At 38.5% G+C, this 72,089-nt stretch overlaps 1 pseudogene; it reads right to left on the reverse strand.

Annotated features, from left to right (window-relative positions):
- Positions 1 to 13,273: 13,273 nt before the first annotated feature.
- LOC132226740 (HIV Tat-specific factor 1-like) lies at positions 13,274 to 55,279 on the reverse strand (annotated as a pseudogene).
- Positions 55,280 to 72,089: the final 16,810 nt, after the last annotated feature.

Here is a 72,089-nt window from a genome sequence, read left to right on the forward strand (position 1 = left end):
GGGTGATCAGGTGCCGGGGTCCAACCCCAGCAGGTCCAGGGGTTCCCAAAGGCGTAGACGGGGTCGGTGAAGAAGGAATGACACAGAGACAGCGTTCAGTTGATCAGCAGCCTAGCCAGGATCTCTAGCCCGGATCTCCAGCCAAGTTCTGGTCTGGATCTCCAGAGAGGTTCTGCACAGGACGCAGACTCACCTGTGTGGATTCCAGACCGTCTAGTCCGACCTTATGTCTCACTGCCCGCCATCTCTGCCTCATCATAGCACACCTGACCAGTGCCCGTCTGCAGCAGATGTGCAGCCCTGAGCTGGAACAATCTGTCCATTGAGAGGATCACATGTGCCTCCGTTTTGTCTTTCCACATGTCCCAGCTTTGCCCCACATCTCCTTTCCTTTTTCTTTTTTTAAAAATCTAACTACTTGTTTGCTGGTTCTTTGGCCTTTCTCCTTCTTTCCTGAACACAGCCTTTTCTAGAATCTCCCTACCCTACTGTTCCAGGAAGGGTACCTCCCTTTTCTGCCATGACTAGGGGGTGTCTGGTATATGCCCCATACATGGAGTTGTCTTGTGCCAAGAGCCTGACATCCTGGGCTGAGAAAGCCCTGTTCCAGGACTCTCCTTTGTCCTGTATTGGCGCCTCTTACCCTTGTGCCAAGAGGGGCCCTCTTCTTACAATCCAATTGCCCATAGCTGTTGCCTGAGCTCTCTGTTCATGCTGAGGTTGAAGCCTCATGGTGGCTGGTACCATGGATCTGTCTCTGGCCCAATGGCGTAAGCTGGGCCCTCTCTAGAGAAGAAACCTGAGTTCCCTATGATCAATGCCAGAGCCCCGCCAGCAGGTGAGGGAATCCAAAGGCAGTTGCTGGGCATGGAGGCCAGAGGGACATAGGCTATCAAGGAGACAAAACTGAACCTCACATCACCCTACTTGGCCCAGAGATGGCTGGTAGTCAACGACGGGTAAGACTCCACAGGGTGGGGCAACCTAAGACAGGCACAGTCGGGGGCCAGTAGGAGAAAACTTGGGGTGCAACAAAGGTGGGGCACAGATCCCCCTCCCCAATGGTGCAGGGGCTTGAACACTCGCCCCTTCTGAGGAAGGCCTCCTGTCCCCATGGCTGCTTCCTGCTTCCCATGCCCAGCTCAGATCGGGACCCAGGTAAAGACAGAGACTGGCTGACAGCAGCTGCCCTCTCATTGCAACAGGACTTGTTTCCCATTTCTACCTGGGACCACAGGGAAAGGGGAAGCTGAAGGAAAGGGCTGTGTCAGGATGCTGCCTTCTTCCCTTTCTTCTCCCTCTTTTTTCTAAACACTTCCATGCCTTGTAGTTCTTTTGCTTTCTCTTCTTTTTCTACTACCCTCCATTTTCCATATCAGCTGGATACAGAGGGCACAGCTTACTCCTCCTCGGACATCGACACCACCATCAACCACGGCCCTGATGGACCCTTTGATGCAGCCCTTCAACTTGCTGACGCTTCGGGAAGCCTGTCACCAGTGACGCCGCCCGCTAGCCAGACCAACAAAGACAATCAAACCAACAACTTGGGGACAGCTGAAATCCCTTGACTGAAGAGGCTGGCAACCTTCTACAGGAATGGGGCTCCTTCTGCGCTCCATCCACTATGTTTATAGCTATGCTCACTATCATTGCTTGCCGCTCTTCTTCCGAGACTTAAATGGCCCAATCTGAGAGGTGGCCACTGATTTGCATGTGTGAGCATTTAAAAAATAAAAAAGGGGGAATTTTCCGGGAGCCAGTCCATCCTTGCTGTTTCAAGGGACCTGGCATATATGGCATACGGTTCTTAATATGTTTGCTCACCTTCTTGGCGCTGTGTTTTAACCAAAGTCACCTCTCCGAGAAAGGTTGAATCCCCAGGTAGGGATTTTCCCCTGAAGTTAGGGAGGGAATAAAACCCCTCAACTAAGTGCCAGGCGGGTAATTAATCCCTTTAACTATGAACAATCATGCTTAAACTACATAATCTTTTCTCCCTGGAATGGAGATAAGAAACGCCCTAACCTTTGTAATAGAGATTGATAGGATTGAATCAACTGGTATAAATACAGTTGTAACAAGACAGAAACACTCAGAACTTAGAACAGAATCAAGAAGACAGAACCTACACGGAGCCTAGAGACAGAAGAACTTCGCTGGAGAGAGCATGCCGGAGGATCCTGGAGAGGGACTGGCCTCGGAGCCTAGAGACAGAGCCTAGCGGGAGAACATGGCAAGGGATCCTGGACTGAACCTGACTACAGAAATTGGCAAGAGAACCTGACTAGAACCTGGTGACCGAACCTGGCTGGAGATCTCAGACAGAACCTGGCTGGAGAACCTAGCGAGGGAACATGGCTACAGAACCTCGCTGGAAATCCAAAGCAGAACCTCTCTGGAGATCTGGGCTAGAGATCCTGGCTAGGTTGCTGATCAACTGAACACTGTCTCCGTGTCATTCCTTCTTCGCCGACTCCGTCCACACCTTTTGGGGACCCCTGGACCTGCTGGGGCTGGACCCCAGCAATCAGGCAGGCAGGCAAGCATAATTGTTAGGGGCAATGAGACAGGCATGCAGAGTGGTTAGGGGCAATCTAGCAGGCAGGCGAATGGTGAGGGGTGATCAGGCAGGCAGGCAGAGGCAGTTAGGGGTGATCAGGCAGGCAGGCAGAGGCAGTTAGGGATGATCAGGCAGGCAGGCAGAGTGGTTAAGTGCCATCAGGTAGACAGGCAAGTGATTAGGGGTGATCAGGCATGCAAGCAGGCAAGTGGTTAGGAGCCAACAGTCCCGGATTGTGAGAGGGATATCCGACTAACAGTTTAGGCCTGATCTCTGTGGCAGTCGGACATTCCCTGAGGGGTCCCGGATTGCAAAAGGGTGCAGGCCCGGCTGAGGGACCTTCCCCCGTGCATGAATTTTGTGAACCAGGCCTCTATTTGGTTAATAAAATTCTATTAGTTTCAAATGCACAATTCTATGGTACCTCATTTGTATATTGCATTGTTGAAAAAACTAGAAAAACAAACAAAAACTCATAGACACAGATAACGGTACGGTGGTTATCAGAGAGAGGGGTTTTGGGGAGATAATAAAGGGTAAAGAGTGTCAAATATATTATACAGTGATGGAAGAAGTTTTAAATTTCTACTGTTAATGACTTCCTTCACTTCTTGAAATCATAGCAATTATTTAGAATCCAGCTTAAACACCAACTCCTGACTAAAACCTCTAAATCTTAACCCTCTAAAACACACGCATGGATGCCATCCTTCCTTCCTATTGCATTTTTACACCACTCTTATTTAGAGCATTTACCATTCTTCCACAATTTACAGTCATTTCTATTCATATTTATCTCCTTCACTATAATTAACTTTCTTGTGAATGGGATTTTGACTTGTTTATTATTATATTTCCATGTATAGTATATTTCCAGGAAGAGTGATTCATACATAGTGCTTAAGAGTTGCAGTTTTTGTTGTTTATTTCTTGGTGGAATTAAACCCAAAGAGAATATAGACTATCATACAAGAGGTTTTCACAATCTCTTACTCAGACTTAGTCCAGATTGTCATGAAATTTGAGCATCCATTTTCCCATATACATACACAGCTTTTCATTTATTTTTCATTTCTTATACAGAGAGAACAGTGGGCACAAGGGGTTCTCTTCTCATAAGCCCTAATTGAGTCTTTGCTGGATTTCATGAAACAAATGGTTAGAATAATACTAACCCTGTACAGAACTGAGAGAACTCATAATTTTAGTTGAGATGAGGCAAGAGAGAAATCACAGCAGCCTGATTAGTGGAAACAGGCTACCCTGGTTTATTCAGAAAGGCTTGAGTGAAGGAGGTGTCAAAAACTCTGATAATATGAGCAACTTTGACTTCTATATTCCATCTTTTGTTTGAACAAACTCTCTATGATTCAGTTGTGAATATCCTTTCCATTATTCTCTGAGTTAATATACTTTATTCTACTGTCAGAATCTGAGTAATACAAAACCTTCAGTTCAATAATGTCTTCCTTGAACACATAGAAAAAAGGTCTCAAAGCATATTATGTGCTTTTGGCATTTATTTAAAGGTTGAAGTCTGAGTAAACTGTAGCTGCATTTTAAAACTCATTTGACATAGAAGTTGCCTAATAAATGCAATGTGAATAGTGGATGAGTGACAAATATCACCGTACTTTCAGAATGAAAACTTTTAAGAAATAATCTTTTTAGAATGTTTTTTTTTAAGTTTTAGAAATTATTCATGGTCACTTAAACCCTTCTTGCTGAATAAACATTCCAAATTCTAAAAGTTATATGTATTTTCATCTACTAAACAAAAATAAATGTGGGTTTTCTTAATTTCTAAATCAAAGCAATTATAAGCAAAAAATTATTTTCAAAAGTTTTCCTGACCCATTAATTTCTGCACAAAACCAATACATAAAAGAACAATATTTGTCAGGTTTAAACTAAAGTCATGGTAACACATGTGGGGCATGGTTTATTTACAGTCCACAAACACTCTTGAAGTCTCTTTGGAATGAATGTCAGGGTGAGCTGGTGTCATCCTAAACATAATGGCTATGAATAAGCTCCTTCTTTATAAAATCAACTGGAGGTCTGGATCAGGCTGAAATCGGTTCTCCAACATCCCCCGATTGAGAGAGGGCACAGGCCAGGCCGAGGGACCCCACTAGTACACGATTGGGGCTGGGGAGGGATGTGGGAGGTTGGCCAGCTAGAGAGGGACCAAGGGAAAGCTCCAGGGCATATCTGGCTCATCTCACTCAGTCCTGATTGACCAGACCTCAGCAGCAAGCTAACCTACCAATCAGAGCGTCTGCCTCCTGGTGGTCAGTGCACGTCATAGCAAGATGTTGAGCAACCTTAGCATATCATTAGCATATTATGCTTTGATTGGTTGAACGGACAACCTGATGACCAGACACTTAGCATATTAGGCTTTTATTATATAGTGGGGCCTTGACTTATGAGTTTAATTAGTTCCGTGATGGAGCTCGTAACTCAAATTACTCGTATGTCAAATCAAAAAGTGAATGAGTGAGACACATGATGCTGGGATGATGTTGTGGCGTTCACTGTGACATTCGCTGTGCCAACTAGCGGTGGGGTATCTGAAGCTGGCTTGAAACCCAAATTTTAGCTCGCAACTCAAAGCAAAAAATCGGCCCAGAGACGGCTCGTATCTCAAAAAACTCGTTAGTTGGGACACTTGTAGTCAAGGCCCCACTGTATAGGATTATATAGGATAAGTAGACTATAAGTTAATATCTATTCTCTAACTGGTTCATTATCAGTACCTTTGAAGATCAATGTCATTTTATTTGCCTCTATGTTAGTAACACCTGCTCATTTTGATAGGCCGATAGCTTTCAGGACACCATTTTGGGATATGTCTCAAAAGCAAAAATCGCTAACATGTTTGTGCCTTTTTTCTCTAGTTTGATGCAATTGTGCATTTATATTGGAAACAGAATGTTGTAGAGAAGATTAGAGAGGGTGGGATGTTGGATTTAAATAGGGATAGCATTTCCTACTGCTATTTGTTCTGAAATTCTAATATATTTGACTTACATCTGTTGAGCATCCAGGATGTGCTCAACACTTTCTTAAAGGCCATGGAGAAAAACATGAGAGTTATTATAAAAGAAAGCAATAATCTAGTGATGAAGACAAATAAGTTTTCTGCAAGTTGGAGTGTGATTCATGCTGGTAGAGGTATGCACAAAGTTTGAAGGGCATGGAAGAAGCAGTTTAGGTAACAATTTTAATTGCACCTGAAAAATCAGAAAGCCTTTCTGATAAAGGGACACCTGCATTGTGTCTTGAAGAATGGGAAGGTTTCAATAGGCAGAGGTGGGAGATACAAGCTTGTGGGAAGATGAAACATAGGGGCAAATGTTTAGAAACAGTAGACTGCATATTAGATTGTATATTGAATTCATGGACATAGAAGAGATTATAATTATAAATTATAATGTAATGTCATTGAAGAATGATGGAATGTTCTTCCTTTGTTTTGATTTTCCACATAGTCTTTTATAGAATACAATTAAGACAAGCTAAAGAAGTTTTAAACTGAGATTGTTTTATAGCAATGCATCTTATATTTCAGTGGTGGAGACGTGGAAGTAGGGGAACTCTGTAGGATGCCATTTCACTTATTGGAGTGAGAATCTTAGGTGGTAGCAATGAGAATTAAAAGGAGGAAAGCAATGTTAAATATACTATGAAGACCAAATTGAGAGCACTGAAACACCACTTGGGTGTGGAATGAGAGGGATGGAGGTGACCCAAGTGTTTCTGAATAGAAACTTTCTGAAGGGAATTCCAAGATGGGGAACTTAGGAGAATTGCACACATGGGGGCTATCATTGTAAGAATTTCCACCTCCGGGCTTGTGCTTGGGATTGGAATGGGAAGGGAAGACTGTCATTGAGACAGTGGTGTAGTAAAAAACTGAGGAAGTAAACAAAACTGATAATTATGCATGAAGTCAGGGTACACAACTGCAAAGTAGAGTGCCAAAGTGCTAGATGAAGGTGTCAAATCTAGAGTATAAAGTCAGGAATCTAGGTCCTAGGAGAGAGAACAAGTACATGTGAGCCAAGAGTAAAAAGGGGGAGTTTCTAGGGAAAAATACTGTAATTGAGTCTCAGTGACCAGGGTGAGTATGTAGGTCCAGCTTAAAGGACCAAGACAGGAAAAGCAACTTTACCTCTTTTGAGAAAGTTTGAGGTGATTATATAGATAAACTGCTGAAAATTGTATTTGGTAATTAAGGGAAAAGTTGAAAGCTAAAAATGGAGAGAATTTGGATTCATCTTCATAGAGATGAGTTCATATCATGGGGAAGCATAGACCACCAGAGAAAATACAGTAAAGGGAAAAATGACACACAGTGCAACTTTGGTTGAGTGGGTTCCAGAAAACTTGAATAGAGGAAGAGTTATAAGGCCACTAGGTATGAATTTTCCAGTCAAAAAACACCCCTAAGTTTACAAAAAATGTAACTACTCACTTTTCCATAACTAAACTTAAATACTCCCACCCCCTTTTTTGTTTCTGTAAAGCAGAAACCTTACTCTGTTGAATAAATTTCAGAATTTGCCAGATTTTCACCCACTGTTTCCCAGTTCAGTAGTTGGAAAAGAATATGACACATGAACTAGTGATAAAATTAGGAGTAAGACAAACTCACATTTATGAGAAAAGGAAGAAATCTCTATAAGAGAACCTTGTCTTCCTTTTAACACTCACCATTTCAAGAAAGAATGATAGTGAATAAAAACAACTCACAAAAGAACCCACCAAAATAAGAACATTTCTTAGCAGTTTTTAGTTCTTGGCTTTTCTATAAATCAGTGCATCATGTCAGCATGTATTTGTTGATCATATATGATGTTGCTTGTTTGATCTACAAACTTATTTGCTCAGTGAAGTGGATTTCCCACATAGAATTCTCAACTTCCTTGTTATAATTATACTAGAGGCCTGGTGCACGAAATTCGTTCACTGGGGGGGGGGCGTGTCCCTCTGCCCAGACTACACCCTCTCCAATCTGGAAACCCTCAGGGGATATCGGACATCCCCCTCACAATCCCCGACTGCTGGCTCCCAACCACTCGCCTGCCTGCCTGCCTGATTGCCCCTAACTGCTTCTGCCTGACAGCCTGATCACCCCCTAACCACTCCCTTGCCAGCCTAAGTGATGCCTAACTGCTCCCCTTCCGGCCCAATTGCCCCCAACTTCCCTCCCCTGCCAACCCAGTTGCCCCCAACTGCCCTTACCTGCCAGCCTGTTCACCCCCAGCTGCCCTCCCCTGCAGGTCTGGTCACCCCAACTGCCCTTCCCTGCCAGCCTGTTCCCCCTCAACTGCCCTCCCCTGTAGGTCTGGTTGCCCCCAACTGCCCTCCCCTGCTGGCCCTGTCGCCCCTAACTACCCTCCCCTGCTGGCCTGATCACCCACAACTGCCCTCCCCTGCCGGCCATCTTGTGGCTGTGGGTGCTGCCATCTTTGAAGGCGGGCAGTCAATTAGCATATTACCACCTTATTGGCTGTGGGCACCACCATCTTTGAGGGCAGGGCAGTCAATTAGCATATTCCCTCATTGGCTTGGGTGCAGCTATCTTTGAGGGTGGGGCAGCAGTTAGCATGTTCCCTCCTTATCTTTGAGGGTGGGGAAGTCAATTAGCATATTCCCTCCTTATTGGCTGTGGGCACCACCATCTTTGTGATGGCGTGAGGGCCAATTAGCATGTTCCCTCTTTATTAGATAGGATCTTTATTTTCTTCATTGAATTCTCTTGTAATATTTTTTATTTCTATGTATTGATGCCCTAATGATACTAAAAACCCTTTAAATGTCAGAAGATTTTCTACCAAAAAAATGGCATAATGCTAGGCTCATGGGGCTTAATTAGAATATTAGATTAGCTAATTATGAGAAACAAAGTGGTTGTAAGGGAAAACACCAGGAAACTTTTTATTCTTTCTGAAGTTTATAGCAGAATATAAAAAAGAAATCTCATTAAAGATTGTATTTAATTAATCATATCCAGAAAGAAAATGTCACCATGGGCTGGGATTTGGAGGAGGAGTTCTTGAAGAACTTTTAAACTGCATTTCTCTTAACAGTCCTCTCAATCACTATGAAATTATAGGATACTCCAGTGGAGCACAAGCTGGTTAAAACCTTTTGAAAATAAGTTCTAGGCAGACAAAAATAAAACAAACAAAAAACACTGTTTGTTTGTAGCATTGCAAAGATGAGTATGTTTCTATTCTGTTTATTTAGATCAGGGGATAGTAAACTATTACAAGTAGGCCAAATCCAACCACTGTCAGTTTTTATAAATAAAATTTTATTTGAAAACAGCCACACCCATTTGTTTGCATGTTGGCTACGTTTGCAATAAAATGTGAGTTAAGTAGACCACAGAACTGAAAATATTGACACTTTGACTCATTACAGAAATTGTATATCAACCCTGATTTAGATGCTCTTACTGACTCTGCTCTCAAGTATTGATATGTGCTCTGCACACAGTAGTTGATAAATAAATAGGACTGCTTAATTAACTTATTCATTCATCTGGTGTTGAATCTGCCTTATTTGGATTAAATAGCAGCTTCAATAATAAAAACACAACATTTAATATGGTTTCAAAATCTTCTTGTACATTTTCCAAATTCCAAATGACCAGAAATTATGGGTTGGGCATAAGAGAAACCAAAGCATTAATTTAAAAATTGTAATTGCTAGAATGGCCATGAGGAATGTTCTTTCCTTACATTAACAAAACAAGTATTACTTGATTGATACCATCCTACTAAGTCCTATTGTGCTCATTTACCTGGAATCAATGGATCTTTTAATAAATAAATAATGTTTGCATAATTGTAACTTACCAAATCCTATAGAAATTATAAATCCTACAAATGTATTTATCAGTTCAAATACAAAAACAATGTGGGAATAGATTTCCCTGGGCAGTGTAATGTTGATAAAAAGTGACTTCCGCCCATGAATCCCTCTGCTTCCTTTTATTGGTTCCCTTTTGCTTTGGAAGTGAGTTTGATGACCCAATGCAGTAGTTATTTTAGCTTAGATTTGCAAATATGACCTTCCCATCATTATTTGGCTATTATTATTATTTTTTAATCAAAAAGCATCAATCCAGTTTATCTCAGTGCTTCTAATCTATGAGAATAACTTCTTAATGCTACATGAGAAGTCAATTCATCAATATTTAATTTGGAAAGCATAAGCAATTTAGCACAGGACTAGGTAACATACTAGAACAAAAACAAAAGAACACAAATTGAAGTATGAACAATGACGGATATACATTCTTAAACTCCAGGAGATAAATGAACCTCCCAAAACTCTATACAGGTCCAAGATGGCTGCTGATGGGCTGCTGGCTGCTAGATATTGTGAGAGTGAGAGAACAAAAGGAGAGTGCGGGGATGTGCGGGGAGTGTCAGTATTTGTGAGTGAGGGACAGCTATACTCCAAGGGACTGTTGGGGACTGACAGACCGGCCCCTGGCCCCTTAGACCGGGCAGCCTCTACTGCTACTGAAATCTCTCACAGAGCGGCCAGCTCTGCCCCAGCATCTTGAAGGGGAGAGTGGCTGTGATCATCGGAGACTGACTGTGATCGGAACCCCAACCTTACTGGGGAGATCTCAGATGCCACCTGGGACCTTACAAGGACAACGCCCAGGGACTAGTTACCTCAGCTGTGAATCCACTACCGCTGGAACTCCAACCTCCCTGAACACGGGCTCCTGGGAGGTCTGCTCAGGGGGAGACAAACGTGCGAATTGGCAGATGGCCCTGCGCCTTCTCACAGGGCAGAAGGAACAGCTGAATCAAAGAGCACCTACCCGGAACTGGCAAATTAAACACAGCTGGCATTGCCTAAAGAAAGGTGAGATTTGGGATCCAGGCTAGAGGGAGATACCCGCGCAGTGGGGACTAGAGCCCCAGAGAAAGACTGTCCCCCACAAAATTCTTGGCTGTTGGGATCAGTGTAGGCCTTGAATGTGGAAGGGGATCCACAGGGCTGCGGGTAGAAGGGGATTCTAGATATTAACCCACCGCTGGACTGGACCCAGAAAGCCTGAAATATTGTACGGCTGCACCGGGTCCCGCACAGAGTCGCACATAGAGCGTGCGCAGAGCCAGAGTAGAGAGGCCTGTTCATAGCAGCACAGTTCACCATAGCTAAGATTTGGAAACAGCCTAAATGCCCATCAGCAGATGAATGTATTAGAAAACTGTGGTAGATCTACACAATGGAATATTATGCTGCTGTAAAAAAGAAGGAATTCTCACCATTTGCAACAGCATGGATAGAACTGGAGAGCATTATGCTAAGTGAAATAAGCCAATCAATGAAAGAAAAATACCACATGATCTCACTCATTTATGGATAATAAAGACCATTATAAACTGATGAACAAAAATAGATACAGAGGCAGACCAGCATCGAACAGACTGTCAAACTACAGCGGGAAGGCTAGGTAGGGCTTGGGGGGTGAGTAACAGATCAACCGAAGGATTCGTATGCATGCATATAAGCATAACCAATGGACACAAGATACTGGGTGGTAGGGGAGACTAGGGGAAGGTCATTGGGGGAAAAAGGAGACATATGTACTACTCTTTGTAATACTTTAAGCAATAAAATAAAATTTAAAAAAATCTGTATACAAAAAGTTGTGTAGTGCATGCACTTTTCTGGGAAGAGGTCCCACAACTCCAATCAACTTCTAAAGGGGCCAAACAGCACAGAGTAGAATTCTGATCGCCTTCCCTATATTTTCTGTAATGAAAGCTGTAGAAGTTTACTCTTGCACATTTAATAGTCAATTTTCATGGAAAGAGGATACGAAGGAAAACAAATAAAAGTAACTTGCAAGGACTAGGCAGGGAAAAACGCCAAAGTGCTATTTACCCTCTAAGTTTACTAGGTGTACCAGTTAATAATGCAGATTTTTTTCTTTTCTTTTTTTTTTTTTCAATAGATGGAGTTACACATATGTTGATATATATGCAATTTGATATGTATGCTATTTTGTTGTATTGACAGTAAACTTCAAAACTTCATATATCAAATTTGCTGAAGGTGTTAACATCATAGATATTTTTATGCTTAAAAATGTCAAATTTCATGCCAAAAGAAGAGCATTTGTGGGAAATTTTAATTCATTACTTTATTTTGAAGAAAAAGTTATCATATACTTTGGGACGCTTATGGTGAACATGCTCCACCTCTAGATACTTGTGAATGCTGGTTTAAACGCTTTAAAAGTGATTGATGTGAAAGACAAAGAACTTCTAGGTCAACCAAAAAAGTTTGAAGACCAACAACTACAAGCATTATTGGATGAAGATGCATGTCAAACTCAAAAACAACTTGCAGAAAGATTAAACATTTCTCAGCAAACAATTTCCAATCATTGACAAGCAACGGGAAAGATTTTAAAGGAAGGAAAATGTCAACTGAACAAAAGACAAATGGAAAACCGAAAAGTCATCTGTAAAATGTTGCTTCAATGACACGAAAGAAAGTCTTTTTTTGCATCGAATTGTGACTGGCAATGAAAAGTGATTTATTTTGAGAATCCCAAATGCACAAAATCATGGGTTGATCCAGGTCAACCATCAACATCAACTGCAAGGCCAAATCCCTCTTCGGAAAGAAGACAATGCTCTGCGTTTGGTGGGATCAGGAAGGTGTGGTGTATTATGAGCTTCTAACCAGGTGAAACCATCAATACTGATCACTACGAAAAAAAAATAATCAATTTAAACCACGCTTTGATCATGAAACAACCATAATGTGCCAGAAGACTCGGCCAAGTAATTTTGCTTCGTGACGATGCACCATCACACACTTCAAAACCAGTTAAAGACACATTAAAAGATCCTGCCTGGGAAGTATTAACCCACCCGCTGTATTCACCAGACCTTGCTCCTTCAGATTACCACGTGTTCTGATCTATGGCACACGCACTTTCTGAGCAGCACTTTGAAACATACGAAGAAATACAAAATTGAGTCTCTGAATGGTTTGCCTCAAAACAAGAAAAGTTCTATTGGGACGGTATCCACAAATTTCCTGAAAGATGGGGAAATGTGTAGCTAGTGATGGACATTAGTTTGAACAAAGCACATTTGATGTTTCTCTTGAAATTATCGTGCTTTCTTTGATTACAGAAATACGCCATTATTAACTGGTAGACCTAGTAGTAACATGTTCTGACTTAGAGAGGAAAAATAGGGATCTAAGTGTTAATATAAGCTGGAAGCAAGGAGGTTTCCATAGGATTTTTTCAAATCCTTAGAAAACTAAACTTAGTAGGAATAAAGCAATAGCAACAATTTAAAATGCAATTTAACTCAGTTTTTAGTTTCTGCATGTTAACAACTTATTTTTATTTTTGACGATCACAAACTTCAATCAGAATACTTTAAAAAATATTCCTCATGCATTTAACAAATCTGACAAAGGACAAGTATTTAATTTACTTGCATTATACTATGAAGCTTTAACTGACTAGCTAATTAACATATATTTAAAATCATTAAGTAAAGGTAACAATGAAAAAGTCAATGCATTAATCTGATGGCACCCATTACTATGCAGTGTTCATTAACACTACTAGTAATTACCCTGGAGTGTAGGCAAAATGTAGATGGAGGAATTTCCCTCAAAAGCAAATTTAAGGGATTAAATATCATCATCAGTATCATCACTACTAAGGATAAAGCTGTTGCCGGTGTACAGGACCCCTTCTTTCTGAATATTCCCCAAACCACTCACAGTCCCTTTCTCATCAGAATCATCAAACAACTCCTCGGAATCATCATCTTTGAACATGTTTTCACCTATACCTTCTTCATCCTCCTTTGCATGTATTTATCTTCCTTTTCATCTGAATATTCAAACATCTTTTTATCTGTTTCATCTTCTTCCTCCTTTTCATCAGCATCTTCAAGACCCTTTTCATCTGTATCTTCTTTTCCTCTTTTTTTTAATGTTTTTATTTATTTTTTTGGGGGGGGGGGGGAGGGAGAGGGATAGAGAGATAGAAACATCAACGAGGGAAGAAAATCATTGATCAGCTGCCTCCTGCAAGGTCCCAACTGGGGATCGAGCCCGCAACCAGTGACATCTTGGTTCCTGGGTCGAGGCTCAACCACTGAGCCACACCAGCAGGGCTTCTTTGTCTTCTTGTTCATCAGACTCATCATCAAAAACTTTTTTATATGCATCTTCTTCTCCTTCCTTTTCATCTAATTCTTCCTCAAACTCTCTCAGAGCCGTCCTCATTCAACACTTCTTCAGAGCTGTCATCTTCAAATTCTGATTTTTTTCAGAGTCATTTTGTTCTCTTTTTCAAGAATTTTTTCATTAAACCCCTTGTCAGAGCCAGTCACAGTAAACTCTTTTTCTCCAAATTCTTTTTCAGAGCCATCTTTAAGCAGCTTTTCAGAAAAAGTCTTCTTCAGAGTCTCTTTCTGACTCGTCTTCTTCAGACTCCTTGTTGGGGGCTGTTCTCTTCTACAGACTCCTTTGCAAAGCCAGTCTTTTCAAAATCATTTTTTTGAGTCACTTCTTTTTGGATTCTCTTCTGGGGCCATTCACTTTAGACTCTTTCATTGGACTGTCCTCTTCCAACTCTTTTTTGGGACTGCCTTCTCCAGACTCTTTCAGGGTGGAGTATGGAAACCACACTCCGACCTTCTTTCAAGGCAGCCTTCCTCAGCTACTTTATGAGGCCACTCAGAATGCTCCTCCATCTTCTGTTTTTGCAAACTTTTTTTCATCTACAGGTTCTTCAGATTCCATTTGAGTTGCAGCTTCTTGAGCATTCATTTTAGATGTGTTAGGATGCTCTGGAAGGCCCTGCCCTTTCTGAAGCACAGATGGAATTTGAACACCAGAGACCTGTATTGGCCTTAGGAGTATTGAGAAAAGCCTCCCATCTTTTCAGCCTTTCCTCCCTTTTTCTTATGATCTCCACCTGATAATCTATAGTTCCATCCCACACTTGGGCAGTGATTTGACAACTGAACCACCATCCATTGAGGGTTTGAATACAATAATCAACTCTCTCTGGATCCCTAAAGATACAGAGGCCACACCATCTGGGTTTTTATCAAACAGAAAGAGCTTCCTAATTTGTCTAAACTTTGAACACTCTATTCAAAGATTTTCTCTGATCTTCTCATTCAGCACCAACAGATCACCCTCAAAATACAGAGAATGAAACATATTTTTGATGATGACAACTCACTCATGGCACATTCGGGATGGCCCATCTCCATTCTCTCAGGTCTCTAATCCAACCACTTTTGTTGCAGAGATGAACTTTTCTTGTAGTCCTAGCACTTCTTCTTCTTAGAGCCATCATATTCCCCCTTCAAAAGAAACTTTGCCACCTCGACATGTAATTCATAGGCTCTGATTTCATCTTCATCCAAAAGTTTTAATGTGAGATCTGCAGATTCCTTCTTCAAATAACAGCAAAGCCCATCTCCTTTAAGATTCCCTTGGTTATCTTTGTAAAGCTCAACCATAGATTTTTCTGTTTGAGGATCTTTCATAATGCCAGACTTGGACATAAACTGTATAAATTCATCCAGTGTAATGTTGGAGACAAACCAGACACAAATACACTTGGATTTCTGTCTTCTTCAACTTGAAACCATCCTGATTCTGCCTTTCTCTTTTCTCCCCTCTTTTTGGGATCAGTGGGCTCAGGGGTTTTTCTTTTAGGAGATTCTTCTGCAGGCCCAGTACTAATATCTAGTACATTTGCAGTAGAGCTAAATGTACCATTATCATTAGAAAAGCCATAATTGGCCTGGTGTGTACCAATGAAATTTTCATTGATTTGGGAGAACCAAGCCTTTTTGTCCAGGTCCCACTCATAGGGGGTCTCATCTGGCTGCTGCCCAAAAGAATTGGTTTCTCTACCTGGAACTTTCTGGGTGTCTCTGTCCTTGGTGTCTCTGTACGATTGTTGCATTCGCAACTGTTCATCAAAGTCATCTTTCCCATCCAAGTTGTTGCCACTCACATTGCTGACTTAGCCATGAGGCAGAGCCCAGGTGAGCTGAGAGGCCAAGATGAGGCGAGTCTGAGATGACTGCAGCTCAGAAGCAACATGGGGAAATAACTTGAGGACCATGGATGCCAGCTCAGACTGTGCAGTCGCCTTGGTTGGCACCTCTTCGGCTGTTATTTTTTTATCCTCTTCTAAGTATTCTGCTTCACATTTGACTTTTTATTGTATACTACCATAATTTTACTTAGGAAAATAGTTTTTGAGAAGTATCTATAAGAAACTAAAAATATATGATTGGTTGTCACATCCAGCGTATGTACGAATTTATATAAAGTTTATTAAATTAGTCAGCCCACTTGGGTTCATTACTAAAAGCCAAAAGTAAGTGTCCCTAAGTGAGATAGGAAGAAATCATCTGGCTATTTCAGTCATGGGAGAGAAGATATTTAGCTTCATCCTGTAATTAGCATTTTCAGAAGGACCTTAATTACATATTACATTGCTTCTCCAGGCCATTGCACACAAAGGGGTCTTTTTGTGAGTTTAGAAGTAACTGTAATAACATGAATTTTAATGATTGACAGTCATGGGCTAAAATATAATCATGAATTGATGGCTTTTTCTGTCTGAAGAGATTTCTTGACTTTCAAGTATGTTTCTTGGAATAAATACTCCTTACAGGCTAAGTGAAAATATAAACAATATTATTATTTTCTTTAAAGAATATAAACAATAACAAAACTAAAACCACAAAAAGAAAAACACTAAAATATTTTATTGGTTGAGAAGCCCTGTGCTTGCCAATCACTTACTTTGTACAGTTCATTCATAACCTTATGAATTCATGTGAATAGGCATAAATTACAGAAATAACTATTTTCTGTTACTCATTTTCAGGTATTACACAGAAGTAGCTTAAAGTTATGTCGTAAAGAAAAGAAACTAAGCTCAGACACAAACATGCAAGGTACTGTGATCAGGCTTTCCGAACACTTGGCTTTGTATTTTAAAATGTGCTCCTTATATGCAAAGTAATAAAAGCTAAATATACATGTGCTGCAATCCACAAATAGTTCCAGCTATACATCTAGAAGCACTGGTCAGGAGTGAGATGTATGCACCCCCAAAATAAGGCTGTAAAATCTACTTCAGTTGTAAGGATCAATAGTGTTTATTCAAAAGCTGAGCTGCGTGGTTTTAATGCAAAGCTGATTCTGCCTTCAGAAAGACCAGCTTGTTTTGCACTGTCCTGGAAGTTTGATTCATAAAGTCATTCATAATGTTTACTGAATGCCTAATGGAGGCCATAAAACTCCCTGCACAGATCTTAGGTAGAAACTTCTCCTCTTTGACTGTTTTATTTCATCTCCCAGAATGGGGAGACATCCTCACTTGTTTTCAGAATTTAATTTGAGAACCACAGGAAATTATTTTTTGATAAGTATATTTCCTTTCTGACTGGCTTAAAATGCCAAAATATATGCTGCATAAGAGGGGCCTTAAGCTTTACCTCTATACAATACCCAAAATCAATGTGGTAGAAACTCTATAGGAAAACAATTTTTAAAAACATTCTTTAGCAATTAGGTTCTATTTGTGGAGGAGGCAATTTCAAAATACATCAGAAAGCCTCCGGCAGCTCTGACCACTACTCTAATCCGTTATTTACTTTATAAGCATAAAATGCTCCATACACCCACCAAAACAAAACAGGAGCCCTGGGTGGGAAAATGCACTGTCTTCAATGAGCGTCTTTCAGTTGGATCCTCTTACTGCTGGGTTGTGCATATAGATGGGGTATTACTGTCTCTGATTTGAACTGGTATTTTTCATGAGTGAGAATTATAAAATCAGGTAGCTACAAGAATGCCTCTTAACACTCTGTAGGAAGGCCATTATATTTCCACTTAATCAAAATGTGTTTGTATGGATACAGTTGCCAACTTTTATAATTTGGTCAACTTTTATATAAGCAGTTTAAGAAGTATTGTCAACAAATAAGAAAGGAGAAATTAATCACAGATTGCAAAAATACTTCATAAATATTTGAACATTTTTATTTTAAAATGAAAAGACTATGAGAACCTACTATAACTATGAAAGAGTCATGATTTTTTAAATGAAAAAGAGTGATTCCATTCAGACACCGTAATAATAAAAACATTTGAACATATATTCAGTTTCATAGAGGGATATTTATTTGAATGTTGGGAGAAGGAAGTATTAGACTAGCTTCCTGACCTTAAAGACACTACAAAATATGATTAGTGTGTGTTTCTTTTCATTTTTATTAGGTATTTTACTTTTATTTTTAAAAAAATTTTATATATGTTTTTATTAATTTAATATAGAGGAAGAGAGAGGGAGAGAAGGATAGAAACATCAATAATAAGAGAGAATCACTGATCGGCTGCCTCCTGCATGACCCCTACTGGGGATCAAGCCCACAGCCTGGGCATGTTCCCTGACCGGGGATTGAATCGTGACATTTTTGTTCATAGATGGACACTCAACCACTGAGTTATGCCAGTCAACCTATAATTACTGTTTTTAATGAAAAACTTCACACACAAATGTTTCCAGCTTCAAGATTTAGTAGGCATTTTATATCATTACTAGAGGCCCAGTGCATGAATTCGTGCATGGGTGGGGTCTGGCAGGCCCCCCACCCCTGATGGGGGCCAGGGGCCTGATCAGGGGTAGGGTCAGCTGGGGGGAGGGGCTGCAGGAGGTTGGCCAGCCAGCCCTGCCCCCAATCGGGCCGGTTGACTGGCCACAGTGGGCATAATAGCGACATAGCGACCAGTCGTTCCAGTCGTTCTGGCGTTCCAGTCAATGACTTTATATATATATATATATATATATATATATATATATATATATATATATATATATATATATATATAAAACTAAAATAATTCAAGGAACAACAAGGGACATTGTGAAAGAAAATAATTTGTCTTAAAAAAGACATTCTTCTCCACCTTAAGGCTTTAATGGTTAGGTTTTCTGGAGCAAGATTTGTGTATTATAACTGTAGGATATAATGTTCTTACCATTCCCCTTTATGCCTATTACTACCATTTATCCTACTAAATATAAGTGATAATATAGAGTGTATGTATGCATGTGTATTAACTCAATGTGGACTTTATATAAAAAAATAAGTTATTATAAAACCTGGCCTTATCTTCAAGTGTTTTAAGGCACAGTCTTTGATATCTGAGCTTTGGTCCTCATATTTCAACAAATTATGTTGCTCACTTCCGCAGGACTAAAAACAATGAGCAACAATATATATTAAACTTTACTAGATGTCCGATGCATGAAAATTTGTGCAAAGTAGGCCTTCCTTCCCCTAGGCTGCTGGCACCAGCTTCCCTCTGGGACCCGGGACCTGGGCTTCCCTCTTTCAGCCGCTGGCAGGCACCCAGGACCCACACTGGCTTCACCTAGGTCACTTGCAGGCACCTGGGACCCCAGCTGGTTTCCCCCTGGCCCCTGCTTTGTCAGGAAGGACATCCGGAATGACATCCAGAAGACGTCCAGTCTAGTTAGCATATTACCCTCTTATTATTATAGATGTAACACTCATTCATATAAACCAAGATCATGAATGAAAGCAATAACTACCACAGTGTCACTAATGAGGAAATATTTTTAAATGTTATGGATTTCATAGCACACAGACCTTGGCTGACACAATTTAAAATGACACTAATTTAAAGACTAATATTTTACCTTTATGATCAATAAATTATTAGGACTCATGTCACATGGAGTCTAATCATTAATATATTTTTAAAAATTGGTACTAATGCAACACAGTTAACTCCTTCACCTTAAGCTATTTTTTATTTGAAGTAGTTACCTTACATTCAAAATGTATGTGAATGAATGGTTGCATTTTTGCTTCAAAATAAGCTTATTGGTATGTATACGTCAAATTATTTCATTATAACTCATTCTGTCCAAATACATATACATGAGTGCAGATGTATACTCCTTTATCTCTACAGAGAGATAATAATAATAGTTATTTGCCACATGATTATTATGCAAAGGCATCATATAAATCATCATATATATTCTGATAAAACCTTTTGAGGAGGTTTTATTATCATGCTGCTCCCATTGTTATTATTATTACTGTTGTTATCTTGTAGAAGATCAAACTGAAACTGGGAGATATAAAGTAACTTGCCAAAGATATCGTAACTAGTAATCAGCATGCAGGCCTATATTCTTTACCATTAGGTACACTGCCTTCCCTCTGCTTTTAACTATTTGTACTACCCTTTCACCAAAATCATACCCATAATCTGCATGACTGGGCTCTGGGTTTTGGCAAGGATACTAAGTATGAGAAAAAGAAAAAAAAAACACTTTTATTTAAAGGTTCCAATATTATTCAGCCCCTGGAAGTCCCTAGGGAAGATGTCCTTTACTTAGGGAAAAATCCCAGAATAAGCGCTGAAGTAAAGTATGTTTGGGGGACAGGGGAACCCTACAAAATCACTGTGAAGCTTAATGCAGATGTAAATATTGTGATTTGAAAAAGCAAATTGCTTCAAATATGATTGAGATAGAACTATATCTCTAAAGCTTAAATGCCATTTACCTAGGGTGTTGGATTGAGGGTAGTATAGAGATTTGAATAAATGCTTTTCTCCAGATTGAAAAATGTTGCTTGTTCGTGCGCGCGCATGTGTGTCTGTGCGCGTGCGTGTGTGTGAAGACACAAGTTTACATATCAGTACAAATAGAAAAAAAGGAAACTTCATGGGAGGGAGAATCATATCAATAGAATGAATGCCAATACTTCATGTTTCAGAGGTGAAAAGGGATCAATTGTGTAAATGGTTTGTATACATTACATAATCCTTGCTCAGCCCTGCAGTTGTTAGGAGGAACACAACTTTCTGAGGATACAGGAATGCTACATGTGTTACTAACCATTGAAATTTTGGGCTGCTCCTGTGGTTCTGGAAGTGCTTCAACAATACTACTGAACTCAGCTTCTTGAATTGATATTAGAAACCGGGTAAAATAGCGGCTCTCAACCCTTCTATAGTCTTTGATGCACTGAGGGGAACACACCAAATAATCTGTTTCTTTCAGTCCTAATATTCTATAATTCTAGCTAAGTTGTCCCCTTTCAATGAAGTTGTGACTATCCAGCCATCATTCCTCCATCATTCCACCTTCACGCCCCATTCGAACTCTGTCTTCTTCTAATGCCTATCACTTCTTCTAAATTAACCTCATTATTTTTATTTTTTTTGTCAACTGTTATGTACACTAGAATTTTAATGCTTGTTATGTTGATTACATTGTCCTACATATTTACTAGTACATCATGTTTATTGTATTAAAGTAGCCTGATTCAGGTTGAGTTGCCTGGGAGTTACAGACTTATGTGCCTCTAATCCAGTAAAGAGTGAGGAATTTCCCTGAGCTCTGCACAAGGGACAGATAGTAGTACTGAGATGTATAAACAAGAAAAGATGCATTTTACAGAATCAAATAAGTTGTCGGTCTGCAAAATAGAAAAATAGAATTAATAGAATGAGATAAAAAAATATATCAACAGAGATAAAGAAAGCCGAATCTGACTACATGCTGAGGGGGGAATTGTCCTAGCTTTGGAACTTATGTCAGCTCTGCTTGGAACAATGTATGATACATGCTAATCTAACCTAATATAATCCAAGTAATATGATGTGATTATATATATATACATACAGTCTATTCTGGCTAAAAATGTAGGTGCATACTGATTTTTTTAAAACACTATAATAATTATGCAGAGAAGGCCTTTGGAAGTTGTTTATATAGCTATTAGTTAATAGGTTTTTTAAAATTCTGAGTAATGGCTTATTTAGAAAAAAACATAACCACAATAGAAGAAAAAAACACACCACCAAAACCCAAGTATCTATTATAATGCATTATAGCCTATAAGTCACAATTATATCAATGGATTCAGAAAATCAAGCCAAATAAAACTGATGTGATGAAAGAAATAGCAAGTACATTTTCAGGTAATGAATAATCTTTTATCACCATAGAATGTCAGCTGAGGTTGGTTGCAGCAGTTCTTCTGTACTTACCAAGATCTTACATGACTGCCTCTTCAACATGTCACTGCTAGTTTTTAGGTCTTTGACCATCCTGGATAGCATTGAACTCTGTACCAGAGGCCTGCACCTTAAACTCTATTTTCATAGGCTTCTAATTAATACTCAATGAAAGGTTTAGAAATGGAGAACATCTTGTTTAATCCAGTCAAGTCATATTTAGGAAACCACTGGAAATTTGATCCTCCCTTTTCTTTCCATCTCTTCTTTCCTCCTCCTCCCTCGCTCCTTTTCTTTCTTTTTCTTTTCTTTCCTTTCTCCCTCTTCCTTCCTTCCGTCCTTCCTGCCTTCCTTCCTTCCTCCCATTTTTACTTTCTTTTGCAAGCACATAGGCATACTAAAAAATCTCTCCATATTAAATATTAAAACACTTTAAATAGTATTCCACTTCTGAACTTCCCTGCCAACGTTTAGATGAGTTTTTCCCAGATGCCCTTTATTTGCTTTCTGTCTCCCAGCACTTTTTTTTTCCAGTGCCATGGCACATATAGAACATGATAGATGACTAAAGCTGACAATGGCTCTAGGGACTGTCTCAGAGGATCCGCAGTTCTGCTTATTCCAAAATGCTGAGAGGATCGATAACATGGTGCACCTGTAACCCCTCCAGGATTCGCCGCTGTGCTGAGGTAAAACTGAGGGGTGCTCTGCTCAATTTAATTCATACAAACCTGAGTTCTGCTTACAGTAAAAACCTGACCTGCTCCCACCCAAGGTCATTTGAGATTTTTTTGCTATTTAACATAACATATGATTTTGCTTACATTGTTTTATGTGAAATAGACAGTTTATTGGTCTCTTAAAAACATTGTACCCCCATTTTTTTCTATAATTTTATTCCCTACTTTTCTATCTGCTTGCATTGGACATATTTTGTGCACCACCTCTTGGTTCACTCTTACTTCAACAGTTCCTGGTGTTATCAGCACCAGTTTCATGCCATGTGACCCAATAGTCTAGTGACCCTTATGGTTGACAGAATTTCTTATGCCTCTTTGGTAAGCCCCAGTAAGAGAGATCCCTAGGTTCTGAAGCAGGGCATGCTCTTGCTGCAGAGAATGACCCACGTGTTGAAAATTAGTTCTTGGCATGCTACTGGGATCCTTAAAGACTGAATGCCGGGCCATGGGAAACTGACTGTGAGATCAAAGGCACCATCATTAGTTGGATGTTATCAGATCCATCAACTCATAAGTTTTACTGTTGCAGCCATCTATCATATCCTGAGTGATTTGTTTGGAAATGGGCCTGAGCAGGCCTGGAGGACACATGTAAGTTTCAGGAGCATGGCCCAGACTCCTCTGGCAGCTACTATAGTTGCACTGAGGCTTTCGCTAATGTCTCCATCTCTCTCAATTTGCACCTCTGGCTTCCTGACAGGGATCCCTTTAACCTATTAATAGAAAAGGAAACACATCAGGCTAATTCACAGGTGGATCATCCCCGATTTCGTGGCCTCATTACCACATGATAGCCCAACTGAGAGGTGATCCTGCAGGATAGTGGAAAGGGGAAATCCTTCCAGTGGAACAGAACTGTCAGCTGTGAAGTTGGTCATTCATTCACCTTGTGTGAAGGTGAATGTGACCTGAGAGATAGCTGTACAAAGTCTCCTGCACAGCACTAAATGGCTTAGCTGGTTGATCCAGGGACTGGGAGGAGCATCATTGGAAGATCGGAAACAAGGACATTTGGGGGAAAAGCATGCAGATGGACAAATGGGAACGGGCTGAAAGTGTGGCAATTTTTGAATTTTATGTTAATATCTATCAGAAACTGTCCTCCACAGAGAGCCACTAAAAAGCCAGGTAAACAAAGGGGCTGTCTTGTAAATGCCAGCCTGCCTCCCCTCTGAGACCCAGTGTTTATGCAGTGGGCCCATGAGCAGTGTGGTCACGTATGCTGCCTATTCGTCTATTGCCTCTCAGCTCCCCTTTTTGCCTACTTTGTGGAAATAAATCTGGGCCTTTATAGATTTTTCTTTTGCCAGATGACACCGTTTTAAGCTTAGTTGGTAGAAGGGGTGGGAGCAGAGCTGCCAGAGGAAGTGTTGCTCCTCCCTGGTCCCAGCGCACTTGCTTGCCAGGTTCCTGTAGTTCCCTGGCTTCTCCATCTCTGGCTGCTACCCTGCGGGCCTGTCAGCAGCATCTCACAGCCAGCAGCTTCCCTTCATTCTGGTTGTTTGTAGCCCAGTATTTGTGGGGCACCATGAACAACTTTAAGCAGCACCTTAGAGAGTTCTGCCACACAACACTGCAGTGACTTTAGTGCTGGCCAGTAAGCCACAGCTGTGACCTCTCCAACAAGGGCTTGGTGAAAGCCCTGGGGTTGGGGGATTTCTCCTTTGGGTGCTCAATTGTAGTCCTACGGATAGTGGATATATCTTTACTTCTTCTTAAAAAAATGTATTTTTATTGATTTTCACAGAGAGAGGAAGGGCGAGGGAGAGAGAAAAACACCCATGTGAGAGCAAAACATTGATAGGCTGCCTACTGCAGGCCCCCTACCAGGGACTGAGCCCATAAGCCCCGTATGTGTCCTGACCAGGAATCCAACCAGCCACCTTTCCATGCATGGGACAATGTCCAACCAACTGAACCACACTGGCCAGGGCATGGCTATTTCTTATATCTGCTCTTCCTATATTCTTTGAAGTTCTGTTTATTTCTTACTAGCCAATTCCTTGTTATTTAAATACTCAATTATAGTTAATAATCATTCATCTTTTCAGCTTTTAAGACATATAATTGACAAATACAAACTGTATGTATTTAATGTGTACACTGATATTCTGATACACAGGCATACCTTGGAGATAGTGCAGATTTGATTCCAGACCACTGTAATAAAGTGAGTCATGATCTTTTTGCTGGTGGAGGGTCTTGACTTTTATTTTTACAAAACACAACATCTGTGAAACACTATAAAGTGAAGTGTCACAAAATGAGGTATGCTTGTATGTTTACATTGTGAAATGATCACTACAGTCAAGCTATAGTTAATAATTCTCTAACTAAAGTTTTTATGTTCAAATGATGGTTTTCTCTATCTTCCCTGTTTGGACCCAGACTAATAACCATGGAAGCAGGCAAGAGAGATAGGCATGGGCTCTACTGAATGGGCTCCCATTCATGAACCTTGACCTTGCTACTGACATTGCCAAATGCTTTTCCCTCAGCAGCAGAAACCAATGCTGAGGTCTTGTTCTGGCTCCATCTCTTAAAGATTCCAGTCCACCACCTGGTGGCAAGTGATAACTATAAATGAGCCATTTCAGGAATCATAGTGCAACAAGAATTAAACAACTGTGAGTTTCATCTTCTCATGGATGAAGTCACCCCATCAGGCGAGCAAGCAAGCTAAGCCCACTTAAGTGCCGACTGAAGATGAGCAAAATCTTGAGTGGGTGGTAGAAGAAAGCTGATGAATGTTAATGAAGTCATTAGGATGACATTAGCTGGGAGAGTAGCTTGTTCCATTCACCCTTGTATATTAAATATATTTTAGAGATTACCGGCAACTACTAAATCATCAAAGCATGCATGATGAATTGTGTTTAATATGGGACAGGAGCGGATATGAGTGATGTAAAGAATCCATATATTTGTGCCTCACCTCTTACTTTCTGGACCCTCCTTTTTACTCTGGCAGTTACTGTCGCACCCAGGTGCACACTGCTCAAATGAAAGCATCCTCTTCATAGATTTCTCAGTTTCTATCCCAGTGCTTCCCTCCCAGCACCGTGTGAGATTTCTAAGGAAACCCTTTCAGTCATTCTGACATAAGCATAAACCTCAAAGTGCAAGGGTCTTAACAACCCAATGGGTCTACCTTGACCACTTGGCACTAGAGCCTATGACTAAATGCTGCCCCTTTATGTCCCCTGGGGTGGACAACTTTGGGGTGTATTACACATGGTTCTTCAGAAGTCCCTAGCAGGACTGAAACCCCTGATACCCTTGGGGGGATAAGTTCAGCAAGACACCTCAGATTGTCTCTTGCCCCTTGTTCAACTCTTTGCAGCACCCCAATCCCATTCTCAGGAATAACTTATCAAAATAAACCGCCTGCACCAAAGTATTGTCTCAGATTCTGGATTGGGGGGGGGGGGACCTGGGCTAAGACAGATCTCTCTTATCTTTTACCTTCAACTTTCCAAATGTGTTCCTCTTCTGTTGGCTGTTCCATTAGGTGTTGATATTCCACAGGATTCCAACCTTGGTCTTCTCCATCCACTTCCCTGCTTTATTTCATAAGCACTTTAACTATTATTTAATTGTTGAAAATGCTCAATTGTTCCACCTGTCCACTTCATTCTTCTGACCCACACAACCCCATCCCACACTCCATAAGACATTATTTACTTAAATGTTCTAACATAGGTTGAATGTAGCATTGAAAGGAAAACTGAGCTCACATTTGCCAGCCCCATTCCTTCTCTGGCGTTTCCTGTTTGTGAATGACATTATAATACTCTGAGATGCACAAGCTAGGAAGCTGCAAATTATTTTTGTGTGGGGATTTTTTGTGTGAATTAATCTTGATACCTCCCTTTCTACAAACCCCCCTCCTGCCCCTGGCAAACAATAAGCAAGACATGTGATTTCTACCTATTAAGGTCCTCAATTTTCCATCTCTACTTGACATTTCTGCAGCTTCCTGTTTACTACCAACTCTCCTTTTCTCTTAATTTCTGTACCAACCATTATAAAGGAAGCTCAAAGAACAAGATGAGCCAGTGGGTGCAACAGAGGCAGTATGAGATGACTAGTTGTCTGCTGGCTGTTTGCCCAGGTCAGGGGACAGAGCTGGACTAGCTTAGTATCTAGTACATACTAAACACTCAATGGGCAGTTGTTGAGGAACTAAATCTATATTTGACTATTGGAGCAAATGTTGTAGAGAAGAAGGAGGAGGAGGAGGAGGAGGAGGAGGAGGAGGAGGAGGAGGAGGAGGAGGAGGAGGAGGAGGAGAAGAATTGCAATTGAAATGAGTGAGGAAGAAATGTTCTTACTAGAACACTTTAGGTTAGTGTTTTACACATCTTCAAAACACTATCCTGCAATTCATTTAAAATATATATAAAGAAATTTTATTTGTTAAGACCTTACCAATAACATAGTATTTTCATTCCTATGTGAATATTGTAATGCAGTTGGCTAATGATTTTGCTGGCATGTTATATATCTCTCGTAGATCCAAAATCTCCAAAGATTTCTGAAGTTGGTAGGAACAAACATAAGGCTTGATATATAAATTGTTTTGGTGGTGGGTGGTCATAGAATAGGGGGAAGGTACAGAATTGGGAGAGGAGCAAAGAGTAAATCAGTTCTGAAGCACAACTTTGAAATGTCTATCATCACCCTTCTGAATTTCTTCATCTGTTTACTTTTTATATTATGTACATATTTTTGAATACTTCCTTAGATATCTTTGTTAACAAAGTAAGAAGAGGGCCACATTCCCTCTTTATTTAAAAAATAAAATTAATTGTGTAAGTGAATTAGACATCCTGTATGACACAGGCAATTTATGGTTATGAGTCTAATAAAAATAATAATTTTCTATTAAGAAAAACTTTAGTTCATGTGTCATTAAGTTAGTAAAACAAATATAGCTACATATGTATTGAATTACTCTCAAGTAACCCTGGCTGCACTGGAAATGCCTCATTTTCCAAGTGTAAACATATCTCTGTTTGCAACAGTTTATTATCTTACAGGTCAGCACAGTGGAAGTTGTACTTGGCATCCTTTTGACCTAAGTAATGTTACATTTAAAAATATTGCCAGAGAACCCTGATTTTGATGTTTCTAAAAAAGAATAAGCTGATTTCAAAATAATAGTGCAATACAATTATTACTAAAAGTATTTTTTCATCATAGTTCAAAATAAAACTCCATGCTGAAAATATTATTTCTCTAAAACTTCTTAGATCAACTAGAATATAGTTATCAGACCTAACATATTACACTCTTTCTTTTGCTCTGGAATTAGGCCAAATGACAATATGTGCTTCTATGCATTGCCCGGTAGCAGGTGACTCTGCCATCTGGACATGTGTCCTTCACTTCACTGAGCAGGGCTCTGAAAAAATGCAGTATTACTGGCCTCAGGGCAACAAATGGAAGGGGGAGCAAGCAGCCCTATAGATCCTGCTCATAACTTACCTTTCCCTGTGGTATTTATAGCCTGATTGCATTTTATGAAGATTTTAAAGAAAAGGCCCAGGTTAAGGGAATTGAAATGTGGCTGTTGGCCCAGACATTCAGGCTTCTTTTGCCATTAAATGTTTCAGGATACTAGAGATTCTTTATCTTCTGGTTGTGATCCATAAAAGATTGCTGGGAAGCCTGCCGAATTGATCAGTGTGGGTTGTGAACGGGAAAGCTGGGTTGCCCACATTGAGTTTCCTTTTTGATCACATCTAACCCAGTAGTTCTAGCAAAGACAACAATGAGAGACCTCCAAGTTGCCCTGACACAGGTTATTCATCTCCTTTGCATGTTTGGCTTACCTATTTATTTTGTAAAAATTCCTGCCCTTTCTCTTCTCAGATAAAAAGCAATACAATCTTGGGCTTGTCTCCGTTCTCTGTGTCTTACATGCCTTTCCTTTGATGTGTTATTTCTTAGTCCAGTTGGTTGGAATCACCTAAAATTCACTAGGAAGGCAGTCGCTGGTTGTCTTGTAGCCATTACTTGACAAGGCTGTAATTAGTTGGGCCATTTTACACCTGCTTTCCCAGCTGGGCATGGCATTTTGCTTTGCAGTGGTTTGTACCAGAACTGAAAGACTGAAAGGACACAGATTCCACATTGCAGAGAACTCACAGAATCCTCTTTCTTTCTTTCCCTCTTTCCTTCTTTTCTTTCTTTCTTTCCCTTTTTCTTTCTTCCTTCCTTCCTTCCTTCCTTTCTTTCTTTCTTTCTTTCTTTCTTTTCTTCTTTCTTTCTTTCTTTCTTTCTTCTTCTTTCTTTCTTTCTTTCTTTCTTCCTTCCTTCTTCCTTCCTTCCTTCCTTCCTTCCTTCCTCCTTCCTTCTTCCTTCCTTCCTTCCTTCCTTCTTCTTTCTTTCTTTCTTTCTTTCTTTCTTTCTTTCTTTCTTCTTTCTTTCTTTCTTTCTTTCTTTCTTTCTTTCTTTCCTTCCTTCCTTCCTTCCTTCCTTCTTCCTTCCTTCCTTCCTTCCTTCCTTCCTTCCTTCCTTCCTTCCTTTCTTTCTTTCTTTCTTTCTTTCTTTCTTTCTTCCTTCCTTCCTTCCTTCCTTCCTTCCTTCCTTCCTTCCTTCCTTCCTTCCTTCCTTCCTTCCTTCTTTCTTTCTTTCTTTCTTTCTTTCTTTCTTTCTTTCTTTCTTTCTTTCTTTCTTTCTTGCAAGTGTGTCTTTCTTCTGACATTTAACTGTTTTGATAGTGTTCAGTGGATAGCTTCTAACAAAGAAACCAAAATTGACTCCCACTTATGTTGGTAGCTCCTTATTTAATATTTCAGTTGACTTTTTTGAAAGATGCATCAGTTAGGGCTCATTTTCATAGTAATAATAGTTAAAAGTGAACCTTTAAGCCCTGGAAATATGCCTTTCAAATAATTCAGAAAACATAGTGGACAATGCCACTTGTGTAAATTAATTCTCATGCTAAATTAAACCCTTTTAAATGAAGAATACATAGATGTTTTAAATTTAATGCCTGCTTTTTCTATATTGCTCAAAAAGTGCTGGCCAGGAAGGAGAGTGGTCTAAGAAAATTAAACCAATCCTTTCCTAAAGACTCCTTGTTGTCAATGGAAAGCACTTCACCTTCTTCCCTCTGACCTCCACGATAATGTTTATTTTAGGCTTATTTACTGCGATTGTATGATGGTAATTGATGTTTGCCTTTGTGAGTGATCCAGAAGAATCTTAGAAATGAGAGGAAGCTCCAGCAAGTATTCTATGAAGTCAGTGGTGCTCCATTGTCAACCCAGTGGGTCATCTCCTGAGCCAGTAATGGGTAGATATTTTACATAACTATTATGCAGCAATTAGTTATGCCTTTTCAATTAATTTTCTTTTACTAAAAGCACCATTAATGGATCTCCATAGAGTGCTTATCCAAGAGCTGTAATGATCAACTTAATAATGTCAAAAGCTCCTCTCAGTTTGTTTTATTTAGAAGATAAAAAATGTACATTTACCCTAGCTTGTTCTTTTAGAGAATTAAGATGCTAAATCTTGCCCACAATTATTAATATTTTTTCCTTTGGAACTCTATCTGAAAAAAAGTCAAATCCCTCTCTCACTCTCAACATTTTTCTCTTTTGGTTTCATGAGGAATAAAAAATAATTCCAGCATTTTTACAATGCTACCAATTATCTATATATATAAAAGCCAGCGACTGTAATGCCATAACAACTGGAATGACCAGTCGCTAGGACACCCACTGTGGCCAGTGAACCAGCCTGATCAGGGGGTGGGGCCGGCTGGCCAACCTCCCACAGCCACTCCCCCAGCCAGCCCGGCCCTTATCAGGCCCCTATTGGGGCGGGCTGGCCGACCAACCTTCCACCATCTCCTCCTCAACAGGCCCAGCCCCAATCCGCCCTGATTGGGGCCGTGCCAGCTGGACCCCACCCATGCACGAATTTGTGTACTGGGCCTCTAGTTTCTAATAAACACCAAGCTCTCCTTTCTTCTTTAATAAATGTATTTCTTCTTCATACTCCCTTCTCTCTACTCATAACTGTTCAATCCAGTTGAGATCCTCAGCACATTAAGTTGGACTCTCTGTGCAATTCTCATCCAGTTTGTCTCCCTCCATACAGATGACTCGACTCTGTTGCCAGAACTATTTCAGCTTTTACTCTCCTGCTGAATACCCTAAAGCGGTTCTCCCTTACCCACAGTTCCTTATCTGGGCATTCAAAGGCATTCAAATGGTTTCAAATGGTCCTCTATGAATATTCTCTACCATAGCAATATTAGCTTCACAGATTCTTTTTTTTCAATCCTCACCCACTTACTGATTCTTAGAGAAAGGGGGAGAAAGATAGAAGAGAGAGGGAGAGAGAGAGAGAGAGAGAGAGAGAGAGAGAGAGAGAGAGAGAGAGAGAGAGACATAGATCAATTCAGTTGCCTCCTATGCCCACTCAAGACTGGGAATCAAACCTGCAAACTTTTGGTGCATAAGACAACACTCCAACCAACTGAGCCACCTGGCCAGGGCAGCTTTACAGATTCTTTTAAATGCATCGTGATCATTCCCTTTCCCACATTTGGAATGGCTATTTCTTTTTCTCTCCTGATTCTGTTCAACTCCTGTCATTCTTTCATCCTCATGTTTGTTTGTTTGTTTGTTTGTTTGTTTGTTTGTTTATTTATTTATTTATTTATTTATTTATTTATTTATTTATTATGTGAGGTCTTAGTAATCTCATGTCCCTGAATAGTAACATTTAACCTGCAAAACCTGGTATGTATATTTATTTATGTTACATTGTATTTTTGTCCTTCTCATTCAACTTTATTTGCCTTTTCCTCCCCCTATAATTTACCCCACTTAATCACATGGAAAGTCTCTAAAAGCAGAGACCTTGTCTTAAACTTTGTATTCCTACAGCAACTGGTAAGTGTCAAGGTTGGAACATAAGCTCAACAAATGTATGTTGAGTATACTGTTTCCCTTAAATTTGAGAAATCAGATGTTCGGGAACCAAATCAAGTACTTCTGTTAAACTACTAAATAATCATCCTATAGAATAAAGAGATAATATGCAAATTAACACTCATACCCTCACAAGATGGCTGCCTATGACCAGGTTGTCAGGGGAGTTAGTGAGGGATGACCAAACGACTGAATAGCAGGCTGGGTGGGGTGACCAGGCTGGCGAGGGTGCCATGAGGGGTAACCAGGCTGGTGGGGGGAGTACTTGAGGGTGACCAGGCCAGCAGGGGGGGCAGTTAGGGGCAACCAGGTTGGCAGAGGGGGGCAGTTGGAGGTGACCAGGCCAGCAGGGGGGGCAGTTAGGGGCAACCAGGCTGGTGGGGGGGTGCAGTTGGGGGCAACCAGGCCAGCAGGGGGTCAGTTGGGGATGATTAGTCTGGCAGGGGGCTTTGAGGGGTAACTAGGCCAGCGGGGTGCAGTTGGGGGTGACCAGGCTGGTGGGGAGGGCAGTTAGGGGAGACCAGGCCAGCAGGGGGGGGGCAGTAAGGGGTAACCAGGCCGGCGAGGGGGCCAGTTAGGAGCGACCAGGCTGGCAGGGAGGGGGCAGTTGGAGGCAACCTGGCCGGCAGCGGGGGGCAGTTAGAGGTGATCATGCCAGCACGCAAAGGCAACGAGGGGCAATCAGGCCAGCAGGGGGGGGACAGTTTGGGGCAACCAGGCAGGCAGGTGAGCGATTAGGAGCCAGAAGTCCAGGGTTGTGAGAGGGATGTCCGACTGCCGGTTTAGGCCTGATCCCTGGATTGGAGAGGGTGAAGGCTGGGCTGAGGGGACCACCCCCACCCCTGTGCACAAATTTTGTGCACCAGGCCCCTATTCTATAATAATAAAGGGATAATATACTAATTAGATTGGACGTCATTCCAGACGTCCTTCTGGAATAAACCGGGGCCGAAGGGAAGCCTGGGTCCAGCGTACCAGAGGGAAGCTGGTGGTGGCAGCCGGGGGAAGGAAGGTCTACTCTTGCACAAATTTCATGCATTAGGCCTCTAGTAAAATAATATTTTGTGTGTGTGAAGCAACCACCAGACTATATGAAAATAAGTAAGTTCTTTCATCCTAAGAATATTTGGGAAGAACTATCTTACATATCCTCTTCAGAAAATTGTTAAGTTTTAAAAGGATATTTTTCTAACACTTTTACAGTGATATAAAATTCCTCATAAATTGGACTCTTTCTTGCCAGTTTCAAGTTGCCATAGTTATGCATCTTGGAATGTACCTATGATAACATTTGCTACGGTCACCTTTAGTTCTATATCATGTAGGCAGCCGACTTTGAATTTACTTTTGGAAGCAACTTGTTTTGATATATTTATCACACAAATTTTGTCAATTCATCCTTTATCACCAAAATGCTAAGAGCATCCAAATGAATGCCTAATTACTCATGTTATTTGTTTACAGAAAAATATCATAAAAATAACTGAGAAGGTTGATTCATTTAATCTATACTCATATTTCCTCTGAGTCCTAGAAGACATTTTGGCTTATGGTGGTTTTTATTTTTAGGTATTACCTTCACTGGAAAGATCAAATGAGCCCAGCAGGGTTTCCCATGCTGCTCTAGTGATTATCATTTGTTTAATGCTGGCAGTTTCTATTTGTCAAGGCTGCTTCTGTCTATGAGACTTTCCAGTCTTAATAAATCTTTCACTAAAAAATTAAATAAAATTATCTCTCTGCTATTTTTGCTATTCGCATACAATACTTTCTAACCTTGTATTGATGGTTATTCTACATTAGACTCTAAGTACCTTGAAAGTTGGGCTTGGGTCTTATTTTGTCATGCACGCATTGCAGGCCCTAGGGCTGAAAGTAGGCATTAGATAAAAATTTGATTTATTTGTTAACTGACTAATTATAATAGCTGACATTTACTGTGTATTTAATATGTTCCAGGCACAACTCTAACCCAATTCACCCTCAGAAAACTCAATATGATATTCTTTTATTTACCCTACTTTACTGATGAGGAAACTGAGGCACAGAGAGGCTGAAAAAATTACCAGACATATAGCTAATGTGTTCTGGAGCCAGCCTGGTCTGCCAGCTGCTGCAGTTTCCACTGTATGAAAGCTGTGCTTCATCTTCTGAAATTATTCTTTTTCATGGCATTTTTTTCTACTGCTCTGTTCAAACTTCCATTTTAGCTACATTATTGTTTTCTATGCTTTGAAACTGTTAATTGGGAAAAATGTCTAATCTTAGAGTGACGTTGCATTAAATATGGCTTTCCAAGTTTTTGTGGCATTCTGTTTTAGGGACTTGGTTTCACCATGTTATGTGTGACTGGTGGGTGTTAAGGAAACTAGTCAGACTTTACATATCCAATAAACTTGGATTGGTCTAATGCTTGATGCCATATTGTTTGAGCATCCTATTTATTGGAAAGGATTTAAAATACTGAATTCAGTGGAGCATCATGTTTTGGGATAATTCTAAGCCATTTTATAGTAAATTGGGTGCCTTTATATAGTGTTGAGGCTAGAATGCTAAAATTAGATTTTCCAGAATCACTGGAAGCTAGCAATCTTAATGCACTTTAGATTCCACCAATCAGGTGTAGCTCAGTGAGTCTTGAGTACCAAGCCATGTGGATTGGAAAAGAGGCAGGGTCAGAGATATCAACTTTGTTTACTTACATTATGTCAACCATAATCACCACCTTCCCCATCTCACGGGCAATTTTCTGATGCTACAGCTTCTTAAATCAAGGAAACATTTCCATGGCAGCCCAGTCTGTGTTCTTCCTGAAGTCTAGGTCTAAAGTCTGTTCCTTTAGCCCTCCTAACAATTCTTTAGTTGTTAAATATACTATTATAAATCCCTCTGTTTAAGCTTGGTAGAGTGAATTCTGTTCTCTGCAAGTGAACCTGACCGATGCAACTTTATCTAACTCTATGTTTGAGTTATTAAATATTAAGCCAGATTTTATAGCTGTGTCTCAGGATAGAGAAGTAACAAATCTTTGCTTTGCAATAAAATGTTTTTTGGGCATTTGTTATTTATGCTTGTTTTAATACTTTCATTACTCTCATAAAAAAGAAAACCTCTAAAATAATGTAGATAATTTAGCATTCAGGTTTACTGTTTTACTCAACATACACTTATTGAATGCCTTCTCTGTGCCAGCAATAGTTCCTTGTTGAGGGGGCTACTGCGGTGAGCAAAAACAAAGTGTCTATTCACATCTAATGCAGAGTCTTCCCCATGAATTTACAGCTTGAATGAACTTCCCACAAGTTCTTGGGTTACCAAATCAGCTGAAAATATTTCAAAAGCTTAAGATATAGTGATAATACCTCAAAATAGAAAGAGTTAAGTTTGGCATTGACATTACTAATTTAAAGAGTGGCCAGCTTACTAACCCATAAAATGGGGATTTATATTTCTTTCTCATGATGAGAATAGCAATAAATGGCTCATTGGAGAGATGGATATGAATCAGATGTGGAAAAAATAAATTTGAAAAAATCAATTTGGCAGTAGTGATGAGAATCATAGTCATTTTTAAATCTTAGTACTAGTAATAATATAGGAAACATGAAGAGAAGCAATGAAGGCTTTCTTTAACAATTTATATTAAATTAAACTGGGGTTATTAGGCAACATATATACCGCTTAAATCACCACAAGTACAGGAGGCCCTATAAAAATGGTCTATCAATTTTTATCTACAATATGATCATATTTAAAAAGAGTACAAGGGAACTTTATGAAATCGTGTTAAATTAATTTCAGTTTCAACAGCAGTGATTCCAAAAAGGACTATCCATTCAATTTTAGGTATTAAATTAGGAAAGGGTATGTTGATATTTTCAGCCATAAAGTAATTAGATTGCATTGGGACTTTTTTTTTTAAAGAAATTGTCAAGCTTAATATTGAGAAGGAAAATAAGGGGGCAACGCTGGGGGCTTATAGCCTAGCCCAGCATCTAGTTAAACAGTAATCTTCCCCATCTAACTGACTTGGGTGGAGCTGCAAAGCCCACCCTGAGGGGCTGCCACAAGAAGATATATATATCAGAACCTCCCCACATTGTCAGTTGAGGCTTGGGATCAGAGTCCCCTAGACTAGCAGCGCTGCTTAATAAAGGTTTACTTTCCTGATTCCTCTGGGTGCTGGCTGTCATTCTCCTGGGCCATTTGCCACAATATGATTTGTTTCAACTGATCATTATATACATATCTAACCAAAATTAGAATACATATTTTATGTTTATTTTGTAAAGCAGAAATAGAAAAGTATGATGCTAGCTCTTTCATTGGGGATAAAGGTTAATAAGGTTAATCCCAAAGCAAAAGTTTTCCATTGTAAAGGAGAAAATTGTTGCAGTTTTCAATGACATTAAAATATGCATGCCTTGTCCTAGCTCAGTGGTCGGCAAACTGCAGCTTGGCAAACCGCGGCTCGCGAGCCACATGCGGCTCTTTGGCCCCTTGAGTGTGGCTCTTCCACAAAATACCGACTTCTGCGCATGGGCCACGAAGTTTCAATCGCACTGTACGTGCGCGCCTGCACGTAGTATTTTGTGGAAGAGCCACACTCAAGGGGCCAAAGAGCCACATGTGGCTCGTGAGCCGCGGTTTGCCGACCATGGTCCTAGCTGGTTTGGCTCAGTGGATAGAGTGTCAGCCTGTGGACTGAAGGGTCCCAGGTTTGGTTCTGGTAGAGGGCACATGCCTGGGTTGGTGGCTCAACCCCCAGGAGGCAGCCAATCAATGATTCTCTCTCATCATTGATGTTTCTATCTCTCTCTCCCTCTCCCTTCTCTGAAATCAATAAAATGTGTGTGTGTGTGTGTGTGTGTGTGTGCCTGTGTCCATCTGTACATGTAGTTTTCCTAGGATTGAGTAAGGAATATTGTTGAAGGCGATACGGGAAAAGTGGACTGGAATGCATGGTGCTCCTCTGGGCAGGACGGTTCCCGGGGTTCTTTGTCCAGTGGAGTTGAATGAACCACAGATGAAAAATGGTATAGCAAAAGGTGGACATTTATTGAGAAATAAGCACAGACTCACACATAGAGAGGGAGAAAGAGTCCCATTAAGTCCCTTTTCCTTCAATTATAAAGGCTGCAGATCTTTGTGCCTCGATATCCCCTTAGATTGGTTACTATAGCAACTCCAGAGCTAGCTCATGAAGTACTTGAGGTTCCCTCCTTCTTCTTCCTTATTGTTTCCTATTCCCTTTGGGCTTTCTTCCTCCCTCTCTGACAGGGGCTGCCTTCCCTTTATTCTGTAAATGTGTACCTTTCTGCTACTCCCAGCTCCCTTATCTTATGGAAATGAGCCTTCTGCCACTCCCAACTCCCTTATCTCCTGGAAATGTACCCTTTGCAGCTCTGTAGACCTGTGCTTTTTCCATGGACCCCTTAATTCCTAAAATTTCCTAAACCTGCCTATTTCGCACCTAAAAACTCCTTTTAGTGGGATTAAGTATTTTTTATTCAAAGATAAAGTACAATATGTAAGAACTGGAAGATATTTTATAAATTAGCAATTAAAACTGGTAATTATAAAAAGCACAAAAAGAATTCTCTCTGCCATATGAGTTACTGTCTAAGGACGTATGGGAAAAGGTGAGCCATCTTAAATGTAGCTTTCAGCCTTGTGTGCCAGATTTCATCACTGGGTGCTTGTCTTATTGTATTCAGTCTAATTTCTTACTTAGTAACCTAGTTTCTAGCCTATATTGATCATTCCATCCCTTGTTATCTCTTTCACCAAAATTGGTGTTTAGCCCCCAAGGCACAATCCTGCTATGAGCTGTTGAATGCCTCCTGAATTTTTACAGGATGTCTACTTCACCACCACCCCCCTCCTGCCCACGTGTCCACATGCTAGCACCCTCTTGACCTCTTAGATGACATCTCTTCATTGTGTGAAACCAGTACACCATTCCTCATCTCAATGGTCTGTGTTCTCCAAGCTATAGTTTTTCCAAGCCCTGAGGCACAGATTCTGACATGAGAGGATTTGAATCACAATGTGAAAGGAAGAAATGTAAATAAACAACAAATAAATGGGGGGGCAGGGGGAGACAGAAACAGTAGAACACATGCTTGGTGGTTTTCTTGGTATTGCAGAGGATGCTGGCTGGATAAAAACCTTTGAACTGTCAATATCAGCCACAGGGAAGGAATCCTTCTAAATATATATGTTAAGTATTTTATTCCATGAGCTAAATTAAAACTAACCTTTTATTTTTTTTTTTAAATCTTGTTTTCTTTAGAACCTATTGTTTTTCTTTCCTGAAAGTAATGCAAGAATTAATTGTTATGTTCTGTCACTTTGGACTGTTAAGATTTTTGTTTTTTTATAGAGGCTTTTGTTTCGTTTCCTGGAGGCATATTTCTTATATTCACCTTGGATTGCATTTTAATTCTCATTATGTCAAAACAAGTGATATTTGAGTGCTTGCCTGGTCACCTGTAATTCACAAACTAAGGCAATCTAAAGAAACTTGTCATCTCTCTGGTGACCTTAATCACCTCTATAAAACCAAGTTTGCTTTAGAGCTCAATATCCAGTGGAAATAAAGAGCTGTGATATCTAAATGTAGCTTTTTTACTTATACTAGCTAAATAGTGAGCTTGAATAAATCATTTAACTTAACTGAGAGCCTGTTTTCCTATTTATACTTACTATTATATGATATAGCTCAGTGATGGCGAACCTTTGAGCTTGGCGTGTCAGCATTTTGAAAAACCCTAACTTAACTCTGGTGCCGTGTCACATATAGACATTTTTTGATATTTGCAACCATAGTAAAACAAAGACTTATATTTTTTATGTTTATTTTATATATTTTAATGCCATTTAACAAAGAAAAATCAACCAAAAAAATGAGTTTGCATGTCACCTCTGACACGCGTGTCAGAGGTTCGCCATCGCTGATATAGCTCATAAGAAAATATATGCAGGAACATGTAAACTTCAGTCTTTTGCCTTGTTGCACATTTGAAAGCAAGATGGGTCTCAGGATTCTCCGCGGCAGCCACCTGTGAAAATTGGGCCAGGGTTTCCCTTCTTGCCACATGTGCTCAAACCATCAAGGTCTGAGTTGGAAATATGCCCATGCCCTCAGTTTCCATAAGTAAGCAAAGGGTATAGGCTTAATCAAGTTGAACTAAGTGATCTCTGTGAATGGATCTTCAAAGACCTTTATCTATCAAAAGAAACAATGCTAGCTCTTTGTAAGTTAAAAAAAACAAAACACTTTTATTATGAGTGTTTTAATGCAAATTAGTTAATTGGTTATGGAAATTTCCTTTTAAAAACACATTCTCAAAGAATTCATCTTCAAAATGCAAATGCATGGCTTATTTTCCTCTGTTATATAAATGTATTCATGCTAACAAAATAAAGTTCAAATCACTTTGATTCCTTATATATATTCAATGTATTACCACCCAACAAAGACCTAAGGCCACCAGAGATCATCAGATTATTCTTATTCTTCTGTTTTCTACTTACTAGTTTTCCAATTATTTTCAATAAATTTTTTATTGTTATGATCATAAAATTAATGCATATTCCTTGTAGGAAAAGTTCAAAGAGAATAAAGAACAAAAATGTCCATAAGCCTAGTACCAAGCAGTAACCAATGTTAACAGACTTGAACTGATTTTTTAAGCTGCAAAATTCTATTTGAAGATTGTAAAGTGGTATATTGTGCTTTTCACTTTTATTTATCCTAGGGCTTATTGATTTTTTTTCCTTAACCTTACCTTTGAATGTTAATTGTTTCTAATGAGAATACCAAGCATTTGTCAAATAAACCATTTAGTTGAAAGAATTAATTTACTTTCATCCTGCTATACCAATGAATAATAATAGACTTTAGTCATGACATATATTCAGCCTAATAAGTGCAAATATAAGCTATGATAAAATAACTAAAAATTTACAAAACTAAGAAATAACTTACATTCAACAATATTTTCTTCACTATAATTTTACCTGCAATTAATTATTTGTCATCTTTTGTCCCTTTTTGTGTTTAACACTTATTATTAATTTAGTGGCTTAGCTTCACTCCTTCTATTTACAGAGGAGGAAATTAAGACTTAGTGACATAAAGATTCACCATGGATGATAAATATATGTATATTTAGACAAAGAAAGGGCTTCTATGGAAAGTACTCTCATACGGTGATCTGATTATAAATTCCAAACTGGGCAGGTTATGGTGGGCAGTCATACCTCAAACATATAAGCTGCTTTAGTAAAAGATTTATCTTTCCCTTACGTAAGCCCTGTTCATTTGTTCTGTACATCTAGGTCAACACACCTTTGAAATAAACCATAACAATCCTCAAGAGAGCATGTATCTTGTTAACTATCCTGTAATCCAATTCCTGCCTTGCTTTCTCCTACCTCCATATAATTTTCCTTACCATTCCTCCCTAATTTCAAAGGCATAAATAAAGCTCTAAAGCTGTTATTCTCCAGAGCATTTGAGATCTGGCTCCTCAAATATGTTGTCAGTTTGGCTCAACTAAACTAAACTTTTATAAACATTCTCTACAAGTTTCGATCTTTCTTATATAGACTTTTTTTTCCTTCTGATAATACTTCCTATTTTCACCAATTCCCTCTTTCATACATCTTTGCCCCCTACTCACCACCCTTACTCACAGACTAGGGATGATATTCCATGTATTTATCACAATGGACATACATATTGTTAATAATTTACATTGACTGATTTACAGCTTTTTCCTTGAGCTCTCAAGTGCCATTCCATCCTGCCTAGCCCCTTTACAATGTTGCTCAATGATCCAGCAACTAAACAGTTAATGCCAAATGGAATGGGAACTCCAAGACTGTCTCAGTGTTTACATCTATTCTGATTATCTGGTGCCATACCATGCTGCTGATAGATACTTTTAATATCACACTGGCTACACCAATATGTTTCCATAAGAACATCTGGGGGGAAAGTAAGGTTGGATCTTGAAAATACCATGCTAAGTGAAATAAGACAGATATAAAACTGAAATCAACAAATAAACAAAGAAGAAAAACAAACAAACTCATACCAAACATACTGTTGGTAATCAGATATACGGGGGTGGGGGGAGTAAAGTGTGTCAAATATATTGTGATGGAAGGAGATTTGACTTGGGGTGGTGGGGACACAATGCAATATACAGATGATGTGTCATAGAAATGTATCATTTTATTAACCAACTAGAGGCCCGGTGCATGGATTCATGCACCAGTGGGGTCCCTCAATGTGGTCTGCGGGGATCAGGCTGAAACCAGCATCCAACATCTCCTGAGGGATGTAGTAGTGCATGAAGCAACAGGTGGCTGGGGAGGAGCCCAATCCTGAGCTGGACACTGTGCTGCTCCCGCTCATCCTGGCTCTGCTGCAGGCTGCTGCTGCTTGGTCGGCTTGCTGCCTCTCTGCTGCGGTCTCCACGCGCCTGTGACTGAGAAGCAGCCACAGGCTCACGCCCAGTCAGTCCTGATGCCAGTCCCAATCCAGGTCCTGGTCTGGATGGGGGAGGGGCGTGCAGGGGGAGTGTCCCCGGGAGAGGTTCGTCTGGCACTTTTCAGTCAGCGGAGCGGTGCTCCCACTGTGGGAGCACACTGACCACCAGGGGGCAGTTCCTGCATTGAGTGTTTGTCCCCTGGTGGTCAGTGTGCATCATAGTGACTGGTTGACCAGTCACTTAGGCTTTTATATATATAGATATCACCCCAATAAATTCAACTTAAAAAATAAGGGAAAGAAAAAAGGATGGAGAGGTGGAATAGTGTCCGCCATGCAGAGACAGAGATAGAACAGAAGCTAATGCTATTCTGCCAAGTGGACTTTGTGGGGGACAGCAGAGCTGCTTTAAGGACCTGGTTATGGAATATGGCACAGAGTTGGGGATGATGGCCTTCTGCACATGGGCTATTGTTTAGGAAGTTAAGAGGATCAATTATGGACTTAAATAGTGATAAACTGACTACCGATCCTATTAGCCGCTTGATTTTCCTAAGAAAAGTTTACCGGTCTCCCTTCCCCCCAGCCCCCGGCCCCGCTCTCTCATAGATTTTCTTCAGCAGAAGTTGTCTTTGGGATAAGAGTCCTAGAGGCCACTCATTCAGTTCAACTGCCCATTAGATGGTTGGATCCCCTCCATAGCATACCTAACACCTATCAACAAGTTTAAAAGGGAAGGAAAGGAACACTATCTATTGCACACTTGCTGTGGACACTCTGCTATGTGCCTGACGTACACTATCTCTTCATGTGAGCCTTTGAGGTAGAGGAGAGCGCAGGGGAGTGTATTTTGTCACAGGTATAGGTCAGGCCTCTGGTGCAGACGCACCCTCCTCAGGGACATAAGCTGCACCGAAGTTACCCTGTCATTCTGGACTCTGAGTGACACTGCCTTGAGCTGAACCAGTAGATACTTTGCTAAGCTGATGGCCCACTGAAGAATGGCTACCCTGAAGAAACACTGGCGGAGATAACTCTACACCAAGTAAAGCCAATGTATTTGGGAAGTTGAACACACCCACACTCCCGCTGGCTATTACAACCCATGTTTGTTTGACTCCTCATAGTCACACAGGTAATGTTACAGTAGGGGCTACTTTACAGAAATTTTAGAAGATTCCCTCTCACTCCAGCTAAGGGCCACACATCCCCCCAGCTTTACTTAAATGTAATTGACATATAACGTTGTGTAAGTTTAAGATGCACAATGTGTTGACTTGATACACTTATATATTGCAGAATGATGACCACCATAGAGTTCACTACTACCTCCATCATGTCACATAATTACCATCTCTTTTTTTGTGGTGAGAACCTTTAAGATCAACTCTCTCACAATTTTCAAGTATTTAACACAGTATTATAAATTATAATTACCATGCTGTACATTAGATTAAAACTAGAAGTCTGTACTCTGACCAACATCTCCCCATTTTCTCCACCCTTCAGCTCCCAGTAATCAAACTGAAATAGCTCTTATTTTGCCTTCTTATTTGGTGTTATTTTTATTCCTTAGGGTTTTACAGAGAAATCTAATTCTTCCATAGGGTAATTCTTCAGACAATTAAAGAGTACAGTCTCCTATCCACCAACTTCTCTTTTGTGGGTGAACACTGTCAATTTATCTCATTATTTCATGTATGACATGGTTTCTAGTGTCTTCCTCATCCTGTATCTTGGATTTGAATTTCTTTTAAATTCATCTTAAAAGCAGTCCCAAGAACTTGGCACCATACCACTTAAAATGGCCAGCTCAAAATAGAAACTACCATCTTCTATATACTAGACATTTAAAGAAGCTAAAATTATATGGGTTTTATTTTTTAATGCTTTTTAGTAACAAAATACCATTTTGTCATATAGTACAAAATATAAGTAGAAATAGCTGTTAGTTCAAAAGCTATTAAGTCCTGTTTTGCTCTCTCTCCCCATAAACTTCTTAAACTTTTTATTTTGAGATAATTCACATGCTGTAATAAAAAATAAATAATACAGAGAGATCATGTGCACTCTTAGCTCAGTTTTCTCCAATGATAAAAACTTAACACAACCAGGATATTGACATTAATGTATTTAGTAGGCACAACATTTTGATCACAAGGATCCCTCATGTTTCCCTTTCATAGTCACACTAGAGGCCTGATGCATGAAATTCATGCAAGAGTAGGCCTTCCTTCCCCCAGCTTCCAGCACTGGCTTCTTTCTGGCACCCGGGACCCAGACTTCCCTCTGGCTGCTGGCAGGCACTCAGGACCCAGACTTCCCTCACAGCCCCAGCTTTGTCCGAAAGGTCATCTGGTCTAATTAGCATATTATGCTTTTATTATTATAGATCTTCTTCCTTCCTACTCCCAATCCCTTCTTAAACCCTGGCAACCACTAAACTGTTCTCCATTTTGGTAATGTTGTCATTTTAAGAATGTTATATAAATGAAAACATATAGCGTGCAATATTTGGGGATTGCTTTTTTTACAATCGGCATAATTCCCAGGAGATTCATATAGGTTGTTGCATTAATCAATAGATCATTTCTTTTTACTGCTGAGTAGTAATCCACAGGATGGATGTATCATAGTTTATTTAACCATTCACCCATTGAAGGACATCTGTGTTGTTTCCAGTTTGATGCTATTATGAATAAAGCTGCCATAAACATTTGTGCACAGGTTTTTGTGTAAACATAAGTTTTTATTTCTCTGGGATAAATTCAAAGGAGAACAATTGCTGGGTTGTGTGTTAGCATGTCTACATTTTTTTTTTAAGAATAGCAGTTATTTTTGACATTCCCACCAGCAATGCATGTATGATCCAGTTCTCTGCTTCTGACCAGCACTTGATGGTGTTACTATTTTTATATTTTATTTAACAGTATGCAGTGCTATCTCACTGTGGCCTTAATCCGCTTTCCCCTAATGTCTAATGATATGCAACATCTTTTTATGTACTTGTCATCTATATATCCTTCTTGCTAAAATTTCTTTCCATGTCTTTACCCATTTTCTAATTGAATTATTTATTTTTATTATTTAGTTTCCTATATATTCTATATATTAGTCCTTCATTGAATATGTGGTTTGCAAATATTTTTTCTCAATCTGTAGCTTATTTCTTAATATTCTCAAGAATCTTTTCACAGAGAAAACATTATTAATTTTGCTAAAGTCTACTTTATCAATTTTTATTTTATTTTATAGTTAATACTTTTGCTGTCAAATCTAATAACTCTTTTTTTGGGGGCCTATTCTTAAACCCCTTAGATTTCCTGTTAATTTTTTGTTTGTTTGTTTTGTTTTTGTTTTTTTCTAAAAGTTTTATATTTAAGCATGTAAGATTTAGGATAAGGTTGATTTAAAAATATATATATGATATCCAATTGCTAAAGAACTATTTGTTGAAAAGATTATCTTTCCTCCATTTAATTGTTTTTGAGTCTCTTTCAATAATGAGTTGGGCATATTTATGTTGCTCTATTTTGGATTCTCAATTCTATTCCATTGATCTTGGTTTCTATACCTTTGGGTAAACTGCACTCCCCTTTTTCTAAAAATATATTTTTACTGATTTCAGAGAGTAAGGGAGAGGTAGAGAGAGATAGAAACATCAACGATAAGAGAAAATCATTGATCAGCTGCCTCCTGAAGGGCCTTTACTGGAAACCAAGCCTGCAACCCAGAAATGTGCCCTTCATCAGAATCAAACCCAGGACCCTTCAGTCCACAGGCCAGTGCTCCATCCACTGTGCCAAACCAGCTAGGGCTGCACTTTCTTGATTATGGTAGCAATTCAGTTGATGGATAGACTTATTCCTCCCATTTTAATCTTTTTTCCCCCCAAAAAATGTTTCAGCTACTCTAGTTCCTTTGCCATCCCATATAAATTTTAACATAATCTTCTCTATATCTATGAATGAAATTTTGATAGTAATTGTATTCTATGTGTATAGTCATGCACCACAAGCAATATTTCTGTCAACAATGGTTGACATACACAACAGTGGTTTTATAAGATTACTAGAGGCCCAGTGCATGAAATTCGTGCACAGGAGGGGGGGGTGCGCCTGAGCATGGCCTGCACTCTATCCAATCTGGGACCCCTCGGGGGATGTCCAACTGCCTCTCACAATCTGACTCCTAACAGCTCACCTGCTTGATTGCCCCTAACCCCTCTGCCTACCTGCCTCATTTCCCCTAACCCCTCTGCCTACCAGCCTCATTGCCTCTAACCAACTCTGCCTGCCTGATCACCCCTAACCACCTCTGCCTCCCTGCCTGATTGCCCCTAACTGCTCCCCTACTGGCCTGATCACCCCTAAATGCTCCCCTGCTGGCCTGACCGCCCCTAACCATCTCTGCCTTGCCCTGCACCCAGGACCCAGGATTCCCTCCTCCAGCTGGTTGCAGGCACCTGGGACCCAGGCTTCTCTTCTTCTGGCTGGCCACAGGCACCCAGGACCCAGGCTGGCTTCACCCGGGCCAGCCACAGATGCAAGGGATCATAGGCAGGCAGGCAGCTTCGCTTTGCCTAGGCCACAGCTGTAGGCACCCAGGACAGTGGGGTGGGAAGTTTATCCCTCTCCCAGGCCACAGCCACAGACGCTGGTGCCCAGGACCTCAGGGAGGGCAGCTTGTCCCTCTTCTGGGCTGCAGGTGCAGGTGCTGGCGCCTGGGACTGCAAGGAGTGCACCTTGTCCCTCTCCTGAGCCACAGCCTGGCTGGTTCCCATTTCTTTCTTGTAAGCTCATTTGTGCCTGGATGGTCCCCATTCCTCTCTCCCCAGTGTTGAGTGTCTGAGCTGTTACAGCGTGATGGTGTGAGGGTGTGATGACCATTTGCATATTAGCTTTTATTATATAGGATAATGGAGCTGAATAATTCTTATCACTTGGTGACAATGTAGGCATCATAATGTTGTAGCATAACACATTACTCACATGTTTGTGGTGATACTAGTGTAAGTAAACACACCGCACTGCCAATCTATATAAGTATAGCACATGCAATTAGGTACAGTACATAATACTTGATGATAAGTGACTATGCTACTATTTATTTACTGTACTATACTTTCAATCATTATGTTAGAGTGTACTCTTTCTAGTTATTTAAAAAATTCGTGTAAAACAGTATGCTGTGTTATGTCAACAGCAGCCTCATGCATCTTGTACTTACTGTGTCTCTATTTTCCTTCATTTTATTTTATTTTTTTCTATCACTGTTTATTCCCCCTATACCCTCTTCCATCTCCCAACACAGCCCTTGCCCCTGTGTCTCTGGATTCCATCTTTTTTACTGCACTTAATTAATTAATCATTTTTTTTAAAAAATGATTAATTAATTTTATTGATTTTTTTACAGAGAGGAAGGGAGAGGGATAGAGAGTTAGAAACATCAATGAGAGAGAAACATTGATCAGCTGCCTCCTGCATACCCCCTACTGGGGATGTGCCCACAACCAAGGTACATGCCCTTGACCGGAATCAAACCTGGGACCCTTCAGTCTGCAGGCCGATGCTCTATCCACTGAGCCAAACCAGTTAGGGCTACTGCACTTAATTTAATCTCATGTTGTTTTATACATCTATAGCCCCTAAGCCTTTGCTCAGGGACTAAATTGCCTAATGGCACTTTTCTCAGAAGGCGCCTCTGTCGTTAAGGACATGTGACTGTCTGTCGATGTGAGAGAATGAACATCTTCAGTATGTTGAGTCTTCCAAACCATGACTATGCCATATCTACCTATTTATTTAGATATTTGATTTATTTTTTATCAGAATTTTATAGTTTTCAGCATATAGATACTGTACATGTTTTGCTAGATTTACACCTAAGTATCCCATTTCTTTTTAAATAATTGCAAATGATATTTTTAATTTCAATATCCAAGTATTTATTGCTAGCTTATAGAAATACAATTCACTTTTGTATGTTTCTCTTACATTCTGTCTTTAGTGTGAGGCCTGTAGTAGTGCTTGCTACTACTACACTGTTGATCCTGCTAGGCTCTTCCCACACCTCCCCTGGGGTAGGGTGGCTTCACTTCTTCCCTTTACCTTGGTGTCCTTGGGTGCCAGAGGGATTGCTGTCCCTCCCCTAGCGGCTTACTGCGTTAGCTTCCTATGTAAGTGAGTAGTCTAGGGAAGTGGCAATGTTTCACGCTTGTCCCCTAGTAGCAGCAATTTCTCACCTCTTTCCTGTAAGCTCCTAGTGGAGACTCATGGGAAAGAGCCAGGGAGTGAATGCAAACTCCCTTTCTGTCTGGGCTCCCAGATGCTCTAAAATGACATGTGAGTTCATGTTCAACACTTAGAAATTTGCTAAAGTTCCAGATGACTTCTTATTTGCTTTCCTCTGGTGCTGTGTCAAACTGGAAACAGTTTGGGTTTCCTGATTTCCCCCAAAGAGGCTTGTCACTCTGAAATTAAGTTCACTTGCTTGATTTGCAGCCTCAGATCTCCAGTGGGTTCAAGAAAATGTATGATTTTTATAAATTATTCAACTTTCTCTTTTTGTTAGGATGGATGCAATGTTATCTTGAAGTTTCCTAGTTACTAAGTGGAAATGGAGCTCTTCAGGAAGCATAAATCAGTTTAAAAATAACACTAACCAGAAAGAAGAAAAAATATATTGGACTTTATAATTAATGATGTTTTACTCATTTGTACACACCATTATGAGCATGAATAAACAAGCAAAATAGTAGAAGATGATATTTCCTATACCTATAACCAACAAAAGGCTCAAACCCAAAATACATAAAGAAATCCCATAAATTAATAACAAATAAAAAAGATAAATATGAGCAAGAGTGAATAAGCATTTGACCAGTTTATCCAAAGAGCCAATAAACAAATCAAAGGAACATAACCTTATCTGTCATTAGGGAAGTGCAAAAGAAAAGCATAACGTACTGCTATGCACAGAGAGAAATTGCTAAAGTTAGAAAGATAATATATTGATATAACCACTTTGGAAAAGTGACATTATGTAGTAATGCTGGACATATGCATCTGAAATCAATAAAATTAGTTTTAAAAAATAAAAGGTAATTACTAGAAATATATTGCAGATATTTGTAACAATTAACTAAAAATTTGAAGTTAAAATTTTCTATTACTTCAAATTCACTTGACAATTTATGCCAAATCAAGAATCAACTTACGTTCAGAAATTCTTTTTCAAACTATTTTCTGGAACTATATTAATCAGCTCAAAAATAATCACTTTTTGTGTACTAACTAAATGGCACCCTTCTTACCAGATGCTCAGTTTTACATGCTTCTTCTGACTTAATCTTTGAAACTCTGTAAAGTAGTGATTATCATACTTAACCTAAAGATAAAAAATATGAGGTCAAAAAACTTTATCAATTTTGTTTTATGTCACATAGTTAATTAAACCCTGAAGCAGGATTAGAAATCAGTCATTCCAATATTAAATATCCTTAAAACTTCCACTCTCTGCCATCTCTTGTGGGTTCATCAATGATAATAATTACCCTCTGAGTATCATGATATATTCCCTCTCAACTCTTCAGGTAAAATTTCAGTTGATAGAATAATTACCTCGAGCATTGTTGTCACTATGAATAAAGTTAACCGAAATGCCCCTTGAAAAACCTTATATTGATATATGTATAATAAGATATATGTATAGAAGAGAATGCACTCATTTATGAAGCATTTTTGCTTGACACTCCCGAGCTAGGCACTGTAGCTACAATAATAAACAGATTCCTGTTTTCAAAAGATTTATAATCTGGTAGCTGGAGGGTTAAATAGCAATTCAATTAATTTATTTTACATTTAAAATAATTTAACTGTTGAATGATAATTAAAATAAATGGGTTATAACAAAGAATCCTACTTCCTCTGGTTCTGTATTTCCCCCTCCCCTCCATGTTTTGAAAATAAGCACCTTTATATAAGTAAAGCAAAAGTATTTCCCTGCTAAGTATAAAAGTACACGTTTTAAACAAAGGTGTTGCGGATACCCTGAGATTCTGGCCCATTAAACTGCATCCCTTTGAGGAGGAATGGATTCTCCCTTGTCAACTCAGAGGTACAGACACCTGGACATGTCTTCATGAAATGTGACTTATTTGACTTGGAGGCCCTAGTAAAGAATTCGATTTGGAAATGACCTTTTTGATTTTTTTTTTTTTACTTGTGGGAGTAAGAGAGGTAAGGATATAGAGTCAAGTAAAGGGTGGGTGTCTGCAGAGAAAGTCATTTCAGGAGATGCATTGCCCCTCCACAACCTATTACTTATGATATTAACTTGCCAGTGTGATTAACCAAGTTTATCTTCTGAAATAAAGGGTAATCCTTAACATGAAATTAATAAACAACTTTAAAGTTTGGGGATGGAAGGTTTCCATATATATGCTCATTTTTCAATTAAAATACCTGAGAGCCTTGCTCTTTGAATGCAACATATGGGAGAATTAAAAGTGAATCCATTATAATATCAGGTAATTGACTGAGTATCTCTCTCTCTCTCTCTCTCTCTCTCTCTCTCTCTCTCTCTCTCTCAAAAGCTGAAACAAACTCTAAGTAAAACACAGTAATTTCATCTACAAACTAACACCATTATTAACTTCTTTCTCTGGCTAAGGAAATATCAGTTAGAGTTCTGATCTTGGTACTATATTTCTAAAGTACCAACAAGAAGTACATTGTAGAATGAATTCGTCTGTGGCAATTTTTTACTATTTAGAACAACCTGGCAGTAAATGTCTTGTTGAATTAATTTACTGATGAATAGTTAAGTGTGTGTTTGGACCAGAATTTAAATATTGTCATTGGTGAATATTGACAAAAAGCCTCAAAGTAAATATTAAACAAAGATAAATAAAGCCTAAAAATATCCTCAGCAATCATAATACTTATTATTCCTGGACTTTGATTATTGGATTTCCAATAAAAATACTACATGTCTATTATGTGGGTCCAAACATCAATTGTCTTTTATATTTTTTTTAATTACAATTTACATTCAATATTATTTTGTATTAGTTTCAGGAATACAGCATAGTGGTTACACAATAATATATTTTACAGATATGTTCCCCAAGTATTTCCAGTACCCACCTGGCATCACACATAGTTATCACAATATTATTGACTATATACCTATGCAATACTTTGCACGCATGACTATTCTGTAACTACAGATTTGTACTTCTTAATCCCTTCACCTTTTTCACCCAGTGTCCCAACTTCCCTACCTGCTGGCAACCATCAGTCTGTCCTCTGTATCTATGGATCTGTTTCTGTTTTGTTTGTTTATTTAGATTGTTTAGATTCCACATATTAGTACAGCCATATGGTATTTCTCTTTCTCTGACTGACTTATTTCACTTAGCCTGAGGTCCATCCATGCTGTCACAAATGGTAAGATTTCAGTGATTTTATAGCCAAGTAATATTTTCTTGTATACATGTACCACCACTTTTTTATCCGCTCGTCTGTTGATGGGCACTTGGGGTGCTTCCATATCATGGCTATTGTAAACAATGCTGCAAAGAACATAGGGATGCATATATTCTTTCAAACTAGTGTTTTGAGTTTCTTATGATATATATCTAGAAGTGGAATCCGTGTGTCATAAGGAAGTTTCTTTTGTTGTTGTTGTTAATCCTCATCTGAGGATTTTTTTTCATTGATTTTTAGAGAGAGTAGAAGGGAAAGGGAGAGAGAAAAATATTTATAGGAGAGAGACACATTGACTGGTTGCCTTACACATGTGCCCCGACCAGGGCTGGGGATTGAGCCTGCAAGTGAGGTACATGCCCTTGATCAGAATGGACTCTGGACACCTTCGGTCCATGTGCCAAAGCCCTAACCACTGAGCAAAACTGGCTAGGGCCATTTTTAATTTTTTGAGGTAACTTCATACTGCTTTCCACAGTGGCTGCGCCAACCTGCATTCCCATCAGTAGTGTACAAGGGTTCCCTTTTCTCCACATTTTTCCAATACTTGTTCTTTGTTGATTTATTGATAGCCATTTGAGAGATATAAGGTGATTATCTCATTGTGGTTTTAATTTTTTTTTAATTAAATCTTTATTGTTCACATTATTACATTTGTTCCTCTTTTTTTTCCCCCCCATAACTCCCCTCCTCCCAGCTCCCGCCCCACCCTCCGCCCTCACTCCCCACCCACTGTCCTCATCCATAGGTGCACGATTTTTGTCCAGTCTCTTTCCGCATCTCCCACACCCCTTTCCCCCCAAGAATAGTCAGTCCATTCCCTTTCTATTTCCCTGATTCTATTATGATCACCAGATTATTTATTCACTTGATTCTTAGATTCACTTGTTGATACATGCATATTTGTTGTTCATAATTTGTATCTTTACCTTTTTCTTCCTCTTCCTCTTCTTAAAGGATACCTTTCAGCATTTCATATAATACTGGTTTGGTGGTGATGAACTCCTTTAGCTTTTCCTTATCTGTGAAGCTCTTTATCTGACCTTCCGTTCTGAATGATAGCTTTGCTGGATAAAGTAATCTTGGTTGTAGGTTCTTGGTATTCATCACTTTGAATATTTCTTGCCATTCCCTTCTGGCCTGCAAAGTTTCTGTTGAGAAATCAGCTGACAGTCGTATGGGTATTCCCTTGTAGGTAACTGGGTTTCTTTCTCTTGCTGCTTTTAAGATTCTCTCTTTGTCTTTTGCTCTTGGCATTTTAATTATGATGTGTCTTGGTGTGGTCCTCTTTGGATTCCTTTTGTTTGGGGTTCTCTGCGCTTCCTGGACTTGTAAGTCTATTTCTTTCACCAGGTGGGGGAAGTTTTCTGTCATTATTTCTTCAAATAGGTTTTCAACATCTTGCTCTCTCTCATCTTCTGGCACCCCTATAATTCTGATGTTGGTACGCTGAAGCTGTCCCAGAGGCTCCTTACACTATCTTCGTATTTTCGGATTCTTTTTTCATTTTGCTTTTCCAGTTGGGTGTTTTTTGCTTCTTCGCATTTTGAATCTTTGACTTGATTCTTGCGCTCCTCTGGTCTGCTGTTGGGTGTCTGTATAATTTTCTTTATTTCAGTCAGTGTATGCTTAATTTCTAGTTGGTTCTTTATCACAACATCGAGGGTCTCATTAGATTTCTTGAGGATCTCACCACATTTATCCGCGGTCTCACCAGTCTTTTCGAGGGCCTTACTAAGTTTATCAGCAGCTTCTAGACAGTTCTTAAGAGACCTTAAAAGTGTGGTTCTGAACTCAATATCCTCCATTGACAGTTTTGTCCTGTTTCTTTGTCTCCGCATTTTTTATGCTTTCTTGGTACACCCCCTAGTGGTCTTTGTGCGCAGTCTTGTTGCCTTTAAGCCTTGATTGATGTTGGCAATACCGGGGGTGATTTGACCTCCAGGCTAACTGGCTATCTGTGGTTTTAATTTTAATTGTGATGTTGAGCATCTTTTCATATGTCTATTGGCCATCTCTATGTCCTCTTTGGAGAAGTGTTTATTTAGGTCCTCTGCCCATGTTTTAATTGGATTGTTTGTTTTATTGGTATTGAGTTGTATGAGTTCTTTATGGATTTTGGATATTAACCCCTTATCTAAACATCAACTGTCTTTAAGTGCCACTAAATTTAGAATGAGTGAAATATTAAGTTTTTCAGCATGCAACTGAACTCATGAAATGTTCTTGTAACACTTGCTGAATGACTAAATTAATTTGACTGAAGAAAATTTAATGCTCTACCAAATGGTATATTTCCAGATACAATAAAATGTTCTGTTCTTCATTATAAAATGAGCATTTTCTTATAGGAAGCAATTTGTTATTGTGTCTGCACTAGAACAGATTATTTATTGACCTCCAAGTACTCTATAGCAAAAAGAATACTACACTTTAAAACAGACTTGAATGTGATATAAACTCTTATTCCTTCTAAATCATAACTTAGAACAGTTTTTCCTTGAGGTGAATTTATGGAAAATAATAGTTAAAGGCTTAATTTATTTAATGCCCAACCAGAATCACCATTAGTTTCAGTAGGAAAAAATGTTTTGCATCTCACTCCCCACCCCCCACCCCCCAAAAAAACACACCAAACAAACAAACAAAAAAAACACATTTTTGCTAATTCAACAAACACTAGGTTTTATTCAGCTGGAAGAACTACTTCAATGGTTAAAATGAGTTACAAGGCAACTTAATATAGCAGTCTGTCTTCATTAATGTGATTTAACTAATATAATTAAATTGCTTTAACTTGATATAGCTGCTTACCTGCTCTAATTTGTCCTTTGGGAGCTACTAAGAAACTTGGACTTAACCTATATTTATAAACAAAACACATATATGATACCCTGAATTTCTGTAGTGCCTTTTATTGCAACATTTCCCAAATGAAGTAGTAAAGACAAAAATAAATCAATAAGAAATAGAAATTATGTCAGACCCAATGAACAAGTTGTCATCCAGGGGATCTGAAATAATAATATATGTGTCTTATAAATTAAAGCACTGGACTCTGAGAACTTAAAGCTTGCAACAGCTCCACACTCATGAAAATGACCAGGCTCTAGTTTTGAGCTACTTTTATGTTGAGGTAAGGGAAATTCTAAAGGCCTCTCACTCAAATTCTCATAGCCCCATACATTGTACTGCATGACTATACTCAGCCAGGTGCGTTTATTTTTAAAGTTGTGTTTAAGTTATACTGAGTGTTAATCTACCTAATTTTCCATTTAAAGAATCAGCTATATTTCTCTTTCACCTTAAAATCCTATGAATAATATTATTTAAAGAAAGAACCTGAAGAAAATTTATTACTCACAATTTGTATTGTTTTTTCTAAATTATCATCATATATAACTTGGGAGAGAGTGGTGGGAAAGTTAAAACTCTATGTGTAAATTCTAATTCAAAATAATATTCATATCCCTGTCTTTCTCCAGTTACTGTGCTTTCTCCAATAGCCTTAAGAGCCAAAATTAAAAATATTTTCTACATTTATTGGTTTCATCTTCCTTTACATCCCCAACCTATTCCAATGTGACTTTGTTCCCATCACACTATGAAAAAATTATCTTGTTCGTATGACTAATGACTATTCATGTCACTCTTTGCTCCCAACTTGCTTTACTTCTAGCAGTTATCCCCTCATTTAAGCTTTCCCTCCTTCTTGAAATCCTCACATGTTTTGCTTTCCAGAACACTATACTCTTCTAATTTTTATCTTTCCATGCTGTCTGCTCCTTCTTCTCTATCCAAATTTATAGGTAAATAGCCTACACTTCTCTCTTGAAGTTTCAACAATTTCCACTGTCTACCTTATAAATATCTTTCCAATCTCTCCTTCCCCATTTTTGTCACATCAGTAAAAATCTAATGTACTCTCCTACCTGGGAAAACAGAGCTTCCTTATGGTCCTGTCACTTCAGTTTTAATTCCCTTCCAATTCATTCTTCACATTACTAGTACATTAAACTTTAAAATGTCAATCTGATTATGTCACTCCTGCTCTTAAAATCTTTCATTGATGTCTCAGTGTCCTTAATAATTCCCAAACCCTCAACATAATCCTCCAGATATTCCATAATATGATGGTCTCTTCTTTCCCATTTGATTTGTTATATGTGCTTGCTATATGGCTTGAAAATAATACAAATAAAGTGCAGGAGATGATATCTTTCAGGTAGAAAGAACACTGTGTGTAAAATTTTTGTGGTAAGAGAATAATTTCACATGAAGAACTGATAATTAAGCACCAGTGTTCAAGTACTAGGTTCTGAAATACTTGATACTTCAGCCTAGGCTCTTGTTAAATCTTGTGGATGAATGATGCTTTCAGGTCACAAAGAATTGGGGTAATGGAAAATTATAGAATGGGTGAATATGAAACATATGCAGTATAATGGTTAATTTAAAGTATCAATTTGCCTGGGCCAGGGGTGTCCAAACATTTGTTCAAACAGTATTCTGGATGTGTCTGCAAGGGTATTTCTGGACGAGATTAATATTTAAATTAGTAGACTGAATAAATCATTATTCACCCCAATGTGTGTGGGACTCATCTTGTCAACTGAAGGCCTAAATAGATGAAAAGGGCTGACTGAGAGGAATTCTTCTGCTTTACTGCTTGAGCTAGGACATCAGTCTTTCCCTGTATTTGAACTCAAACTAAAAAACATTGGCTCTTCTTGCACCTTGACACTGTCAGCTTGGAAATGATACCATTGATTTTCCTGTTTCTGAGGCCTTTGGACTTGGGCTGTGGCTACATCATTGGCTGTCCAGGCTTTCCACCTTATGAACTGCAAATCTTGAAACTTCTCAGCTTCTATAATCATGTGATCCATATCGTTATAATCTCTCTCTTTCTCTCTCTTTGGGTGATGATAGATAGATAGATAGATAGATAGATAGATAGATAGATAGATGATAGATAGATGATAGATAGATAGATAGATAGATAGATAGATAGATAGATAGATAGATAGATAGATGGTCATGTACCTCATAATGACATTTCAGTCAACAATAGGCCACATATATGATGATGGTCCTATAAGATTATAATGGAGCTAAAAAATTCATATTGCCTAGTGATATCTTAACCATCATAACATCATAGCACAGTGCATTAGATTACTGTAATATTCAGCACAGTAACATGTTACATTGGTTTGCAGCCTAGAAGCAATAAGATATACCATACAGCCGAGGTGTATAATAGGCTATACTATTTAGGTTTATGTAAGTGTACTCTATGATGTTCACAAAACAACGGAGTCGCCTAATAACACACTTCTTAGAATATGTCCTTGTCATTAATTGATGAATGACTGTATCTAGATATATTGTAAGCCTTATTGAAAATTATTTTTGAGTCTTAAGATCTAATAGAATTTTTCTGTCTAGGTTTTAGACTTGCTTGGGTCCCATCACCCCTGTCTTTCTAATTTATCTAGTTCTAGATCTCTCTGTTATCTATCTATCTATCTATCTATCTATCTATCTATCTATCTATCTATCTACCTATCTATCATCTATCAACTATCCATTCATCCTTTTGGTTTTTTTTCTCTGAAGTACCCTGACTAATACAGATTTTGGTATGAAGAAATGAGTTGCTTCTGTCACAGGTATCTAAACATGAGGAAGCAATTTTGGAATGGGATAATGGTTAGAGCCTGGAAAAGTTTGAGGTTCATGCTAGTAATATGAATGTAAAAGGCTATTCTAATGAAATCTCATACAGGCATGAGGAACATGTTATTAGAAACTAAACAACAACAACAACACAGACAAACCTTGTTTTGAAAAGAACACTAAAGGTGTGGCTAAGCAACCATTTGATGAAGAGATCATGGATGTAACTCATGGACTTAATCAGCCACCTCAAGAGAAGCCAGAAATAGAGATGGGATGATGTCAGTAAATATACTGCCAGTTCCTAAAGGGGACACAGAAAGTGGGATGGAATGAAGGAAGGCCCTTGGACAGGAATGGACCATAGAAAGATTCAACTGCAAATATGTGTTATTTTTCAAAGAAAGGGAATAATGATCCTGATGGCACATTAGAGATCATCAGGGCTGCTACTCCATCATAGACCAAAGGTTTCAAAGGGTGGAGCTGAATGTGTGGAGCCACCCCTCAGAGCTATGGAGGTGATGTTGCCAACCCAGTGAGCCTGGAAAACACAGTATTAAACCAGAGAAGGTTTTTTTAAAATTTTAATTGATTGAGTTTAGAAAGAAACAGGGAGAGAGAGAGAGAGAGAGAGAGAGAGAGAGAGAGAGAGAGAATGAGAGCCACTGATTTGTTATTCCACTTATTTATGCATTCATTGGTTGATTCTTCTATGTGCACTTACAGGGATTGAAACCCAACCTTGGCATATTGGGATGATATGATGCTCTAACCAACTGATCTACCTGGCCAGGGCTCAAACCAAAGAGGATTATTCTTGAGCCTTAAGTTCTAGTGAAATTTGTCTTTCCAGGTCTTGGACTTGCTTGGGACCCCTCACTCTTTCCTTCTGATTTCTTCCTTTTGGAATAAGAATGTTTGCCTATGCCTGTCCCACCATTCATTGTATTTTGAGGCACATCATTTGTCTGGTTTCCCAGGTTCACAGCTGGAGAGGAATTATGTATCAGGATGAATCATACCTTATCTATATCTAATTTAGATGATATTTAGATGAGACTTAGGACTTTAGACTTTATTATAGTTGTTGCTGGACTAAGTTAAAACTTTTGGGGCTACTGTGATAGAATGAATGTATATTGCATGCAATAAGGAAATGAATTTGGGGAGGCCAGGGATGCAACATATTGAAATTTGTCCTCCCAAAACTCATGTTGAAGCCCTGAGTCCCAAAGTGACCTTATCTAGAGATTGGGTATTTAAGAGGTAATTAAGTTTAAATGAGATCATGAGAGTGGAGCCCTAATCCAATAGGACTATGACCTTATATGAAGATCTCTCTCTCTCTCTTTCTCTCTCTCTCTCTCTCTCTCTCTCTCTCTCTCTCTCTCTCTCTCTCTCTCTCATTGTGAGGACACAATGAGAAGGCTATTTGTAAACTAGACGAATCTTCTCACCGCAACCCAGTCATGCTGGCACTCTGATCTCAGACTTCCAGCCTCTAGAATGGTGAGAAATAAATTTCTATTGTTTAAGCCACCCAGGAGTATTTTGTTATGCCAGCTTGAGTTGATGAAAACATGCAGAAAATAGAGGCTAAACCATACTGCTGCAGTGCTTACACAAAGGAATCTGAAAGCTCTTGCTAGAGTTTTGTCCTCTATTGGTTGCAAATAATACACCAAAAGTATTTTTTTATTGCTTTATAATGCATTCTTAAGTTTGCAGTAAATCTTTTTGGTAGCAATGAGCTAAAAAGAGGTTGCATGTTTAATTAAAAATTAAATACCAAATTTTTATTTCTCAAGATAGTAGATGATGAATGTGTAACTTGCAAGAATTGTTTGTTGACATTTACTATTCACTATGATGGATGGTACAGAAGCAGCTACAGAAGATGTGTTTGCGTATCAGTCCATGAAACATGTATTTTCATCTAAATCAAATTGCTTGTTATTCTAAATTAATAATGTTTATTTTGACTCCACATTTTCTTGAACATATTTGAAGCATGAATGGTAGTGGCTAATGTATTGGCTTTATGATCAAAAGACCATCAGAACCAGTTAAAGGGTCCCAGGATAACACCACAGTCATTAAATGCTTCAGATAGAAAATAAGTGAATTTCAGTAATTTTTTTTCATGCAATTCATGAAATAAAAGAAAAACCTTTGCAAGTTCATTCTGCTGAAAGAGAAACATCTGCTATTATTGTAAATGTTATTGCAAACTTGATTAAGTTCAAAATTGAACAGAAAATTATTTGTTTTTGTGGCAATTATATGAATGCAGTACATGTGTGACAGAGCACAGTACTTTGGCAAAAACAATATTCTTACTAAATTAAGGAATTTATGGGGCAGAAATGTTCCTCTATCTGCCATGGTGTTAATATAAGTAATAATTACATTTTCAAACAGATAGCAATATCTACTAATCAAAATAGAACCTGTATATGTCACATTTTATAATATTGTTATATATGCCCACATATAAACTGTGATGAAGCAGATGTTGCATTAATTAGTAAAAGCTTGAGCAGAGCTGTACATACTTTCTCACTTTGCTGCTCAGCATTATTTGTATTTTAGAAATGTTTTAACCTCTGAAGAACTACTTTGAAGTCAACTTAAGTCCTACAAGATAATAAGCCTTTTAAAAATTAAATCAGGCCTCTAAATTTCGGTTGCATTTGTTCAAAATCAGTTGAATAACTAAAAAAAAGTGTTTAATCAAGGGAATTTCAAAATTTTTGTGTTCAAACTTTTAAAAATTGCAGTTAATCAACTAAATCTTACAACCAGGAAGACACACATTTGTCCTCACAAAAACAAGAATAGTTGTTAAAATAATCTGTCAATTGACTCAAGTCCAATTTATGGCTTTTTTTTTCTTCTGGGTCAGGATTAAGGATTCAGTGTAGAATCAAATATTGCCTTAACTGTTGTATTAATTATCTATTTCTGCAGTACAAGTTACCACCAAGCTGAGTAGTTTAACACCATAACAATGTATTATCTATAGTTTTTATAGGTCAGGAAGTTGGAAACAGCTTGGCTGAGTCTCTCATGAGGTTCTAGTCAAGGTGTTAATAGAGTTGAGTTCATCTGAGGGCTTGACTTGGGCTGACAGATCCCTTTCCAAAGTGGCTCCCTCACATGATTGGCAAGTAGGTTCTGGTTGTTGTCAGCCTACCTGAGTGGCCCCTGGCTTCCTCTAGGGTGAGCAATTCAAGAAGCAAGGGAGAAGTGACAGTGCCTTTTATGATCTAGTTTCAAAGATCTCACACTGTCACTTCTACCATGTTCTCTAATCACACAGATCAACCTTGATTCAGTGTGTGCTGGGACCACACAAGGGTGTGGATACCAGAAAGTGAGGATAATTGAAGGTCATACTGAAGTTTGGCTACCAAACTGGCCATGTCCCTCTTTACCTCTTTTAATTAAAAAGGCATTAAAAAAAACACCAGTATTTCAATGAACTAGTTTATAGTTCCACCAGTAAAATGAGCAGTCAAATAAATTATTTAATTATGATTCTTGACACTTTTTATCCTCAAATGTCTCCAAGTTTTGACAGTAACTTATATGGTTACCTTAGCCTTAGCTTAAAAAGCATTACTTTCATGAGTTATTTTTGTGCGTGTGTATGTGTATGTGTGTGTGTTTGTTTATTTGTTTGCTTGTTTTTGTTTTTTACAAAGGTAGATGGCAGGAACTTGACTCCCTGTAGGACTATGGTATGTGCTGGGTTTATTTATTTATTTGTTTGTTTGTTTGTTTATTTCCTTGCCTGAGGATATTTTTCCATTGATTTTTAGAGAGAGTGGGAGAGGGAAAGACAGAGAAACATCGATGTGAGAGAAACACATCGATTGGTTGCCTTCTGCATGAGCCTGAACCAGGGCACGGGCCAGGGATGAGACTGCAACCAATGTACATGCTCTTGACTGGAATCGAACCTGGGACCCTTCAGTCTGCAGGCCAACACTCTATCCACTGAGCAAAACCAGCTAGGGCTCTTTCTGGAGTTTTAAAAAAATCCATCCCATAATCAATTAATTTCTTTCTTTACACACTCCCTTTGTATCTTGAACTTTTCTTTACATGACACTTATTGAACATTGTCTTCTCTTTAAAATGGAACTTCCACAAGGGCAAAAACATGTTTAAAATTAATAAATGGATTGAAGGCTATTCTGATGATCAATATTGTTATAGTGTTTGTAGTTTGATGCCAACTACAAACCCTTTAGTTATTCATTTATTCACTCAACACGTGTACTGAGCACCACTACTGTATTGTTAGAGGCCCTCCTAGAGGCTGGGGATTCAGTGCCTTGGGGTATATACAAGGGTTTTTCTCTTATGAGGCTCCCATTCAGAAGGAGGGTGACCAAAGCATACATCATAATTCCAGATTGTGATGAGTGCTAGATGTAATAAAATGTATTAATGCGATATGAAGTTCCTGGAAGTGTTGGGAGAAAAGGCTGCTTTAGACTGCTCTGTGCAGGTGGCATTTGAGCTGAGATTGAGTTAGCAAAGAGTCATCCATTGCAAGAGCAACAAGCTCTTTTTCAGGAAGGGATTATACATGAAATATAGGATAAAGGATCTGTGTTAGAAATGCCTATGTATTCGAATAGCTAGAGATTAAGTCAGATTCAATGATGAGAAACATTCTCAATTTTCTCAAAATGCATTTGATTTTCTTAAATGTAAAAGTATGTCTCTAGATTATTGCTATTGCTGTTATTACAATATTATTACTTGTCTTTATACAGTTGCTGTTGTCTGGTGAATACAAATGTGGTTAACTGATTTACTCACCAGGCACTCTGTAAATTTAAGCCATCTGTGAGTGCTTAATAATATGTTAATACATGCACCTAGTTGTGTTTCAGCTCATCATAGAGTATGAATCATCACATTCTTAGTTCTGAGGGCTTGCAGAAATCCTTGCCTTTTCCCTGAAGTCATTCTGTATTCAAACTCCTCAAGCAAATAAGATTCTGATATAAAAATACAGCCTTAGTTCATTCAATTCAGATCATGTCCTTAAGCTGATGCTTTTGACACATGTGTTCTTTACTAGTGGTAGACACATTACTTTATAAACCAACTCTAAGATGGTGTTTTGCATCGGAATGAACAGAAATTTGAATTTTAGATTGCTGACTATGCACTTGGGTTTATGAATCTTGATCATGTCAATGCTTGTCCATAAATTCTGCACTATAAATTATTAAAATAAACTAAATATTTGGTTGCATTGGGTTGTGCATATAACTTATTATTCTAAATTATTTGTTCTTTAATCTTCTCTAAATATTACATTTATTCAAGTACATTTGTATGTGGCTCATAGTACTCTGTACAGCACATATATTTCTGAGAAATCCTGTGTAAATCTAACTATTTTAAATAGAGTTATTTTCTAAAAGCATACAAAGAGCTTGGACTTTAAAGGAATCCTACAGAATCACTTTTTCTAAGTAAGAGTCTTTTTATATAGTAACTTATCACTACTATTGCATCTATAGGGAGGTCAGATTTTCATGGACCAGGTTTTCTTAGAAAACATCCATACACATCACATTCCTTATTCACAGACACTGCTCTACTTTATAAAGGACTGCAATATCTGCATACAATCTATAATCACCCAACTATTTTAAGAATGATCAAAGATGATGACAAACAGACTCTGTATCTATGTTATTCACGAAACAATGTCCACAATATTGCTATTTGATCTCTGACCTTTTCTAATTGACTTAGCATCTGGATGGCCTCAGTACTGCATGCCAAGAAAGTCTGTTGTGCTTTCCTGGATTTGCCCCAGTATTTTATAACAATTTATACCTTTCTTGTAGTTGAACTATAGTGTCTTAAGATTATTATTTTGTTCACACTGTTTTTGGTCATAGTGCTTCCAATTTGACATAAAACAGATACTTCTTAACAGCACATAATAGTGCAAGGAGCATGGATTTTAGATTCCAAAAGACCTCTGCTTTAATAATGGCTCTGTTTCTTATAAACTGTGTGATCTTCAGCAGTTTATTTACATTCCTGGACTCTGATCCTTCATCTGAAAGTCAGATAATGACAGCTCATAGCAATTTTGTGTTGATTAAAGGAATTAAGTGGTTACTATAATTGATATTAACAAATGGTACTATTGCTTGAGAGATTTTAAAACCATTCTTTATATATATGTAAATATAAACATACACATGCAGGGTGGGGCAAAATAAGCTTACACTTGTAAATAGAAGAGACTTTAAGACTAATATATTACTATAGATAAAGGGGGACATTTTATTTGTTGTGAGTATGTGAAATACAGGGATTATTCTTGTATTATTATATATTAATTATTGTATTATTTTCACAACTATAAACCCACTTTTGCCCCATTCTGTACACAGTGTGTGTGTGTGTGTGTGTGTGTGTGTGTGTGTGTGTGTGTATCTTTCTTCCAAAACATGCTTGTCCGGGGGGGAAAAAAATAGTATCACACCAGGATTTCAACCTTCAATTACCTATTAAACTTTTCTTTCCTGGAACTTAAACAAAAAATAGATGTGTTAAATATAATTTTAAAATGAGATAATCTTAAGATACATACTCTAAATTCTAAATACTTTAGCATTCTCTCATCAGTTACCAGGATCTTTGAGATACTTCATCTTTCTTGGACAGCAGTTTATCTCAGGGTAAACCAATGTGGCTATCTTACCTTAACCTAACTTACTATAATCTCTTGCATGAGTTTATAAATGTCAAGATACTGCTGTCAATTCCCTATACAACATTTCACCACAAATATTTGTCTGACCTTGTTGAGAGGCTAGTTCATATTTCTCGTTGTAAGAAGACCTGTAACCATTTTTTAAGGTATAAATCCTGCATACTTTATTATTGCATAACATAAACTGATGCTAAAGGCAACTTTTCCTGTCATCTCTCATTCATATCAAATAGAATAGATTTAAAGACTAACATATGATTGGAGACAAAGGGGGATATATTATAATGATAAAAGAATAAGTTCCTCAAACTCATAAAAACCTCAAATTTGTATGTAACTATTAGCAAACTCTCAAATTATAGAAAGCAACAAGATGTAACAGAAAAGAAAAATAAATTCACAATTATAGTGGAAGGTTTTAACCCCAATTTCGCAGTAACTTTTTAATAAGAATATTGAATATTTTAACTACACAATTATCAAGCTTTACCTGACATAAATAGAATACTGACAAAACAATTGCAAAGTACACTTAAAAATTATTAAAATTGATACATTCTTCCTGTCTTAATAATTACAAAATTATAAATATTATAATTATAAAAATTCAATATAATGTTAGAAACCTATAATAATAAAATTAGAAAATTCTAATATGAAAAATTATAAATAAAATTCAAAATATTATTAAGTAATAAATACATTAAAATGAGAAATGAAAATAATTTTGCACTGAATGAAAATAAATGTAAAGATATATGTCAAAGAGGTAAATTTCGAAAAGCACAACCAACAAAAAATAACCCAAGAAGAAACAGAAAATCTAAAACTGTTAGAGAAATTTTTTCTTTAGAAACTTTTGCAAAAAATTCCAAGTGAAAATTATCTTTTATATTCAAATATATTCTTTAAAATTATGTTTTAAAACCCAGTAGTTTGAAATTTGAACTTTTAATTATAGATAATATTCTAGTAGTGATTGTCCAATCCTAATATATGAAAACCCAAGGTTCGTAACGACCAACCAAAAGCTCAACTGAACACTGGAAGCCAGTCCTGCAGTCAGTGCTGGGTTGCCATGGTGATCCAGCACTGACTGCCAAGGAGGCTGCAGATCCGGCCCCAAGAGAGATGCCCAGAGAGATTGGCAGGGTCTGATCCGCAGCCTCCGTGGCAGCTGTTGATCAGCCATTGCCTCTCTTTCTCTCCGGCTTTGCCAGCAGCTGCGCCTCTATTTCTCTCTGATCAGGCCTGGAGATAAGCCTGGAGATGCTGACTGGCATAGAAACCAACCAATCAGAACCAAATCTGGGTTAACTGTGAGGAGCCAGTGGTGGCCTAGGAGGTGGAGCTTTTGATGCTGACTGGCATAGAAACCTACCAATCAGAACCAAATCTGGGTGAAGTGCGAGAAGCCAATGGCTGCCTAGGATGCAGAACTTCTGACACTGACTGGCATAGAAACTGACCAATCAGAACCTAATCTGGGTGAACTGTGAAGGCAGAACCTAAGGTGGAGGCTGAGGAGGGGTTTTAAGGGCAAAAGCTGTTTGGTGTAAGGTGTAAGGAAGCATTTCAATTTTTAATGACTGGTTTGTCAGTATAGTGCATATGGCTATCAGTCCAGATATAAGGATTATGTATTTTTGTCTGCCGAGAGCACCTCCTCCTGCTGCAAAAGGCTTTCCCTCCCATTTAAGCAATCCTATCCTATATAATCTATCTATACTAATAAAAGGGTAATATGCTAATTAGACCAGGTTGATCGGCCATCTTCCGGATGTCTGACTTCCTTCCAGACAAAGCCATGGTAGTGGGGGCTGAGGCAGAGGAAGTTAGGGGTGATCAGGCCAGCAGGGGAGGGCAATTGGGGGTGAGATCAGGCCAGCAGGGGAGGGCAGTTAGGGCTGATCAGGCAGGCAGAGGCAGTTAGATCAGGCCGGAAGGGAAGGACCACTGGGGGTGAGATCAGGCCAGCAGGAGAGGGCAGTTGGGGGGCAAGATCAGGCCTGTAGGGGAAGGCCTTGGGGGGTGAGATCAGGCCGGCAGGGGAGAGCAGTTAGGGCAAGATCAGGCTGGCAGGAGAGGGCCATTAGGGGTGAGATCAGACCAGCAGAGGAGGTCAGTTGGGGGCAACCAGGACATCAGGGAAGGGCAGTTGAGGGCAAGATCAGGCCAGCAGGGGAGGGCAGTTAGGGGTGATCAGGCAGGGAGGCAGAGAGGTTAGGGGCAATCAGGCAGGCAGGCAGGTGAGTGGTTAGGAGCCAGCGGTCCCAGATTGCAAGAGGGATGTCTGACTGCCAGTTTAGGCCCAATCCAACAGGCAGTAGGACATCCTCTAAGGGGTCCCCGATTGGAGAGGGTGCAGGCTGGGCTGAGGGAACCCCCCCCTCTGTTCACGAATTTCGTGCACCAGGCCACTAATATTTTATAAAAACACAAATGACTATAAAAGTTACAATTACAACTAGTACTAAATCGTGTTAATGACATTTTATTTTCTTGATTTATTCAGTTTTATAAAAATTCACTTGGTTACAAAATAGTTATTTATAAAGAATATTAGTATGTCCGTGTGAAACAAACCAATAAACCAAAGTTTAAATAATTAGGTATAAATAAGTAAATATGTGTGTTATTTCTTTTTGTTCTGAAATTATTTGTTCTTATGTTGAGAAATCAGTTGTTTTGTAGATAAATTTGTTTAAAAATGTGTAAAGAATTTCAAGTGACGTGAAACAATATTAAGTCAGTGGGTGCAACAACAGCAATAAGAAAATGTCTGACTAAAATAGTATAATTAAAAATATTCATATGTTAAACTTTTTCCCTTTTGAATTATAGTATTTATTTTACTTTTTTACAACATAATTATATATCAAAGTTCAAAAATGGAAAGTTTTCACTGTCCCATTATATCATTTTTTAATTTTGTTATTCTTACTAAAAGTAATTTAGTTTATAGAGGAAGGGATTTGTGTTAAAAGTATCCATTGCAGGTGTCAAATACACTGAGTAAAAGACAGATAACTTGGAGTAATAAGAATTTCTCTTTCAAACATATTGTTAAAATAGTAAAAAGATAAACAAGACTGGGGATGATATTTATAACATATATAAGGTATTACTAATATGGGCATTATATTCAGAATAGTAAGGAATTCCTAAAAATCAACAAGAAAAAAAAATAACTCACAAATGAAACTGGCAAAATCTTGAACAGCCACTTAAAGAGGGTATTCAAATGGTCAGTAACTATATAAAATTAATGCCAATTACATTCACAATGAGAATGCTACCAGTATCACTAAATGAACTGACAATTCCAAGAGTTGATGAGGATGAACAGCCAAAAAGAATTTTACTACAATGTGATTGGCAGAGTAAATTGGCACAACCACTTAAGAAAAGTTGAAGACACACATTTTCTATGACCCAGCAATTCCACTCCTAGATATACCAATGTCTGTGTAACAGTAGTTTATAAGAATATCTAAAGCAGGTACAAGGATATTCACAGCAATATCATTCATAATATCTGAAAACGAGAGTCCACTTAAATGTCCATTAATAATGGATTTACTAATTTTGGCTACAGTGGAATACTCTATAGGAATAAAAATGAATATACTATAGCTACAAAGAGCATGGAGATATCTTGCAATCCCAATGATTAACAAAATAAATTAGACACTAAAAACAACTGTGTGATTCTTTTCATAAGAGCAGTTTTAATTAAGTTGTAGTCCTGAATAATGCCTACTTACTTAGGTGGTAATTTGAATGAAGAAAAGCAAGAGAAGTTTTTCTATTAAAATCAGGGCAGCATTTTTCTTGGAGGAGGACACTGGGTGGGGAAGGAGTGCATGGAGAAAATCATGTGCTGGCAGTTTGTTAGGGTGGATGTATGCTTTATAATAATTCAGTGAATTGTATATTTTTATTTTGTGTACTTTATGTGTGTTTTATTTTACAATAAAATGTGGGCTTTCATATTTTTTAAATATTTTTCTTGATTTCAGAGAGAAAAGGAGAGGGAGAGATAGAACCATCAATGATGAGAGAGAATCATTGATTGGCTGCCTCCTGCACGACCCCTACTGGGAATCGAGCCAGTAACCCAGGCATGTGCCCTGACTGAAAATCGAACTCTGACCTCTTGGTTCATAGGTCAACTCTCAACCACTGGGCCATGCTGTCTGGACTGGGCTTGTTTTTTTTTTAAAGAAAGAGCTGTTGCTAATATTTTTTTGGCTTCCATTTCTTGGTATTACTTTTTGTAACACTAGTTGAAAGGTAGAGTGACTCCGGCAGCCATGGCAGTGGAGTTTTTATGAAAACAACAATTAACTCATCAGTCAACAAAACACCAAAACCACAACATCTGGAAGTCATCAAAGTACAAATCAGCTCTAAAGCTCTCTCATTCTTGCATGAGACTTAGAACACAAAAATATACAGGCTTCTGCCACATGATGTCCAAAGTACTGGTGCATTTGAGGGAAAGATCTTACGGGATTTCAGTTCAAAGCACACTACTATCCTAGCTAGACGGGTAGAGTGTATTGTGAGTTCCTCGGCTGGCTCTGAGGCACTGCACGCACAGTTATACATAACTACAGTCCCAAACAGTGGAAGATGGCACTCTTTGAAGTGTTAAACACTGCTTCCTGGAGGAATAGAGTTTCTTTATAGGGCCTTTTAGTGAACCATGAAAAAGTTATTGATTCCATTCCAATTTAATTTGTAAAGGCACTGGTACCATTCTCTTACTGCAGCAGAATATAGTTCAAAACATAGGTTCTCAATTATTCGGTGTCTTTTCTTATCTCCAATAGCTTTTTTTCTTTATTAGTAAATAATTTCCTATGATTAAAAACAGCAACTCTAGAATCCCTAAATATATTCTTTCTATAATAAAAAAGTGACAATAATAAAAACAACTTAAAATTTTGACACATTATGGATATTCATGAAGAAAACAAACTAAAAAAAACTTAGAAAGTGATTGTACTTTAAACAAAATTTAATTTATTAACAGTAAAATACCAAGGAAACTACAAAAATAATCAGGGCGGTACTATGAAGACAAAACAATAATGCTCTACAAGTGTGGATAAGAAAAGAATATTTTTCACAGATAAATTAAAAGTACCCTATTTCCAGTTTTCTGTAAGCCAATAGTTCACTTCAGTATTTTTAGACAAGGCCTTTGATTTGTATCCAACAGTAGAACAAAATTTCTGAAGGGAGAAAATAGCAATTCTTCCAGTAAGAAAGAAATCATTTGCCTAATAAATGGACAGATTGAAGCACAAAGGCCCTTTGGAAATAATGACATAAGCTAAATTTTGTTTTAATGTTTAAAAATGTAAAGAGTCATTCCCAGTGTGGAAAATATATATTGTTTTACTACCGTGGGCTAAGAAGCATATTCAATAGCAGGGATGGTCAATAGGAGTCAAATACTGTCTCCTACTTGATAAAAGCAGATCAGTTCTTCCACAATCATCCTGCGACCTCCCTTCTGCTGGTTGCTCAACTCCTGCCCTCCCTCTTCTACAGGGTCCCTGGCGAGCACTACTTATGCTCCTCCATCATAGAATTTTTATGCTTCCCAGTTCAAAAGTGTTTTTCATAAAATAGGAAGATCTTATTTTTTTTCTTCTTAGCTTTGTTCAAATAAAGGGCACATTAAATTTATACATTCTTTTTTATAAACGGTATTAACCATAAAAATCAACATGGTCATATTATTTTTTCTGCCTGCTAGGCCCCAACCAATATTTCTAGCTTGATATTTTTTCCATTTTCACCTTTGGAAGTCTATTATCACTTAACCTAAGTGGATGGCTAACCCAGTCATCTTCCAGTCTTGCACTTAAGTGACTATTAGGACGTACTTTATGAAGTTTGAAGTGACCCTCTATTTCTTCTCATATAAAATATCTATAAGATATCAGTAACTGTCAGATACTATTTCTAGGGAAAAGCTACTGCATTTTCTCCAAGGTCATAATTGAACTAAAGCATCCAAGGGCAATGTTCTTAGACTGAATTCTATTTTTTCCCCTGAAACGTATAAAACAGGATTGATAAGCCTATAATTCGGAACCCACTTACAGACTTACAGACTTACAGGAAAATTATATATTTCTAACATTCCTGATGAAAGAACATAGGTCAAAGGCAAAAAGGAAACAGGGCAAGAAAAGTACAAAGTAGAAAAAAAATCCTTGAATCTATCTTTACTATAGAATAAAATTTTTGGAATTCTAAAGAACTCTTTTAAAAAATTCTGAGGGCATGCCTTGATAGGCTAGCAGATGTGGGAGCTGAGCTTATGGTGAGCACTCCATGAACATTAAATGGACTGGATTTCGAAAATAAAATAAATTGGTTGGCTGTACAAGTTAGATATCTCTGAATGTCCATGTTAAAGTCTACCAAAGGCTTCCTGAAGCTGATTGGTTTAGACACATCGTCCTCTGTGAATAGCATTTGATCTCACATATATATTCTAAATCATTGGAAGCAAAAGAATCTGAGTTTATTTCAACTATTTGTGGGAGGAAGGGTTTCTCCAAAGATTTTTTTCCTCTTTTTCCAGTTTACTCATTATTTTTAATATGAGTTAAATTAAGCCATCAACTGTGACACTTATCCACTTTTCACCCCCTCACCTTAGTCCCTACCAAACCAATACACTTCCTCTCTCATCCAGGTCCACCCCCTCCAAACAGGGGGATGGTTAGACTGTCTCCTTGCCAAAGCCAATCTCACCATCTTTACCCTTGATAACATCCATTTTCATATCTTTAAGAATCTTACTCCCTAGATGTCCTCCCTTGTTCTTGCATTTACTTCGTTTCAATTTGCATGCACTTTTCTCTGGACTTATAAAGTGCTCAAGTTTCTCTCATTCTAAAAAGAAATGTCCTGGCTGCAAATGCATTCTCCATCAATATGCTACACTGTTTTCCTTTTCACTTTCAAGTTGAAAGTGAAACAATTTTTGCTCTTAAAACAAATAAAAAATAAAAAAATAAAAAAATAAAAAAAACAATTGCTTTCTAAATACCCAAACTATTGGCCACTTGGTACTCCCTTTTTTACATTAACTTACTGTATTTCACTACCTTCTTAAAACAGTCAACTCTTTGTTTTTGTTGTTTGTTTCACTTTATATCTTCTATCATGTTTCACTGAGAGTGTCTTTTTAGGATTTTTAAAATTCTTGATTTAGCAAGATAGGATTAGGTAAACTATCTTCAAGTTCATTTGAAAATTGTTAGGTTTTGTATAAAAGATTGATTGCAATTTTTAAGATGTGGAAATGAGACCCTTTGGGGGGAAATCCTCAGGTAGAATCAAGTGTTCCTGTAAAACAATTATTCTTTTAAAAAATATATGTTTTTACTTATTTTAGAAAGAGAGTAAGGGAGAGGGCTAGAGAGTGAAAAAACATCAATGAGAGAGAAACGTTCTCAATCGGCTGCCTCCTGCATGCCCCTAACTGGGGATTGAGCCCACAACCCTGGTATATGCCCTAACCAGGAATCAAACTAGTGATCTTTTTGGTTCATGGCTGTACACAACCACTGAGCCACTCTGGCTAGGCAACAATTACTCTTATTTCCCTGAGTAAAGTCTCCTGAGAGATGCTTATTTCCTGCAGGTAGTTGCTGTCATCTGGAAGTGGAGTTTGATGCTTTGAACTATAGTGCTTATCATATTATTTTAAAATATCAGTTTGTTCCATTTCCTGTTTTCCCATTGGAGTTTGAAATGAGCCCTATTTCCTAGGAAAGAATCTGAAAAAGTATTTTAATCATTTTTCTGAATGCTAACAAGACCAGTGAGTAATGTTTCCATGCTCACAATCCAAAGACTCCATATTCCTCAGCTGAGATCATTCCATTAGATGCAACTGCTTTCCTGAGCTGTTGCCTTCTGAAAGGGGCCTAAGAGAACCTGGCCACAGTTTCCCTGTCTGTTCAATTCATTCCTAATGCCAGGCTAAAAGTAGCACTGTAATTGCACACCACAAAGCTAGTCTGTATTTTATCCTACTCTGGAAATTAGCCAAAATATATGCACAAAACCTGGAGCTGGTCAGAAAGCCACAAAAGATGAAAATTTACACTCTTGGCAGCCGTGACAGTATTGCTGGCTTTAAAGTGCACACTGTTGCTTCCAGCTGGCATGACTGCAGGCCAAAGTCTCACTGGTTTCCATGAACTTCTACTCCCACCCATACATTAAGGATGGGACACACGGAAACAAAAATCACTAACACCAAGAAAAGTTCCAGTTTAAAGTTTCCAGTAGTTTCATACTTTGCAAACATTATTTTCTGACATTTTCATATTTGAAAAAAAAAATTTAAGTTCATATTAATCTTAGTAGTTAGTCATATCCAAACTATGACTTAACTAATGGCAGATGCACTTTCACACGATAGTGTCCCGAGTTAAATGATTTCACTGAATAAAATAAATAGTAATTACAAATAGACAAAATGTTACATTTAATGTAAAGTGAAACATATATTACAATGTATTGAAACAGATATTCCATATATATTTAATGTGCACGCATATATGCATATATTATATACTTTAAATAAATTAAAATTGTTATGTGGAAATAAAAGATAGCTGCCAAAATTTTTCCTAAAAAAACATACTTGGTTTCCATGAAATTTATGTTTTGGCAGCCTTGTAATAATAAATAAAACTCTAAGGGTTAGAATGTGATTTAAAGATATCCAGTCTACAGTTGATTTCCAAACAAAGGAGTCAATATAATTCTTGTGAGCTTCATTGTCTGCTGCCAGAAAACCTATTTATTTATGAATAAGAAAGGCTTAGATATGTTGCCTCTTTAAGGATCACAGTTCTTATTTGGAACATAAGATCTTGTAAGACTTTTAAAAATGATCCATCCTAAGTTCAGCTGCCATCTTAGTTCACCATTAGGGAACTCTGTACTGGAGTTACCCCAGGGCTCCTTGGTCTATTGGAAAGATGGCCATGGAAGCACATTGAGGTTTCCTTGCATTCTCAAGGAAACCTGGGGGACTGTCTTCAGTTATTTTTAAACTTGAGTTGGCTTGGTGTGATTTCCATATTATGAATTAGATACAGCTGTTCACATAATAATTTAGAATTACACTTTAAAGCTTTTTTTACTGAAAAGATATGTCCTCTAAATCTGTTAGCCTACCATAATATGCCAAAGCAATTAAA

The sequence above is a fragment of the Myotis daubentonii genome, chromosome 2 (assembly GCF_963259705.1).
Source record: "Myotis daubentonii chromosome 2, mMyoDau2.1, whole genome shotgun sequence".
Taxonomy (NCBI): Eukaryota; Metazoa; Chordata; class Mammalia; order Chiroptera; family Vespertilionidae; genus Myotis; species Myotis daubentonii.